This window comes from Theropithecus gelada, chromosome 11 (genome assembly GCF_003255815.1).
Source record: "Theropithecus gelada isolate Dixy chromosome 11, Tgel_1.0, whole genome shotgun sequence".
Lineage (NCBI taxonomy): Eukaryota > Metazoa > Chordata > Mammalia > Primates > Cercopithecidae > Theropithecus > Theropithecus gelada.
Window position 1 is genome coordinate 50,382,094 of NC_037679.1, and position 72,089 is coordinate 50,454,182.

Here is a 72,089-nt window from a genome sequence, read left to right on the forward strand (position 1 = left end):
GGTATCTTTTTGATATAATAATGAAGACTGGTCCTTTTAATTAACCCAGATGAAAATAAAGAAAAAAATCAAATAAATGAACAAAGACTTCTGAAAATATGAGATTAGGTGAAGCATCCACTCCTACAAGTTATAGGCATTCCTGGGGCAGAAGAAGAAAAAGTAAAAGTCTAGGAAAATGATTATGATGGAAAATTTCAGGAAAACATCCCTCATATAGCTATAGAATTAGGCATCCAGATGCAAGAAGCTCAAGAAAACACTTGGAAGATTCTCAGCAAGACAAATCTCATCAAAGTATATGGTCGTCAGACTACCCCAAGTCAATGTGAAGGAAAAAAAATAAAAGCGGTTAGAGAGAAGCATCTAATTATTTATAAAGAAAATCTCATCACACTAACAGCAAGCTTCTCAGCAGAAACCTTACAAACCAATAGAGATTGGGGGCCTATTCTTAGCTTTCATAAAGAAAAAATAATGTCAACCAAGAATTTTATATCCTGCCAAGCTGAGCTTCATAAGTGAAGAAGAATTAAAGTTTTTCCTAGGCAAGCTGCTAAGGGAATGTGTCACACCTAGACTGGTCCCAGAAGAAATGCTCAAAGAAGTTCTAAATATGGAAAGAAAGGGACAATGCTTTCCTTCATAAAAGCACATGAAAATATAGAACCTATAGATACTAAAAAGTGATTACACAATTGAGACTACAAAGCAACTAGGTAACACTAAGACAGGAGCAAAACCTTGCTGGCTTATATTCTTAATGCCTGCTCCGCACTGCCTCAAGAGAAGCTGGATCAGAGTCTGCCGCTAAATTTCAGGCCGCCCCCCAGGCTGCTTGCACCAGGCTTAGACCCCCAGGTACTTTCTCTCTAAGCTTTGAGACCAGGTCTGTGCTAGACAACAGTTGAAGTCCATTCCAGAAATCTCCTTTCCTGAGCCAGAGCTGTTTTTTATGACCCATTCATTTGGTAAGGGTATGACTCTCTGTGCATGGTTGGGGATGGAAGGCATAAATGGGAAGGAGAGGGAGTAAGGGAGTGCAGTGATAGAGGGCATGCCACAAAGAACACTGAGCCATTAAAAGAAATCTTTTTCTTCCCTAACTCTGTTAGTTCCTCAACTCTGTTTCCCCTGGGTAATGGATTAAGTCTATATCTAATCTCATAGCAGTAGTCACTTATTAATCAAATACTTCTTAAATTATTTATTCCTTGTCTCTTTCTCTTATCATAATATAACCCTATTGCACTGTTGATTGTGAAATAGCAATGAGATTATATCAGTGAATACGCTTGTAAACCAAAAGCTGCCATATAAGTGCAAAGTAACATTGCCATTGTTGTCACTATTGGTACTGAAAGAAACGCAGAGAATGCACACAAAAGTGAAATAAGTTTGCTATTTCTGAGAGTCACAAAGGACCAAGATTAAGGTGCCCTCGAAACCTATGAAAAGATTGCTTTTACATTTTATTACCTGATTTTCATTTTTTGCCAACTACGCCTAAGACATTCTTTCCGGGAAAGGAATTTAAAAGTGGATGTTAGTATCTGGGAAAAAATGTAGGCTCTGTGAATATGACAGTAATTTTTAAACCTGGACTAAATTGTACAGTCGTTCATGAGTAGTTTGAGTTTTTGCACTAACTTTCCCTTTCAAAAAACTATTAACTCTAGTACTACTAGCATTTATCTTAGGTAGATATATCTCTAGTATTCTTGTCAATAGGAGTCACTGAAGCTAGGAAGGAATGATTTTTTAAATCTATCAATCCAGATGGTGTGAAATGAAGAATCATCTTAATCAAAATAACAGCATCCAGAAACATCTGGCCCCATAAGCTTTGTTTATCATTTCCTGAACCTCAGTAAAAGCTTTGTCTGTGATTTGTAGGTGGCCTGGTATTTCTTACAATTTTCCAGATGTTTTTCCTGAAGTCAGGACAGCCACAGGAAATTTGTTTAACATTATAATTTTTAATCATGAATGAGTATGTAATACTTTTGACTTTCATTTCCTTTCAGAACCTTCTCAGATATTGTCTTTTTGTTCAGTTTTGAAGTTTATTGAAATACCTCACTTTCACATTCCAAAGTCATCTACTAGAGAGAAGAAAATATACATTTTTTGTTTCTATTTTCTCTAGACCTAGCATAGTTTCTGTCATAGTCTAAGTCCTCAATAAATATGTGAACTAGTGGAGTAAATGAATTAAAAGTTAAATTGAAATTTTATTTTCTCTCATATAAACATGTTAAGATGTTAACACACACACATACTTGGTTTTGTGGAAAGAGGAGGAAAAGTAAATTATTTCAAGACTTTTTTTATGTTGTTCACATATCATTGTCAGACCAAGTGGCAATATGGGTGCTTTACAGTCATCAATATAAACATTTACAGCAGTAGATGAAGTCATTTCATGCTGCAATTCCATGTAAAAATTGCCTTAGCTATAGAAGTTGTATGTGTTTTCATAATTTTCTAGTTAAACATGCTGGTATAATGTCTGAGGCTCACTGAGACCTCCTGCAGTTTCAGGAATATGCTTTCTTTACATTATAAGACTGTTTGTTTATAACTGTCAAACCACCAGCAAGTTATCAACTCACATTCAATACAGGCACCAAGCCACACTTTTGTTAATGTGAATTCTTGAAGAGAACAGAAACTAGACTGTTTTTATAAGTTTTAAACTCATAAGTCAAAACACAGCGATTTAAAAAAAAAAAAAAAAAAAAAAAACAATGATTTCTTTCTCAAAAGGTTTTTTTCTTTCCTGGGTGGTGTTCAAGCAAGAACTGTTTTGGAAATGCTGACAGGATCATAGCAAAGGCATCCAGAGGGAAACATATAATATGTTTATTTATCTTAGAAACCACAGAACATTGCAAAAGGCCAAATTGGCCCTGTAAAATGTGTTGCTAACATGTACAGTACGATAGCTTAGTTTGGATAAAGTCAAGTCATTTCTGTGCTGATAAAGAAGGATCATAATCTATATTCTGGCATCTCTAGAATTTATGTCTACAGCTCAACCCTTTCCCTTGAACTCCAAAATTCTAGATCTAAATCCTTCTTGACACATCCATATGGAAGTTGAATATGCATCTCAAAAAGAACAGATCCAAACCAGATATTTGATTCTCAGTTCTTCCAACTCAACCTCCCAGTCATTCCCATCTCAGTAAATGGTGACTTCATCCTTCCAGTGGCCCATGCCAAAATTCCTGAAGTCATCTCTGTCTCTTCTCTTTCTTTTTCATGCCCCATCTGATCATTCAGCCATCCCTGGCCTCTCTACCATAAAAACAAACCCATATTTTGATCCCTTCTCAACAGTTTTTCTACTATTATCCAGGTCAAATTCTTCCTCATCTCTCACCTGATTGTTGGACTAGTATCCGAAATACTCTCTCTTGGCCTATTCCTGTTACCTTACAGTCTACACACGCAAAGGGATCCTCTCAAGACAGTTGAATCAGGTCACTCCTCTGCTGAGATCCCTCTAATAGCTCCCTGTCTTACTCAGAGTAAAAACTCATCTTTACAATGGCCTAAAGAGTCCTACAGGATGCAGTTGTCATTACCTTTCTGACCTTGTATCATATATTATCTCTCCTTGTTCACTTTACTCTTCTCACATTTGTCCTCTCTGGTCTTGTTGGAAACTGTCATGTATGTTTTCCAAATTCAGGGCCCATTTTTTTTTTTGCTTGCTCCCTTCAGTTCTTCATCTCTCTACTCAAACGTTACTCCTGATAAGGTCTTTTTCTGACCATCCTATATAAAATAGCAAGTCTCACCCCCTTCACATCCCTTATTCCCCAGTTCTGCTTGACATTCCTCCACTTTAATTGTCATGTCCTGGTATGTCTCCTCCTGCTGCAATATCTGCTGCAGAGAGCAGGGCATTATGCACTGCTGTGTCTCTGCCACTAGAACAGTGTCAAGCACACAGTAGGTTATTAATAAATATTGGCTGAATAAATGAAGTAATATGTGCTAGTAGATATGTCTGATCAAGACAAAAAAGTTGGATTGTTTTGACATTTTTGAGTGTATTTTAGAATTGATTTGTGTTTTTGTGCTTGTTCCTGATAGCCTGGAAGCATTCTTTCAGCCCTCACAGACCCTACAGAATGTGTGGCCTGGGAAGAGTCTCCTGATCTCCAATGCCTAAGTGATTGATGGCGGTCATAATACTCAGGAGGCAACTCACCCAGTCCTTGTCTGGTTATCTTATACTGGGGTAGGGTGTGCATATGGCCTTCCTCTTGGTTCAAAATTGTTCAACTTCATTGAAGGTTGTTTTGCTTTCCTGAATGTTTGTGCTTGTATATGGTTTTAACAAGTTTAGTGTTCTCCCTTTCTTGATTTTACTTTGTTTTCCACTATTATATTTTGTAGTGTGAAATTGACAGTCTGTCACAGACCTGTGATTTGAAGTAATTGTGACAGATGGTGTGCTTGAATACATAAGCAGATCCACTAGAAGGAATGTTTTAGCAATAAGTGTGGGAATTTAAAATTGAGCCACAAAATCAAGAGTGAAACGACTGCAATGTCGACTCAGCAACCTCGACTGTCTGTGCTGCAGGAGAGTCTGAAGGACAATGAAGTCTTGTGAAGAGTTGTTGTGTGTGTGAAGGAGCAGTCTTGGACCAGGACTGCCTGGAACATTGGATGAATGAGAAATGACTTTATACAACATTTTTAGTTTACTTGAGGGATTAGGCATTTCTTCCTTTGTATAAAGATAAGATTATGACATCCTGCAGCTGCTTCTGCAATAAAATTGTGGAATAAAATGGTTTCTTGGAAGAGCGTTATGGAGAAGGGTAAAGGAAAATAAAAAAGATAATAGTGATGATTCAGACAAATGAATGAGCAGAAGAAGAGGAGATCCAACTTACGTCTAATTTATGTCATGAGAATTACAGTAACATTTATTGCCAGATCAAAGTCTTTGATGAGAAATGCTTTAAAAGAACATGAATACTGTGTTCTGGAAAATCTGTGTCACTTGATAAACTAAGATGGCTGTCCTGAAGACAGAAAGTGGTATGGCCTAGGCTAGCATAAATGTACAACAGAGGCTTTTCCAACCAGGGGGGGTCAGAGACAAATTAATAAGTTTTCAACCTTTTATGTGAACCACACATAATCGAATAACAGTTTTATTAAAACAAAAAGATAATTAAACATTTAAGAAGGAAAAAAGAAAGTGGATATGAATGATTCAGTTGAACAAATATTCCTCCCAGAAGATATGTTCAAGATTGAACCCCCCAATACCTGTGAGTCTGACTTCATTTGGAAATAGAGTCTTTGCAGATATAATCAAGTTAAGATGTGTTCATACTAAATCAGGGTGAGCCTTAATCCAATATAACTCATGTTCATAGAAGAAGAAGAGAAAAGACACAAACACTTGAGCGAGAAGGCCATGTGAGGATGAAGATGGAGGCAGAAATTAGAGTCATGCTGCCATAAGGCAAAGAACAACTCGATCTAACCAGAAGCCTAGGAGGAGCAAGGAAAGGTCCTCTTCTAAAGGCTTTGGAAGGAACCTGACCCTGCTGACACCTTGATTTTGAATTTTTAGCCTCCAGAATTGTGAGAGAATAAGTTTCTGTTGTTTTAAGCCACCCAGTTTTTGGTACTTTATTATAGCAGCTGTGAGTTCCTCAAAGAGGCCACAAAGCAGGAGACAAAAGACAGACATGGTACAATAGGAAATGAGAGAACTCTCGGCTGACTTATTTCTCCAAGTGTGGACCAAGAAGCAGCAGCATTGCTGGAAGTTTGTTTGAAATGCAGAATCTCAGACCTCAATCCAGACCTGACACATAAGAATTTCCCTTGAGATTATTATAGCTCCAACTGTGTGCCTGTAATAACAATGGCAGTAGCAACAACCATAGTTGAGCCCTTTCCATTTACTCTACTTTTATCTAAAAGTTATACTCTACACTAGCTAACTGAATTTACATACCAATCCATAAGACATGTATAATTAATATTCCCATTTTATGGACAAGGAAATGAGTCACAGAAAGGTTAACTAACTTCCCTTAGTCATGCAAATAGTAAGTGTAGAAGTCAAAGAAATGAGCTATATTTATCTTTATTTCAAAGGAAATAAAGATACATATATATGTGTATATACAAAAAGATATATAAAGAGATATATATATGTGTGTATATATATAAAAATATATATATATGGGGGGAAGTTGTGTTGACACTTAAGAGTACTGGAGATTCAGGACTGTCTCTCATTTTGATATTGAACCAAATTAAAAATAGCTTGACTACTGGAAAAGTGTGCTGAATCTGCCTTACAGATAAGTGTCCAAAATGGTCTTCCCGTCTTTAGATTTCTACTTATTTATCACCACAGTTGTCAATTAAGCAGCAAGATAACTGCAGGCTTTTCCCCATAAGAGAAAGGCTGCAACATAAAGGGTGTACTGTTCAAGGCTATAACATGGAGTATGCATCATTGAAGGCTACAACATGAAGGGTGCATCACTCAAGGCTACACCATAATGGGTTAATCAGTCAAGGTTACAATAAGAATGGTGAATCGTTAAGGGCTATAACATGAAGGGTGCATTATTCACGGTTACAACAGAGAGAAGGATGCATCATTCAAGGTCCAGCTCTGAACAACAAAATGTCCACTGACGGACATGCACCTTGAATTCCTGAACGTGTTCCAGTAGAAACCACCTCTTCAACTGTAGTCATGACAGGAGGATTTCTTGGGAGATGAAAAAGAGAAGAAAAAGAGAGGTTTCCCCCCTCTTATTAAACATACTGGAAAATTCCAATTTTATGGTCCTGCAAGAATGTGGAAAGATGGAAAAGAGTAACTTTCCCTAATGTTAATATTAGCTCGAGATATATCAAATGTAAATGAAAATTATTGCTTCTGTTTCAGAAGAAGAAAAAGAGTTTGATTAAGCTTCCTTTATGCCAACCTGTCAGAGATGTATCCAGGCATAGCTCTTGGATTTGGAACTTAGTCCCTGTCTTGAATAGTGCCTCCCCATCCAATCTTGCTCTTGGACTATTATGCATCTACGGAAACCCACCTCAACTGTTACCTCCTCAAGCTGTTCGTGTTCCACTGCACTAATTCTGCTATTAGCGGAATTGATTACCCCTCATGTGAACCTCTACTGTAACTTGCATATATTTCTGTGATAAAATTTATTCCACCATATATCAATTATTTGCTGCATTTAATACATTATTTAAATTTATCCTGTAGTACTTCAATTATTTTTCCCATATGAAACTATGATTTATAGGGCCTTTAACCATCAAATATCCAACTTCATAGAAGACAAAAACTATTTCCACATATTTGCTTATTAATTGTTGATAGCACAAATGTACAATTTGATAAATGTCTACTCGAAGTAAATCATCCCTAGGCTTATTAAATTGTCTACATTGGTAGCTGTTTCTAAATTCTACAGAAAACATTTCTAACATTGGTGGTTTAACTAAAGAAAATACTTATGTCTAATACATCTAGTAATTGTAGAAATGTTCAGTCTGATTACATGAAGTCACATCATAGTTTTAATATCTATTTAGCAGAGGAGTAAATTGAAACATCAGTTCTCTAGACCAATCAGGAAATGTATGCTTTGTGCTTTATAAGCTTACATTGAACATAGATGACGTAAGTGACCATACTCAAATGTAAGACAGAGAGAGGTAGAAAAAATAGCTGAGAACTTGAAAAGATATACTGTTATTGTCAACAAAGCAATGTCTTCTCTCTTCATAAAATTGTGTTTAGGGAATATTAACAATTAAGCTTGTATACAATAGTAATTTTGAATGTATTTTTAAATTTATTTTTTCAAAATAATGACATTACCAAAAATTTTACATAGCCTGTATTGAATTCACACATTCAAATGAGGCTTACCAGTAATAATGGGGATTAATACAGAGCTAGTGTTTGGCATTTGACTTTATCTCAAAGGAGCTAACTGCTCAATGAATTACAGAAGACTCATACTCTTTTTATTTTTTTCTGGAAATTCAAAAAGAAAAGCTTTACTAAATATTGACATATATATTTACTCCAAATTTTACATTTAGTGAAATAAGAATATCTCTAATAGCTCAGTTAACATCAACAGAAAGCTTCAAAAGATGATCTGAAAATGGCAGGCAAAATTTCTTTTTATTGTAGGCAATTACTTAAACTGGAAATTTGGCTTTATGCATAATAAGTCATGTGGGTAAAACATCCACATTGCAGTTAGGTTTCCAGTATCTAGCTTTTATTTATTTTTTAGCAATGACATTAACAAGATTTTGCCAGGTTATAAAAATGAGGGCTTTCTTGAGAATTACTTATAGTTTCCGAGTTGAATGGCAGAGCGCACGTAGACACATCTGAAGGTGGATGGCTGTATCTCCCAGTACTGGACCGGGTTGCTGAAAAGACTCACACCCGAATAAGAAGCCTTTTTGGTATTGTGTCCAGGTGGGCAGAAGTCACTTGATCCAACTACAGAGATATTGTTGTTATGAAGGTAGACAACCTACAACATGAAACGACAGAAGATAATTATCATTCTCTAAATATGTTGAGGCCCTTCAGGTAAATATTTTATTCTTTTTATTATTTTTTAATCCTTCACTTTTTTTTGAGATGGAGTCTTGCTTTGTCACCCAGGCTGGAGTGTAGTGGCGTGACCTCAGTGCCTTGCAGCCTCTGCCTCCCAGGTTGAAGCTATTCTCCTGCCTCAGTCTCCTGAGTGGCTGGGACTACAGGCACACACCACCATGACTGGCTAATTTTTGTTTTTAGTAGAGATGGGTTTTTACCATGTTGGCCAGGCTGGTCTCGAACTTCTGACTTCAAGTGATCCAGTCACCTCAGCCTCCCAAAGTGCTTGGATTACAGGCGTGAGCCACTGCAACTGGCCCCACTTTGAATAACTGACTACTTCTCAGATTAAACTTTTGATTTCTCCCTTCCTTTTGAAAATGTGTTTTTCCCTTCTTTGGTCTTGTCTTCCTCATCTTAGTAAATTGCATGCCAATCATTTCAGATGCTCAGGCTGTATACACTGTCATTATCCTTGAGCTCCAGTTCCCTTATGCTCTCTACATAATCAACAACAAATCTTGCTAGCTCAGCCTTCAAAATGTACACTTAATCTAGTTCTTCTCTCCATGTCTACTCCTACAGCCTTGTCCAAGTCACCATTGTTTCTTTCCAAATGATTGAAGTTGCCCTGATTATTCTTCCTGCTTCCCCTTTTGCCTTCCGAAATTTTATCCTTTTTTTTTAAGCTCTAAGAGCAATTGCTTTAAAAAGTAAACCAAATTATGTGTTCTTTGCCTCAGAACTCCAGTGGTTTCCCATCTCATGCAGAATAATAAAATCTAAAGTTCTCAAAGGGGTCTACAAATCCTACATGGTCTGACATCCTTCTACTCTGACCTCCTCTTCTCTTACTGTACAAGTCAATCTAATGCACAAAGTATGATCTCTTCTTAAGTTGTCAACACCATTAACTCAACCTGGCATAATTTCTAAGGTGTCTGCAAGGCTTCCTGCCTCATGTAATTCACTTTTTCTTACCAGACAGACCTTTCCTGACCACCCCATTCTGTCATTCTCTGCGGCAGAATTACATTTCTGCATTTTTCTTCATAGCATTATCAATATATAGCACATTATGCTGATTTGCTATTGTTTGTTTCTCTCCTCTAGAGTAAAAGCTCCATGAGACAGGAATGGTTCTGCTCATTTATGGCTGTATCTCCAGTACTAGAACAGAGCAGGTGTTCAATAAATACGTGTTGAAGGAATAAATGTTATTTCATATATCAGGTCTACATGACTATATTGGGTCTACATGAAATACTATGTTTTCAGGGCAAAAAAATATATAAACCTTTTAACAAAATTATATAGAACAAGAAAGTGCTGTGTAGTGAAAAAGAAAAAGAGAGCGTAAAGTACAGGAATTGAAATAAAGAATCAGGAATTCCAAGAAATTCTGAAATATTTAAATATCACAGCATTTAGAATAAATAGACCTAGGAAGTTTTAACAAACATGTATTCTACATAATACATTTTACTTGATGAATACAGTGCAATAAAATCAATCAGAGATTTTTTTCTGAATTATGTTTTACAATCATGTTTAAGATAATGGTAATTTGTCCATAGATTTTCTTAGGGTCACTAAATACCAGACATATACAAAGAATGTTAGAAATGAGTTTACACTTCACTTTGTGGATATAAGTTCTGTAGGTCAAGAAGCAACTTCTCTGAAATCATACAAGCGAGGTTAAAATATAACACTAAGACAACAAGGTCTTAATTGAGCTATGAAACCTATGAAGTACTCCCTTAAAAAAATGACTTGAAAGTCTAGGCGTGGTGGCTTATGTCTGTAATCTCAGCACTTTGGGAGGTTGAGGCGGGTGGATCACAAGGTCAGGAGTTCAAGACCAGCCTGACCAACATGGTGAAACCCCGTTTCTACTAAAAATACAAAAATTAGCCGGGCATGGCGGCGCATGCCTATAATCTCAGCTACTCGGGAGGCTGATGCAGGAGAATTGCTTGAACCTGAGAGGCGGAGGTTGCAGTGAGCTGAGATCGTGCCATTGCATGCAGTCCAGCCTAGGTGACAGAGCGAGACTCTGTCTCAAAAAAAAAAAAAAAAAAAATCTGAAATATTTGCTCTACCCACTAGGACATTCACATTCATGTACTGGTGAAAATGGCTTTGTTTCTGTAAGGGCTTAAAAGTAGATGTCATATAAAAACAGGAAAACAAGGAATATTAAAGTGAAAGCAACACTTATATGCATGGTTTGTGATTCTCATCTTTTGGAAGTTTCTTGTTGTCATTTACCATCCTCTATATTCCAGTAGTGATTAACAACTAAAGGAAGGGGTGTTTGGTGAGCATTTATGGTTAATCTTGAAAGTGAGAGAAGAAAATATCAAGACATAAGTATTAGTCTGTGTAGCGCAAAATAGAAGTAGATTCCAAACTCATTCTATGGGGTCAATATTTTCTAAGACCAAAGCCACACAAAATTCATCATAAGAAAAAAAATGTAATCAAATCTCTCATGAATATGGACAAAAAATCTCTAACAAAATGTTAGGAAGCTACATTTCACAACATATAAAATGATTTTATACTATGCGACCAAAAATGATTTATCTCAGGGTTGTAAAATTGGTTTAACATATGAAAATCAAAGTAATATCAATGTAATACACTATATCAAAAATATAAAGGCCAAAACTCGCATGATTATCTCAATAGACGCAGGAAAAACATGTAAGAAAAAAAAAAAAAATTCATAATAAATGTTTTCAGTAAACTAGAAATAGAAGGGAACTTCCTCAACTTGATAAAGAGCATCTACAGAAGACCTGTGGCTAACATCGTAACTAATAGTAAAACGAATGCCCCCTCCTCCTAAACTAACAAATAGGGCAAAGATGTTTAATTTCATCACCTTTATGCAACATTGCGCTGGAGATTCCAGCCAATGCAATGGGTGGGTTGTAGGGGAGGGGGGACCTAAAAGAATCCAAATAAAATAACTAAAGCTGTGTATTTGCAAATAATATATCCTAAATATAGAATATCCAAAGGAACTCACAAAAATTACTGCAACTAAAAACAAATTTGGGATAGTACCAGGATAGCTCAATATATAAACATCAATTGTATTTTTATACATTAGCAGCAAACAAATAAAAAAGATTAACAATGCAAAACAGGCTGGGCGTGGTGGCTTATGCCTGTAATCCCAGCACTTTGGGAGGCCGAGACGGGCAGATCACGAGGTCAGGAAATCAAGACCATCCTGGCTAACACGGTGAAACCCCATTTCTACTAAAATACAAAAAAAAAATTAGCCGGGTGTGTTGGCAGGCGCCTGTAGTCCCAGCTACTCGGGAGGCTGAGGCAGGAGAATGGCGTGAACCCGGGAGGCGAAGCTTGCAGTGAGCGGAGATCGCGCCACTGCACTCCAGCCTGGGCGACAGAGCGAGACTCCATCTCAAAACAAAAAACAAACAAACAAACAAAAAGCAATTCAAAACAGCATCAAAAAGAATGAAAAAAATGAATGTAGTAAAAGAATTGCAAGACATGTATGCTAAAGATGACAAAAATTGTTGAGAAAAAGAAAAGAAGATGTAAACAACCCTTGTTTGTGACTTGGAAGACTCAATTATTAATAAGATAGTAATTCTTTCCAATGATCTGTAGATTCAAAACAATACCTTTCAAAGCTTTACAAGAATATTTTTCCAGAAATGAAAAAGTTGATCATAAAATTGATACGGAATGCGAAGGAACCAAAATAGCCAAAATAACTGAAAAAAAAGAAAAAAGTTGGAGAACCTACATTTTCTAATTTCAAAACTTAATCAAAAGCTACAGTAATTGAAAGGTATAATACTGTCATGTGACTAGACATATAGATAAATGTAATAGAACTGAAAGTCCAGAAATAAACCCTTACATTTATGATCAAGTGATTTTCAACAGATAAGACAATTCACTGGAGAAAGAATATTATTTCCAGCAAATGACATTGGGACAATTGCTATCCACATACAGAAAATGAATTAGACTCATATCATATACTAGGATTACCTCAAAATTAGATTATAAAACCAAAGTTTTATAAAATTATAAAATTTATAGATGTTAAAGAATTCTCAGAATCTACACAAAACTGTGGTCTATGAAACAAACAAAAATGATAAAATAGATTAATGATTCCCTGTGGCTGGAGATGACATATTATCTCACACTAGTCAGTATGGTGATTATTAAAAAGGAAACAGTAGATGCTGATGAGGCTGTGGAGAAATAGGAATGCTTTTACATTGTTAGTGAGAGTGTAAATTAGTTCAACCATTGTGAAAGACAGTGTAGCAATACCTCAAGGATCTAGAACAAGAAATACCATTTGACCCAGCAATCCCGTTACTGGGTATATACCCAAAGGAATATAAATCATTCTACTATAAAGACACATGCACACATATATTTATTGCAGCACTATTTACAATAGCAAAAACATGGAACCAATGCAAATGTCCATCAATGATAGACTGGATAAAGAAAATGTGGTACATATACACCATGGAATACTATGCAGTCATAAAAAGGAATGAGATCATGTCCTTTGCAGGGACATGAATGAAACTAAAAGCCATTATCCTCAGCAAACTAACACAGGAACAGAAAACTAAATATTGCATGTTCTCACTCATCAGTGGAAGTTGAACATTGAGAACACACGGACACAGAGGGTAACAAAACACACAATAGGGTGTAGGGGGTGATGGGGGGAACTTAGAGGACAGGTCAATAAGGGCAGCAAACCACCATGGCACATATATACCTGTATAACAAACTTGCACATTCTGTAAATGTATCTCTTTTTTTTAGAGGAAATAAAGAAAAATGATGAGGCCAAGCCAAAAAGAGGCAGGAACTAGACCATAGAAGCTCTTCTCAGTCAATTCTTGAATAATTTGAAAACTAAAATTAATAATGATGGTGAAAAAAAAAAATTTTGATTTTACTTGTGGCTTCAAACTCCCCCTACTCACTATGGCACCACCACCACCACCACCCCTACTGAAAAAAATCAGCATTACAAAAGACTCTAAGTTTCATGTCCATATTTTTAAATCAAAAACTTTATTGAAATCTAGCTAATGTAAGTTGTGCTTCTTGATTTAATTTTTTTATGGTATTTTGTCATAGAAATTCTAACTAAGACACTCTGAAAAAGAAATTCTAAGAAGAGCTTCCTGCCTCCTATCATCCTATAAGTGGGGTAGGAGTCTTGCTCTCTGGATATTCCTCACATAAGCAGTGGCTTTGCATTACCTGGATGTACTTATGCTCTGCCAGCCCACCAGGTACTCTGGTAAGCTTGTTGTTGTCCAAGTGAAGCTCCCTCAGATGAGGCGTGTTGGCCAGAGAGCCATTGTCGACAACAGAGATGCTGTTGAAACTCAATCCCAACCTGCAACAGAAAGCAGAAATGAAAGCAAACACCACACATGGATGCCTTTCTTACATGCATTGTGTAATTAATCAAGTCTATAGGAAAGGACATTTTTTGTTTCTGTACTTAACTGTTCCCAGTTCTTGGAGTGCTTTCTCCAACCTCTCTGAGCCTGGACAAAGCCCATGTATTGTTAAAGTCTCGGCTCGAAGTCACTCTCTTTGAGATTCATCTGACAGAACGTGATTGGACATAGTCTCCTATTCCTTACAATATCCTAAGTTATTAATATTATTAGAACATAATATTCCTAATAATTTATTTTTAAAAACCGTTCACTTATTCAAATATTTATTTGTAAATATTTAATAAACAAATGTTCTTGAAAACTTATTATGTGCATGATATTATGTTAGGCACTGTGAGGGACAGAGGTCTCATGGACCAAAAACCACTTTTCCCATCGAAGAATATTTTACCTAGTAAAGGAGTTGATTATACACACACACACATGCATATATATAAATATATATATTCAAAGATATATTTTATATTTATTTATCCACCATGAAATGTATATATAAAAACAGGAGTGAGTAAATCTGGCATGATACTGTGCTTCTCTGTAGGGACAGTCAGCAATATATACACATAAAAAATAACATAGTGTTCCTTGAAGACAAATGAAAACGTTTGCCAGATTGAAGTTATGTTTGAAACCAGGACAAGTACTAGTATCACTTATTTTTTTTAAAAATCATTAAGAAGGGCCAGCAAAAACAACAACAACAAAAGCTTTTCTTTTGTTGATCTACATTAAATGTCCAGAGATATTTTATTTTAAACTTTTCAGAGAAGAGAGGGTTAGAGAATCTCATAACTATTAAAATAGTAATTTGTGTGATGCTCAATATTTCTCTGTCTTGGTAGATTTCATTTTAATGTATTTTCAAATTCTGGAAACTGTGTTATAATTTACTTAACCTTCTGTTTGATGCAACTAAGTTAGAACATATTAAATGCAGCATACTGATTTAATCACACACTTTGTGTATAAAACATAACTAATCTATAAACAGTGTAGTATTAATAAAATGTGAAGCTGATTTTGGTGGTTTTAGTAAGTGTACTATTTCATGGGCTTCTTCTCAAGAAATCATTAGATATGCTGAAATTTGAGATTATTAGAAACCACAGCAGCAGCAAAAATATAGTACAGTCAAAAATCAGTCATCATGTTTGTAATTCTTATCATATAAGCACTAATATACCTAGCCATTGTTCTGATAGAATGTAATGAAAGATTATTACTTAGCCAAATTATTCAGTCCTTTCAGGCTAGCTGCATCAACTCTGCTGATTTTGTTGCCATCAAGATGTAATTCAGTAAGGGAAGGAGGAAGACCTGGAATGTGAAGTTGAAGATGTTAAATTAGCAGATAAACATTTTAAGTATGGAATATGGACAGACTTAAAGAAGACATATGGCATCAATTTTCTCAAAGATACACGGTTTCAAAGAATCAGTTTTACTTATCTTTTTTTCCATCCCTTTTATAATAATGGAAGTAGTGGAAGTAGTGGAAGCCCTTACTATTTTTCTCTTAGGTTGGCTTTAACAAAAACCTGGATTATTTTTATCATGTAGTCGATTTTTGTTCTTGGAATAGAAGAACTGAAGTCAATGCTGAGTCTCATTATTCTCTTCCACCTTTGTTAATGGGCTAAAATTGACATTGATAAAAGATAGTAATTGTAAAGTGGGAAGGTCACTATTCGAACCATAATGAAGAGATTACGTATAAACCAAACCCATATACAAACTTAATTATCTATTTCATTAATGAGCATCATTAAAAATTAACACTGATATGCTGTGCTGGTCTTAGCCTTAATTGACTTTTCCATAAAAACATCAAATACCTCTGCAAAATGGCTGTGTAGAAACAGCTAACGTTTACTCATGCCTATTAAATCCAGAATGTTTATACAGGAGGAGTGGAGAGGTCTATAATCAAGTGATCTACCATATGTGGAACACTTGGGGGAATAATTTCAGATCCAAAGTACCCACTAAACCTCTAGATAGTACTTGCATGGCTGTAATTTCCAAAGATTGAGTATTTTAAATATAAAAGTTTAAATATTTTATTTTCATTTCCTCCTAGCGTCTCAGGATATATTATATTTTATACAGCTTTTAAAATAGCATATTGTTCCACTTAATAGCAATAGATACAGAGAAAATAGCAAATTGATTACGTGTAGAAAGAGCATCTGATTGGCAGAAAGTCTTGGCTATTTGTCTATAAAGACACAGAATTGAAAAACTGTAGGTTTCATTTTCTCTAAAATTTTTATCACATCACACTGAATTCTGTTAACATTGTCCATTTAATAGAATAGTTTAGTCCATATTTGACTTGAAAATGTTTCTTAGTTTCCTATGGTAGCATATTTTGTGTGGTAGCTGCTAGGAAAAGGAACATCTATTTATTGTATGTCTGTTACTCACCGAACATTGACCTTGGCACTTTCCCTACCTCAAATCCTTTAAGCCTCTCAAAATATAAACTATTGGTCACTCATCCCCTTTCACAGATAAAGAAATAAGACTCAAAGTTACAAATTTTGTAGATTATCTTTCTATTAGGTAGGGAATGTAATATGCTTATAGATGGCAAAAAAGAAGTTAAAATAGCATGTTCTTAACTGGAGGAAATGAAATAACAAGTACATTTTTCTTATAAATAAATATTAGGAAATCACAATCACTCTGGGAATGAGGGATTTCAACCACTTGATTCTCCTGAGAATAAACAAATATGCTTTTAAATACCCCCATAGTAGAGCAAGTGTGTATATAAAAGAGCAAGTTTAATACACACCCTTTCTTCTCTATCGCCATGAAGATATGTGTATTTTTTAATGCATTGCCTCTAGGACACCAATTGCTATAACATCCATCACCCTTACTTAGTTTCAAAGTGGCTCCCTTTTTGGGATGTCAGTTTCTCAAATGTAAAGTTATAGTTAGGAAGAAGTTTGACTATGGGAGAAAACTTTGCCAAGGTTTGAGATAGACAAATTTATAAAGTGCATCATTAGCTTCTGCCACTGTGGCATTGAGTTAAAGAACCCATACTCTAGTTCTTTTATTTATTTATTCATTTATTTTAAATTTTCTTTTTTCTTTTCCTTTTTTAAGATAAAATATATTGAGGTTTATATTGGGCCAAGTACTTGCGTGTACATTACAAGCCTTACTTCTACATAGTAATCCTCACAATAATCCTAGTAGAGAGGTGTTATTAATAGCTCCATGTAACAGATAACAAACCTGAGGTTATAGAAATGCAGAAGAATTATCCTAAAGTCACAGTACAACTAAATGACTGAGTTAGGTCTCTCACCCAGGTTGGTCTAAGAGTATGATTTTTATAGTCTCTACACTACTTTCTACTGCCTTTCCATTTCCATGAGTGATGGGAGAAAATATCACCAGGAGGTTGCTGATATTCAGGCATAAGTATCCCAGCCTAAGCAAGGTGGAATCATGTATTAGATAGGCGTTAACGATGAATAGAATGGAGGACTTAATATGCCAACACAGCGAAATAGTTAAACACACGAGTTCTGACATCAGCACCACACAATTCCATCTCTGCCGCTTCCTAACTCTAAGAACTTAATTATAATTGTCTTTACCTGTTTAAGCCTCATTTTCCACTTTTATGAAACAGGAATGATAATACTACTATATAGGGATGTTGTAAGAATCATATACACGGAACTAAATACATGCTTAATAAATTGTAGTTACTTAACTTTTCTATTAAGTGGTGGTAAATAAAAGCAAGCTATAAATGATGAGGAAAGAATACCTGGGATAGATAGAAGACACAGCAAAGTAAAGGAAAAGAGATCATGAAATGATAAAAGGTATGAGTGAAGGATATTTTGGAGCATGCATTAAGAGGGACAGCAAAGTCTGAGGCTGTGCTAAATGTAAGTCATCTGGCTGCATGACATAAATTTCAGCAAGAATTTTAGCAAGATCTATCTATCTAATCTCTCTCTCTCTCTCTCTAAATCCCCAATTTATATCTATCTGAGATATAAATATTTCATTCCTGCACTGGGGATAGCAAAAGATCACTTGTTACATGCAACAAATTGGAGATTCAACATGAAAGTGCTTTATAAATTATAAATCAGTCTTTATCATCTACGTATCTACCTATCCCAGTAGTTGCTACTAAGGAAGTCAAAAGCATGCTCTGTATTCAAAAGACTAGGGATAGGGCAAGGGGTGGTAAGAAAGCATCCTATGGAATATGTACTTTCAGGAGTCAAAATTTCTATAAAAGAACAATAAAGCACAACTGATGTTTTCTGTGGCCAAATGCCTACATTTTTGTAGGCACTCAAGAACAAGGCATCTAAGTTGAGAAAGGGACAGACTGAGGGTAAAACTAGAGAATATAGAGGGCTTTTGTGAGACTGAAAAACCAAGAGTAGGGATGATGTGCAAATTAGAGGAATTTTTTTATTGGTGGTTTGATGCCTTTTCTAATTCACAAAGACTGGTTTTTGTGCCTCTCCTGGGAATCCCCTGGAACAATGAAATTACCCTTGTGGCTATGTGGTCATTGCTGTGTATTTGTCTGGCTTGGTTTTAGATAGTAAGCTCCTGAAGGCATGTAGCATATCCTATTCCCTGCCCTGTCTTAAGTGTGTGGTACATCGCCTACACATACTGATTGTTCAGAACATTTTTAATTCATAATAGAGAGTTATATTAATTCCCTACTTATCTATATCCCAAATATTTCTCTAATTATTTATTTAACTTTAAAACAACTTGATGAAGTGGACAGCAGTATTATTTCCACTTGACAGATAAAGAGATAGAGGACAAATGAATAACTTTTTCAAAGTCTTTGAACAATTTGATGATAATTTAGGCTCCAGCAAACTGACTCCAAAATCTACACTCTTCACAACACACAACTACCACTATCATTCAGATATTAATAACTGGAAAAAAATTCCCTAAGGTATTGCAGACCCAAGGTGAAAATTGGATTAATTTCAGAGGTACTCCCATATATCTTTTTTTTTTTTTTTTTACAAACACCAAGGCATGTTAATTTTTTAAATAAATATACTTTTTCTTTGTGATTTCACAATATTGTAAAATCACTGTGCATTAAGTTGTGTCTTAGAGTAGACATTAACAGGAGTCTACCCATCTCTATAGTGAGCCTGGATGGCCCAGTAGCCCCAGACTGAATCACTGGATGTAACACTAGCAGTAATAGAGAATTTGCTGGAAATGTAAACACTGGATGAAACACTAACAGTAATAGAGAATTTGTTGGAAATAAGGTTGGTCTCTTAAGTGACAATTCAAGTTTCCACAAGATTTTTTTTTTTTTTAATTAAAGTCTTTGAATTTAAATTTTTCAAAATGTTTTGGAGAATCTTCTATCACCTTGAGGAATGCTGGTGATATTGGTATCAGCAATGCGGATGTAGGAGAGCTTCTTCATTCCCTGGAAAGCCCCATTTTCAATTCCTGAGCTCTTCAGCGGATTGGTGCCCAGTTCTACAAATGCAATAAGAGGAAGGTTTTTAGAGGAAATTCTAGGATATCACTAGTCACTGTAGGTCACTGTAGTATCTGTTTCAGCAAGCAATCTATAAAGAAATAGGGATTAATATCAACTTGACTAAAAAACAAAAGTGAAGTTAAAGGGCATGCTCCTCAGGAGAATAGCAAAATGGGATAAAAATTTCCCTTATTAAACAAAAGCCAAACCAACAATGGCTTATGAAAAAGACTATCAGTGAAAGCAATAACAATAAAATTATTTAAGATGAATACACAAGTTTGCCCAGAAATCAACTAAAGCAAGTTTACAGTTCCCATCTTATGTTATTACTTTCCTAAGGTATTTTAAAATTTTGTTAAAGAATTTCAATCTAGCATTTTATAAGTCAATAATAAAATTACAATTTTTACTATATGTTTAGTGAAACATTATAACTTTTGTTTTGTTTTGTTTCGTTTTGTTTTGAGACGTAGTTTTGCTCTGTCGCCCAAGCTGGAGTACAGTGGCGCGATCTCAGCTCACTGCAAGCTCCGCCTCCCGGGTTCACGCAATTCTGCCTCTGCCTCCCTAGTAGCTGGAACTACAGGTCCCCGCAACCACTAATTTTTTGTATTTGTAGTAGAGACGGATTTTCACCGTGTTAGCCAGGATGGTCTCGATCTCCTGACCTCGTGATCCGCCTGCTCCAGCTTCCCAAAGGCGTGAGCCACCACACCCAGCCATAACATATTTTTAAAGCAAAAGATTTATGAGTGTTTAGAATACAACAGGTCCCAAAATGAAAAGGTATCTAAAAATATCTCTAGTTAAGCACCATTTAAACTCATTTTTGCATATTGTGCGTGTGGTAGGGTAATTTCAGCCCTAGAGTTTTCTCCGTATTCTCAGATACTCAAGGACAGATATAAAAGCATCACTGTAAGGTCCAGATTCAAAATCCCAATTTCTCTTGTCCCTGCTCTTAAAAATCACATAGGCTCCAGGCGTGTAGGTCATAGCTGATTTACCTTACTGCACCTAAAACCCAGTTGAAATCTCTTAAAGTAAAACGTGAGTTTTGGTCTTAAAGTTATAAAAATGTCTGTACCTATGACAATCATCTGGTTCAGTCCATTGAAAGTAGTTTTTCGCACTTTGGTGATCTCATTCTCATGGGCACGCAGCTCCTGAAGAGTTTTGGGCATTTTTTCTGGCAATTCCTTCAGCTGATTCTTGGACAGATAAAGTCGTTCCAACTTCACCAAAGGTGTAAATGCTCCAGGGCTAATTTTGCTAATTTTATTGTTGACAAGAATCAATGCCTGTAGATAGTGAAGAAAAACATCTTAGATCCAAAACCTTCCACATACATGTAAAATGAGTGCATGTTTGTTCATTCCATTCATTAGGGATAGCAGAGAAATCTAAAAAATTGCAAGAAATCGGAGAAAAAATTAAGTAAGTATTAGTTCTTTACTTAAGAAGTGTATAGGCCAGATGTGGTGGCTCATGCCTGTAATCCCAGCACTTTGGGAGGCCAAGGTGGGCGGATCACTTGAGGCCAGGAGTTCGAGACAAGCCTGGCCAGCATGGCGAAACCCCATCTGTACCAAAAATACAAAAATTAGCTGGGCGTGGTGGTGTGTGCCTGTAGTCTCAGCTACTTGGGAGGTTGAGACAGGAGGATCGCTTGAGCCCGGGAGGCAGAGGTTGCAATGAGCCAAGATCGCACCACTGCCCTCCAGCCTTGGTGACAGGGAGAGACTATCTCAAAAAAAAAAAAAAAAAGTATAATATCAGGACCTGAAAATCAGGAATGAAGAGGAGGGAAATGTAATAAGATGTATAATATGTCCGTAAACATACATGCACCCTACACACACAGACACGTACGTATGTATATGTACATGTATATATGTATGTAATTTTTAAATAATAAATACTCCTAACAATTGAAATGACCCAAGATACCTGAAAATAATCAATGCCACAGACATCCATCCCGCAGTCAGGTTTTAAATCTAAAAGTCCATCTTCATTGATTGTGATCACGGATTCCGCAACAAAAGGATGATACCAATTTATGCTATCATCAGCAATGCAAGGAACTAAACTTCTTCTGCAGCCTTGCAATATTTGATATTATCTTTCTTAAGAGTATGACCAAAATAATATCATGCTGTAGTTCATTGCTTTTCTATTTCCTTGTCATTTAAAAAGGTTAAGCTATTTTTTTTATTTTCCTACCATTTATTGTATTTTTTGGAGAGAGGAGATTGCTTGATCAGAAATACTTCTCGTTTATTAAATTTTAATATATTTTAATAATTGATTTAGAGAATAAAGATATGGTCAATATGACACAGAGAGCCTTAACATATTTTTCTCCTGATTTTTTTTTTTTTTGCCTTTTTTATGTGTAAAGATTTTATATGACAAATAAGTTAATATTTTGGGTAATTATTTATTTTTATTTCTGAGTTCTCCTTATATAAGAAATTACCTCTAATTTATTGTTACTATGCTTATAACAATTGTTAGGCCTATTTTTGGACTATTTTATTCTTTTTCAATTATCTGTATGTCTAAGAAAACCACTTATGATTCAAGCCACTTTGTTAACTAATTATGAGGAACTTAAAATAACTTATTAAGGTCGAAATTTACATTTTCAATTGTAGCATATGTTTTACATATATCAGAATGTGGAGGGGCAGAAGGGGACCTGTAACAGGAAAGCGAGTATTTTTAGTCTCAGAAATGCAAGAATGTTTTCTAAAGGTAATAGCTGATTAATTAATGTATGTATATCCTCATATAGTCCACATTACTCAATGAATTAAACATTCTTATTAAGTAATATAATCTTTTAACTAATCCTGAAAGATACACTCATTGATTGATACAAAATCCTAACACGTTGCAATTAATAACCAAAAGTTCAAAAACCTGTGGGAGTTAAGGTCATAAAACAGTTGACATTAATAAACACAAATCAGGGAAAAGCCAGTGCAAGTTGAGTAGAGTGAGGTGACATATATCATTACAAGACATTCAAAATTGTGAATGCCTAATGAAAATCGCAAAGGAGATATTCAATTCTTATCCATGGAGGAAAATTTTGAAAGTGTGATGTAATTAAATGTATTAAACATGATCTGAAAAATCTGTATTATGTTAAATGTTTTTAAAACCTGACTTTTAATATCATTTTTTTTTCTCCAAAGTCATTTATGTAGGGATTACACTGTACCAAATATTGTTCTAAGGTCTTTTTTGGTGACTGTTATATTTACAGGCGATTATTAGTGCACATACTCAAGCCAGAATTCTGAGTTTAGAATCTCAAGCTCTGAGTCTTACTTGGCCTGTGACTATGAGCAAGTAACTTAACCTTTCTGTGTCCGTTTAAAGGACATATCAAGTGTGACTACCTCATAAGAATAGTTATAAGAATTAAATAAGTTAATGTATATAAGGTACTAAGAACAGTGCCTAGTATATATAGTAACTGCTAAACAAGTGTTTGCTTTTGCTCAGTCTTTGACAATTTTAGTTGATTTTTAATTAAGAAAAGTTCCTTACTCAACTTATTAAGCTTCAATTCAAAGAAAATATAGTAAATGTTGGCGTTACCACACTTAATTTTCCATCATTTTATAGAACAATTATGTAGCTTTTCCTACTATATATAGGTATAAAATTACTCTTATGCAACATGTACCACTCATAATGAAGCACATACAGGGAACATGATTCTGTTAAATTCTTTCTGTTTTGATCCTTGCTAAATTTTCATTTCTCTCCTTCCTTAAGTGTGGCTTTGCTAGCTGAAATTATGATGTTTATTTGCAAAATAACAAGGACAGAAAGGATCATGAATGAAAGAGTAAGAGAAAAATAGCTGTTTAACATCCTCTGAATGGTTGAAGGCTCTAATGAACTCTCTTTATTCATCTGATGTATACTTTGAAGTAGAAAAAAGGAGATTGTCAAGATGTTGGCTGCTTAAAAACAGAAGGAGACTTGGGAAAAGAAAGAACACATTATTACAAATGCCAGATTTAATAAGAATGTCACGGACACTGGATGTCACTTATTTAAGGATATAAAGGGGTTTTTTAAAATATTCAGATTATACTTAAATGTACAGGAAGTTGAGATGAGAGTAAGAATGTTTCATCCTTTAAAAAAGTAGCTAAACGGCAAACTTACGCAAATAAAAGTTTTAAAAATATTTAGTAATCTAAATTTAGTAATATTCATTTTTTATGGTCTTCTTTTTAAACTTATGTCAACAGTAGCTTAAACAGTCATTGACAAACTTTGCTGGTTTCACCATCAGCTCATTCCCAGTGAAACCTTAAGGTGAAGGCAGGGAATTAGTGAGTAAGTTTCTAATCGGCGGAGAGACCCAAAGGTCGCAACCTCCAGTTTGTCCTTTTCCTCCATTGTTTCAGCTGTTTCTTTCACTTCCAGCCAACTTGTATTTTTATTTATCTGCTTATTTTCTTCTGCCTTTGCTTTCTTCTTGTACAGAAAGTCCTTTTCTCTTTGCCTTTCAAACTTCTGCTGATCATCTAACATTCCTTCCTCGCATATTCTCTCAAAACTGTGTCTGGTAATTGGATAAATAATGATGCCTAATTTTTCCTTTTACTTTATGTCTTTAACACTCACTACTTATATCATATTGTGCTTATATTGTTGGACACATCAATAAATTGATCATGGCACTGTTTTATCTATCAATTTTTTTTTTTTTTTTTTTTTTTTTCCTGAGATGAAGTCTCACTCTGTCGTCCAGGCTGGAGTGCAGTGGCGCGATCTCGACTCACTGCAACCTCCGCCTCCCGGATTCAAGTGATTCTCCTGCCTCGGACTCCCGAGTAGCTTGGAATACAAGAGCGCGCCACCATGCCCAGCTAATTTTTTATTTTTAGTGGAGATGGGGTTTCACCAAGTTGGCCAGGATGGTCTTGATCTCTTGACCTTGTGATCCGCCCACCTTGGCCTCCCAAAGTGCTGGGATTACAGGTGTGAGCCACTGTGCCCAGCCTTTCTGCATTTTTTAAATGATTCCTTGTAGAGTCTTAAAATTTTAGAAACAAAAAATTTTCTTCCTTTAAAAAAATCTGGTATATTTTTTTCTAATGGCTAAATGTTAACTGCTTTTCCCATCTTGGTTGTTGGAAAGTTTGTACTAAATGGTATCTTCATTATACTAACTGTAATAATTATGACAAGTTTATTCTATTTTATATTATGTTATTTCCCTTGTGTCTATATTTTTTATGCTTATGTATATCAGATGATTCATGTTTATACTTTACTAAGTAGTGCCTATTCTCATGATATATCCTCCTCAATTATCTTCTGTAATGACTAAAATAAATAACTAGATATGAAATTACAGTTTGGTATGTCTATGTTCCCAACATTAAGAATGTATTCCTATGACATTCATTATATGAAGCTGTGAACTCTAATCTTCACAGGCAGGTAAAAAATCATTAGGTAAGTCTCTCTATTTTCTGAAAATTCTGATTCTTTAAATTCTATTTTTAATGTTGAATAAAAATCTGCTTCTCTAAAATTTCTGCTCACTAGGACGATTCTGTCATCTTGCAGTTGAAGCAAGTAAATACAATCATTTTTGTTCAACATGGCCCTTCAAATGTGCCATTAGTGACCCTCCACACTCAGTTTAGACATCCACCTCTTCATCCACTGTGCCTGTGAGACCTAATTTCTAGATTCTTTATCTCCATGGTCATCCTTCTCTAGATGTTCTTTAATGCATTTCTTAAAATGCCAAGAACCAGACTCAGTACTTTAGAGTGGTCTACCAGAATGGAAGGAGACACGGTGAGATTTCTAGAGTATCTATTTTGGACATTGAGGTCTGGTTTAGTTATATTTCATGTGCCCTCATGTTTTGAGGGAAGACCATGTCACATTCATCCCACAGATAGAGAGCTCGGTGAGAAAATGCATTTTATAGTGATTCTGGTGTTCAATGTGAATAAACGATGCATTTACTCTTACAGAAGGTTGTCTTAGCAAGGCTTATCTCTATTTTATTGGGTTGGTCATTTCCCTTGTGTAGTATATCCTCTCCCAACTACCACTATATTCATTCTTTGCACTTTTTGGCCCTTCCTCATGTCCTGGGAAGCTGACCTCTGGGGAATGCATTAATCAAATGCCTTTGTCTTTTCGTCCGAAGTGGATTCAACCATAGGGGACACAGGCAGGAAATTAAGAAGTGAAACTATAGCTCCCCACCTCTCCCATGGCTCTGAGACCCTCAAATTCTTCTAGATCTTTGTGGGACTGGGTGTCTCACAGTGCCTTGTTGGGTTCCCACGCCCCTTTGCAAATAGAGGTTTCAATAACATCTCCTCCATGAAACCCCTTTGTGAGTGGCTTCTCTCTTCTAATGAAATCCTGACTGATAGACTGAATATTATGATAGGGTAGAGAGGTAAGAGAAAACTAAAATAAACATACAGATAAAGACACAGCATGCATAATCCTAACTATAAAGCAAGAAACATACATATGAAGACAGAATTATATTTTACTAAATAAAATATGAATAATTATCTTTTTTTCACTTGATTCCAATCTTTGAGATTTTAGAACATCATTCATACCTCTCTTAGAAAATGCATGGAAACAGACAAAAGAAACAAAGAAATAAAATAATACTAGGATCAATCCATTTTGTGTTTTGTTCCACTATTAAAATACAATTTAATTTGAAAGACAATTTTTATTCCCGAAAACGTGAGAGAAAATTAAGATCTAAAGTATTTTTATGAATAAAATACCTAAGATATATGGGGTATATGTATAAAAGGCTGGGTAAATTGTTAGTGGTTAATGAATATGATGCTTTGCTTCCCTACCACTGTTAAAAATGTGAGGTTAATAAACACTAATGTGCTTCTTTGTTGGTGCATAGTACTCTTGGCCTTATCTAGGTGGTGCTTTGAAAAATACCTTGAGTCCAATCTTATTGTGATTTAAAAATAAATAGTTCTTACGTGAAGGTTCTTCAGGTTCTTAAAGTCTCCGTCTTTGATTTCAGTTATTTTGTTGTTTTGCAGGTCTAGCAGAGTTGTGTCAGGGGGAAGATCCTTTGGCACTTTGTCCAGACCTGGCATAAGAGTAATAGGAGTGTGTGGTGAGTTGAAGGGACACACGGCTACAGAATCACACAGTATATATTTACCAAAAAATTAATGTTGTGATGATCATATTAACAACAACAATTCTTCTTCTAAGAATTGCATTTATTGTAGGGTAAAATTTTTGCTTTATCTTTTGCAACCAAGTCAAATGACTTTTTGTATTTAATAATAAACTCAACATGATATTTTCCTCATGGAATTACTCCTCTGCATTAGGGGAACATTAGTGTTTCATTAGGGTGTGGCTCAAATCTATATATTTTACCTCTTTGTTGCTGTATTGAAAAGTAGTTATTTTGATAAGTAGTCAGCATAAGTGATTTGTAAATCTATACATTTTTACATAAATAACGTGTCAATAATTACTGTAGCCAAATCATCAGTAATAAAGATCTTTTTGATAAACCTAACCCTGTCACAGATCTACAGTTAAAATTATATAAATGTATAATCAACTTGTGGCAGGATCTTGAAAATTTATCCAACATTTTGGGATAATGGTTCTTTTAGTTTTCATTAGAATGCCAAAATAATGTTAATTTCAGTTGATATTTTATGACCAATAGATATATGGCTACTTAGAATGAAATAAATTTGGTAGTATGACATATCTTAAATTAATTTTATGAAGCATTACTTTTGGACTTTAGATTTTGGTCTGACTGAATTATTATTTTTAGGTTGCAAATGTAAATTCACTGAATAATCAAATGGTCCATGGTATTAAGAAATATTTTAATAGTCATTCAGCTAGTCATATAAGGATGAACCAGAGTTATACAAAAGGCAATTATTTTGAATAAATCATTGTGAATCATAATGGAGAAAAATATTTTAAAAGGCCGTTTGCTTTTCATTTTTCCATTGTTTCATATTGAAGTAGGACATTAAGTAAAAATTTGATGTTCTATTAACTCAAATTAATGTGATCATTTCTGTATTTTAAGACTGCATGACATAAATCAGAAATATTTTTTAACCTTTGGTAGAAGCAATCTCTCCATCATATCTGAAACTGGAAGTACTGAAGGTTATTTTTTCATCAATTCAACAAGCCTTTATCGAATACCTCCTGGGCAGCCTAAATTTATTAGATCCTGGGAATATAGCAAGACCAAAGCAGATATTGCCCATGACTTCATAAAAATATAATTCAGTTTACCATTTTCAAGTAAAATAAAATTACAACAGGGTATAATAACTGCTATGTTGAAAAAATCACTTTTCAATTTTGAGTTTTATGTAAACATACTTGTAAACCACCATGGTAGCCATATTTTGACTGTCTTCATTTCTTCCATGAAAATTACAGAAAACATACCTGAAGCTACCTATTTCTGAGTCTTTTCTAAATAATTTTTTCTTTACAATATCACTACTTCATCGATAGTTGGGGTTGCGGGTGGAATCGTGTTCTTAATTCAGTGACCACCTATCTTCATAAATTTAAGTATCAAAATACAGGTAATTCTGAACTTACGTAAATATGTTACATAAATGTATAACTTTTATAGACACAGCTCCCATCAAAATAACAAGAGTTAAGTGTTTTCAGTGATGAATAGTAAAATACCAGAACAGTTACCTTGTAGGAGGTTGTTTAATGACACTGCACAGTTGTAATCACTGCCATTTTCAGAAATGTTAATTTGCTAATTTCATGCAATTAGGAATAGTAGACTTCTGCCAAATCTTTGATAATTAGTGTTCTCCAACCCAGAAAAGGCAAACTTCTTTTCATTTGGAAGGTAGTTACTACATTTTATCATTCCTTCTTGGGCACCTTCATCGAAGTCCTAATTTCCACTTAGGCTTACTTTTATTCACTAGTGAACTTAAATTCTAGTGACTCTCAACATTTTGTCAATGCGAAACTGCAGATAAAATTTCAAATGTGTAGGGAAAGAATGATGTGTCTGGTGGCTGACACTTTTGATTACATTGTCATCCTAAAATTTTGTAACAATAGGAGCTACTTAAGGTAATTTATATACATCTTATTTCTAGAGATTCAGAAAAAAGGAATACCATCCTCAGGATTCTAATTCTTGTATTTTAGTTCTTGGAGAGCCATTTCAATGATTAAAATCATAGTTCTACAACCTGCTCTGAATTAGTAAATTTATGTTTATTTGGGGGATTTCACGTATTAGTATTTTTTAATTAATAATTTAGTTTTAGAGTTTATTTTTTAAAATGAAAATATGTTATTATTTACCTTACAACAACCCAATGAGAGAGGTAAGGCAGTATGGTAATCTCATACTTTCAGACAATTCTTTTAAGAAGTTTCATAACATGAACAAATTTATCTAGTTAGGAATGACAAAATGTGGATTGGATGACAACTCTCCTGGCTTCCAGCATGACTTTTTTTTTCTGGCATACCTATCTGTATCCCCTGAAATAATTGTTCTGACATCAGACCCAGTAATATGCTATACCTGTAAGGGGTAGATAACGCATTGGAGTGTTAACTAGCTTGCTCAAAGACAAGAGGCAGAGTATAATGGAGAATTTATCCTAGTTATTATGAGTTCTCTGAATGTCATAAAGGGAAGGGCCCTTAAATATCAGCTAGTCTATGGTTCCCAAATGCTGATTAGGCAGACTCTGTGATGAAGTTTTTAGCAATCTATATCAAAATTTAAAAAAAATCAATAAGAGCAGTGTGGTTAGTTTAAATTATCTCTCACACACACAGACACTCCACACACCACACACACACACACACACACACACACACACACACACACAATTTCTGAGACCATCTGAGACCAGTTCCTGCCTTCACTTCCATTTCTACTTTTAAATACACGTTCTTTAAAAAATGATTATGATAGCAGATGGCAGGCTCTTCTTTTGTTAGGTTTGGTATTGACCTTAATGAGAAATTAGCATGTTCAACATTCAAAAAAGTTTACTTATCCCAGAAATCAGAGAATTTCAAGCCAGTCTAATCCTCTCATTTCATAGGTAAAGAAACAGAAACCCAAAGAAATTAAATAGCTTATCTAAGGTGCCTCATGGCTAAAGTAGACCAAGAACCAGGATAGTCTGAGTCCTCACTCCAGAAGTTGTGGGGTTTTTTGTTTTTTGTTTGTTTGTTTGTTTTTGTTGTTGTTATTGTTTTGAGACAGTGTCTTGCTCTGTCGCTCAGACTAGAATGCAGTGGCGTCATCTCAGCTCACTGAAACCTCCACATCCTGGATTCAAGAGATTCTCCCGAATAGCTGCGACTACAGGCGTGTGCCACCAACGCCTGGCTAATTTTTTGTATTTTTAGTAGAGATGGGGTTTCACCGTGTTAGCCAGGATAGTCTTGATCTCCTGACCTCATGATCCGACAGCCTCGGCCTCCCAAAGTGCTGGGATTACAGGTGTGAGCCTCCGTGCCTGGCCGTGGTTTGCCATTTATTCATGCAATTGATCATTGTGCATATTTTCTAATGTTGATCTACAGCTATTCCTTGAGCATATTATACTCATTCCTAGCTACTCATTTTTGTTCATACAATGCATATTTTATGTAAACTCCACTTATTCATTTATTTCTATTTCCATTCTAACAATGCCTTGAAGCACATCCGTTATCTCCTCACCTCTGTAATATTCATCCTGACTACCCCTGTATAACAGTAATCTTGCACCGCTGAACTTCTTATAGGCTATAGATTTATAAGTTTAAACTCTACTGTCCTGTATTTCAGGGTCTTTGTTTGTTTTGTTAGTGTATTTATTTATTTTTTTCCTGGTAAGGAGGACTAATTATTGTTTCACATCAGCAATTTGCTCTGTCTGCTTTGAAAACAGGAAGAGCCTTTCTGATTAATTAATTTTCAAGTCTATCTGCCTTGCTGTCCCATGATGAAAAGTTTATGAGTATGGCTTTGAGATCATTTCTGCCGTGTTCTGTTGTAACCATCTCCCTATAACCTGCTATCATAGGAATTTTTATTTTTCCTCAGAAGTATTAGGATACAACTGGTTATAATGTTTACATATTTTTTCCCGATTCTCAGTTGGCCAGGAACATTTTATAAATGAATGCTACTTACCGTCAAATATGTCATTCCCATTATCTGCACCTGAAAATTGCTCTCACTTTCTTCAGTGTTTTTGCCATATTTGTGAAGCACCTTTTGTCACATAAATATCTAAAGAAGACTGATTTTTCTGTCTTACAGGGTGACTACTCCAGCAGTAAGAGTTCCTCTACATGGCATATATTTCTCCTGGGAAAGGATCAATTAGAAGCTTCTAAATGAAGAAACAAATCCCCATTCATAGGTTTGTATTGTCAAAAACAATTAATCCCGAATCTGATTAATCCTCTAAATTCCAAAAGAAAATGAAGAAATTGTGAGTCTGTAGTTTAAAGGAGAGTTAAGAGACGTTTCAGCTGGGTGCTGTGTCTCTTGCCTCTAATTCTAGAAATTTGGGAAGCTCAGGCAAGTGGATTGCTTGAGACTCTGAGTTCAACACCAGCCTGGGCAACATGGCAAGACCCCATCTTTACAAAAAATTAGCTGGGCATGGTGGCACAAGCCTGTAGTCCCAGCTGCTCGGGAGGGAGGAGAGGTTGAGGCTACAGTGAGCTGTGATCGTACCACGCACTCCAGCCTAGGCAACAGAGTGAGATCCTGTCTCAAAAACAAAAACAAAATTTAAAAAAGCTATTTTTTTTTTTTTTTTTTTTTTTTTTGAGACGGAGTCTGGCTCTGTCGCCCAGGCTGGAGTGCTGTGGCCGGATCTCAGCTCACTGCAAGCTCCGCCTCCCGGGTTCACGCCATTCTCCTGCCTCAGCCTCCCGAGTAGCTGGGACTACAGGCGCCCGCCACCTCGCCCGGCTAGTTTTTTGTATTTTTAGTAGAGACGGGGTTTCACCGTGTTAGCCAGGATGGTCTCGATCTCCTGACCTCGTGATCCGCCCGTCTCGGCCTCCCAAAGTGCTGGGATTACAAGCTTGAGCCACCGCGCCCGGCCCAAAAAAGCTATTTTTTAAAAAGCAATGTATGTACTTCATCTGGATCCTGATTCATATAAATAAACTATAAAATATAGCTATTTTATTTGAGAGCTTTATTTTTCAGAGAAACATACTGATGTGTATTGATAGATAAAATCATATATCTGGAATTTGCTTTAAAATGATATGGAAGTGGGTGGAGAGAGAAAAATAGTGGCATTAGTTGACATTGATTGAAGCTCTGTTGTGGGTACACAATGGGGTCATTTTATTCTGTAGAATTTTCATATTTAAACATGCTCCTATAATAACAATTTTTTATAAGACTGTTATGTGAATTTCAATTCTGGTTCCTCTTCTTGATCTTTAAGATTAGAAGACATATTGAGGTCGGGCATGGTGGCTCACGCCTGTAATCCCAGCACTTTGGGAGGCTGAGACGGGCAGATTACGAGGTCAGGAGATCGAGACCATCCTGGCTAACATGGTAAAACCCTGTCTCTACTGAAAATACAACAAAATTAGCCGGGCGTGGTGGCGGGCGCCTGTAGTCCCAGCTACCGGGGAGGCTGAGGCAGGAGAATGGCGTGAACCTGGGAGGCGGAGCTTGCAGTGAGCCAAGAACGTGCCACTGCTCTCCAGCCTAGGCGACAGAGAGAGACACTGTCTCAAAAAAAAAAAAAAAAAAAGAGAGTTAGAAGACATATTCTTTAAACCCTCTGTCCTCAGTTTTCTTAAGTCTTTCACAGAATTTTTGTGAAAATTCAATAAGCTATGCTACAAAATAATCTCCTACCATAGTGCATAGCAGCGTCTCAAGTATTGCTACCTATGATTATTATAATAAGCAAAATAGAGGGTGTTGCTCTCATTATCTTTCTGAATAATCTTTCTGATTATTCATCTGTAACTCCTTTTTTTCTGTACAATCACCATGCATATCATCCTAGAGACTGAAATCTGTTTTTCAGGTATGTCAAACACGAGGTGTTCATCTAAGGATCTTGGTCCTGAAATGTTTTTTTCTTTACAGTTATTTCCTGCATTCATCATTGTTCCCATGAAGTTCAGGGCCTTTGGGGTGCTTGTCGTCCTATCTCTGCCTTTGGATAAGCCTTCAGTTTAGGAAGCACATGATCCGATCCCCACTGAATAATTAGACCCCTCAAAAACTGCTCCTTGTCAATTTAACCCTATTTTAATGGTGGCAAATGCTACACTCTTGCAAATCTATAAAATATTACTCTTTGTTTGTACATCATTAGAGTCAGAATGGCTTGGGTTAAAATCAACTCGGCTATTAAGGAGAGATGACCGGAATCTCTAAGTTAGCATTCCTCAGGTTCCATTTCCTCGTCTGAAAACACCAAGCCTGAAGTAAATTGTGGTAGAAATACACTAGGACTAAAGATTATTTTTGATGATGAAAAATGCTTATTTGAAGTAAATCTAATCTTCAAAAAATATAAAAACCGATAGTACTCTATGAAACAGTTATCCTACCTTAATTTTTTAAACTTTTAAATAAATTTAAATTCTGCCTTTAAGCATATCTGATTGTATTAATTGCATGTGATTTTTAACTAAATAATTCCTATTGATAGTGATGAATTTTATGGTTATTCAGAAAATAATATAGAAAGTAAAATGTTGGCATTTTAAATTATATGTATCATTTAGCCAGGTTCAATTTACGTCCAAAAAATGTTCCATAATGAAAACAAAGTAATCAGGATATGACTTCATACTTTTCTTACAATCTTAAGTAGAAGAATTAAGTAACTATGAAGTTAATTTATAAATTAATTTAGTTATAATTATTTAACATCTTAATGTAGTTTGTAATTATTAAATAATGACCTTCATGGGGGACATGTAATATCTGTGAGCTTTCTCTACATAATATATAACTATGCTCAAACTTCTCATTAGAAATATATATAAATCTAAGTGTATATGCAGATGATTATATTTTCCAAAGATGCCATACATTAAATTTTTTATCCTACATCCTCTTCTACAATAAGCATTTGTCCCATTACCATTAGAAGGTAGCATCTAATTCCTCTCTCTTCCCTTTGAATGTAGGATGGTCTTTTGATGCCTCTAGGAATCAATAGACTGAAACACCACGACATAACTATGCTCAAACTTCTCATTAGAAATATATATAAATCTAAGTGTATATGCAGATGATTATATTTTTCAAAGATGCCATACATTAAATTTTTTATCCTACATCCTCTTCTACAATAAGCATTTGTCCCATTACCATTAGAAGGTAGCATCTAATTCCTCTCTCTTCCCTTTGAATGTAGGATGGTCTTTTGATGCCTCTAGGAATCAATAGACTGAAACACCATGACATTTGAGACAAGGTCAGAAAAGATTGTATAGCTGCTACCCACTTCTTCTGGGATGCTTGCTCTGGGACAGCCAGGGGCCATAGAAAAAAAGAGAAGCCGCCTGAGGCAATCCAGAGGATAGAACAGTCAAGCTTATGGGCGATAGTGGCAGCAACTGTCAGTTATGACAGTGAACTGTCTCAGGTGTCCAGCCCAGGCTAGCCTTCTTATGACTATAATCTCGGATAACATTTGACTACAAGTGCAAGAGTGACCCCAAGTGAGAACAGCCCTTCAGAGCCCTTGCCAAATTTTCCATACCTCAAGTCATGAACAAATTAAATTATTTTTAAGCCACTATGTTTTGGGGTAAAATTCATTCAGCTGTAGTAACAGGAGCATAGTGGTTTCCTACATTTATTTTTCATTGAGCAGCCTTTATTTAACATAATTCTAAATTTTCCATTAAAACACCCTATTTTCAAGGTAGCCTGGATTAGATATTTGCTCTCCCAGTTTTTTATAAGGAGTTTTGTCTTCTTTAAAATCTAGTTATTTATTAAAGCAAATAAGATACTACTTAAGACATTACCAAAAAATCATTTCTGAATAAAGACTAGTAAGAAATAGACTTCTTTTTTTTTTTTTTTCTTCCCTTCTTTTGGTTGTCCCAGTGATGAATAGCATTGTTCTGTTAGCAAATGTCAGCGATCTGGTAAACATCATGTTGGACAAAGGCCAGGTCGTCTTAAAACATCATGCTTTTTTTGCCATGTGGCAGGAGTCCGAATTCTAAAATTTGTTCTTACTGACTTTCAACAATTTTTTTTATAATTCTGCATTCAACTTCATAATTGGGACATTGGTGGTGTACTTCAGTTTTTGGGCAAATGACCAAAATAATATTTAGAAGCTCCAGCCCCAGCAAAAAAACTTTTCTGCTCAAGGCAGACATGTTTCCCTCTTTCCATCTTAAAAAAGGCAATCTGACTGTATTATCAGTTAGACCAGGCTTCAGACATAAACAATTCTTCTCTTTAATTCTATTCTCTTTCTAGTCAAACTGAAGGAATTTCTAAGCTTCCTGGTTTTACAGTTATCCTTAAAGGGAAGGAGCAAGGATGCACTAAGAAATCACTTCTGTTTCTCAATCAGACATGTTCCCTTCTCTTTGCAGCTTGCTAGAGTGAGGAATATTGTAGAATATTCATCCAAGCATTAATTCAAGAACCAAGCCACGCATATGTTCGTGTATTCATTCATCAATCATTGATTGATATTTAAAGAGTCTAGAAAGTATAAGGCAATTTATTGTGTAGAGGTTGTACAAAGATAAATTATTGCAATACTTCTTTTCAAGTGAAGAAAACAATAAAATAGATATATAAAAAGATAATTAAAAGATATTGTATAATAATAGATACGTATATATAATTGATTAGTATAGAATAATCAAAGCAAATGTAGATTACAGTAAAAAGGCAGAAGTAGGCAAGCTACAAAAGTTAAAGCAGTCCACAGACTAAGAGTAACTGAGTCTTGAGTGTTACAGTATATATGCTAAAGGCTTTCTCTTTTTATTAAGACTGAATTGCAAACTCATTTTTTTTTTTATTTCTGAGGAACTATGTAATCTTTTTCCACTCTTTTGAAGGAGAAAAGTTAAGATTAGAGGTCTCATAGTTTTCCTCTTTTACCCAGAGAATTGATATTTTAGCTAACCAATTCCCACCATATCCCCTGGAGCTAGGGATGTTCTTCCAAAGGAAAATGAATCACAGCTGCAGTCTCACAAAATGCCTTGATCCCACACAGCTGTCTCTCTCTCCCTCCTGGGGACTGAGAAGGAAACCAGGGCTATGTTAGTTGTCAGTCAGGTTAAGGAGACAGACGCTTCCTTTGGCCTTCTTGACTCCCTCTCTTCCTTCTCTCCATCTTTTAACCCCTCGATTCGGGAGACTTTGGGTCACATTGAGCATTACTCTTGCTTCATCTGAAGCATACTCCACTCCTACCCAATGTCAATTTAGGCAATCCAGTGGGCATACTCTGTGCACAGCCTCCTTCCCATATCATGTTTTGGAAACACCCTTTTGGTGCATTAGAAACCCTGAATGAGGAACACCTCACACCCCTGCTGCTGCAGAGCCAGACATAAATGATAAAGGCAACTGAGCATCTAGCATTCTGTCTGCCCCTCTACAAAACTGTCCTAATTTATTTTTCTGGGTTGATTTCATGGGAGAAGTGTAATGGTTCATTTATCTCTTGTATAAGGTCTGCTTCTGGAAAACCAGTTTCCTCAGCCAAGCGAGAAGCTGTAGTACAATACGTCCCAAGTGGTAACCTCTGACAAAATTTTTCACTAGTTCAAGAAAAATGAGTATGAATAAGAAGCAACTATATAATTAAAAAAGTTGTACTTTTTCTGAGTTTTTTAAAAATTAAAACATTATTTGCATTATAACGTACATTATTAGAAACCAGTAGTTATTTGTAATGCTTCCATATGGCAAAATTAAATGTGTTTCATCTTCTGGCACCATTTCTAGAGGGCTAAGTGTGTGGGGGTGTGAATCATTTATGATTATAAAATAGTCAAATCCTTCATTGTTCTCAAATCAAACAAACTCATTTTGTTCAAAGGAATATTGGTTTGGAGAACATTGAATTGCTTAGTAAATGCACATTTTTTTTATTCTTGTCTGTTTACACTTGGAGATGATGTGGTCCTCTTTAGAGAGGTGGAGAGAGATGGTACTATTTTGTCTCTAGCTTGACAACCCATATACTTATTAGAGACTCTTAATAAGTCTCTAATAAGTGTATGCCTTATTTTCAATTAGTATAATATGATATAATTTGAATTGAGAATAATACGTATAAGTCATTGACAGTCTCTAATAAGTATATGGCCTATACCTATTATTCTCAAAGATAAATAAAAATGAAAGGAAATACCAGAAACAGCCTCATGTTCTCAGCCAACTTTGCCTGAAATGGTAAGTGAAATGTACCAGTTACTATAATAAGCATTTGTACATATATTTTTCTATTCCTACCCAGTGAAATAAGATATATTTCCATTCGTCAAATGAGGAAACAAAGTTTTGAAAGTTTCAAGGTTCCAGGTAGTAAACAGCAAAGCAGAATTTGAGATCAGAGGTGTTTAACTGTACAGCCCAAGTTCTTTCCACTACGAAATAGTTTTAAGAGACATTTCAACTCTTGAAATTTGTTTATAAGAAATATATCAAGAATTATAATTTTAATTTCAGAGACTAGTCAAAAGACAATACTTGTTCTTATTTGACTTGTCAAGACTGATTTGCATTTCAGTAATGAGGTGTTAGTCCACACCAAATTATACTACCTGATGACTCTTGATCCAAAGATGAATGGCTGAGTCAGAGTACCTAAGTAAGGGAAGCTGTCTTCCTACAGGATGCCAAACATATAAAATAGAAAATCCAATCAAAATCAGAACATTTAAAAATTTTTTGATTTTTAAAAGACTAAGTTACCTTGTGGATTTATTATTTTAAGTAACTGAAAGACTTCTGAATTTGCTTACTCTACATTTATTTATAATATTACTTTTTGAAATAAATGCTGTAATTAAGAGGGAACAGATTTATGTCTTAATAGACATAAAAGAAGACAAGATATGGGTCTCATAAAATTGTGGTTCCAATTACAAGGTAAGTTGCAACAAATTCAACGAAACAACTTGGCCAATATCTATGGGGAATTCATGTTTACTGTCTCAATCCCTTATCCTCTTAAAAAAAAAAAAAAAAGAAGAAGAAGAAGAAAGAAAAAGAAAAAAACACATTTTAATACTACTCTGATAAATTAGAATTAGGGACTAAAACAGTCCATGCATTTTCCAGAGGCCTCAAATTACCCTACAGAGTAATTACATAATTTAAATTTCACAGTTTTTGACTTCTTAGCTTTGAAAGAATTGTTTAAAATTTTGATATTTAATTTTGCCAAGAATATTTCTTAGTGGGAAAAAGTAGTCAAACATTTTAATTTAAAAAATTTATTTGTATTAAACATTATTTAGATAATAAGATGACAAAGGACTTTTGTCCTTCAACACTGTAGCTTCTCTCTGCTCATTAAATGTCTGCCGAGGATAATCCATCAAGGATAATCCTGAAGACAACATTAGTCTTTGATACAGATAAGCATTAACATTTTCACCCCCACCTGCACTGCATTTATTTTCTTTTTTATAATAATTCAACCTTCATGCTTAGATCACTAGAGGACATAAAATAAATAAAAAATCAACTATATTGCATTTACGGTGAATTAGGTGGTCCATTTCTCCCTGCTTGCTTTCTTTTTTCTTAATCTGTTACTGCATGTAATCATATTATTTTAAAACTGCTTGAAGCTGCTACTATGACATAGGTACCTCATACAATCAATAGGATTTCTAAGACTGTGATTTTTCTACCAATGAAGATGTCAAGGCTCTCAACAGCTTGCCAGCATCATAAAGTAAGAAAGAGTTAGATAATAGTTAAAAATATGAAATGAGTTCATTTGGTTTTATTTAAAGTCAAGCGAATTTCATTTCCCTTTAAGAAATGTATTTTCTTAGAGATATCTGATTTTAAAATTTATAATATATTTAAATATTCACCTTTAAATTTTAAGATATTGAAAATACATCGCATGAGACCACTGCTCATTGGAACTTAGTTCTCTTAGTTAAATATGGTTTTAAAGACAAATTATTTTTATAATTGTAGCTACTGCCTTAGTATATGAGTCAGTAAACCTAGCCATAATAAAGGGATGATGTACACTTTGAGCTCCTAGAAAAGAGATAACATGTAGAAAACTTTCTCATCTAAAAACAAAACAAAATAAACAAAACAAATATCAACAGCAACAACAAAATGATCACAAAGGTCCCAAGTCAGTGAATTTGCTGCTTCCTAAGACTACATTTTGTTGTTGTTGTTTCGCTTTGAACAATAGACTTATGCCCAGTGCTTTCATCAGGGTCAAGCTTTATGAACTATTTTTCATGGAAGCAAAGGCAAACTATATTTATGAAAAAATAAAACTTCACTAAAGTGACTGGCCAACTCTGCTTTCCTTAAAAACATCAACCCTTCATTTTTGATAATATATGTAGTGAAAGTAATAGTACACTCTTTTAACTTGTTCTCAGAGGCAAAGTGAAATTTAACTCGCATCACATTTTTGGGGAACTTCGCCATTTTAGTAACTTCAGAAAAGATTATCCTGTGTATATCCATCAACTGGTGATTTCTTTGTCCAGATTTTTTTCAACCCTGTTATTTTCCTGCCCAAGACAATAATGCAGGTCATCTCTAGATACTTATAAAGTTTCTGAAGAGTAATCCAATCTCCCCTGTGGTGAATACACAATTCAAAAAGTAATAGTCACCACCACTAGAATATAAGATCCACAGGAACTAGGGCCATATTTGTCTTCCTCATCCTTTCCTCCCCATGCCTAGAGCAGAGTTCATCCATGATGGGTTCCCAGTATAGCTTCTGAATGAGTGAACCAATCAATCCACTGGAATTATTCTGTGGTCTTTTGAAAGCCTTTACATAACATTTGTATTTGGGTTGTAAATGGCTATACAATATATGTGTTGAAGAAGCTATTTCGAGTGTTTTTCAGTTGTTACTGCTGAATATACTTTATGTTTTTCCAGGTTCCTAGAGGTAGTTTATTCCAATTGTAGAAGCTAGTGACACTTTTCTTCTGCAGACTGCTGCTAGAAAGCGTGTTCTGAGTAAATATAGGACTTCTGAAAGAAGTGCCTGATCATAATATGGGATTTCCTCTAGAAGGAAGTACACATGGCAGAATCATGATATAAAGATTTTTTTTTTCTTTTCATCTCCAATAAGAAAATACACCCCTTCCAAATGAGGAATGTGAATCAGCTGCCATGTAAACTGAGTTCATTCCCCTTTGGCCCATCCACTGAGCTTCAATCTTTCTGGAGATTTATCTTCTAAGTGTAATGCTCTTGGAATTTCCAGACCAAATTTTTCTGAAAAGATGATAAATCAAACTGTCTTTAGGGTGTTAGGCTAAAGATATATGTAACATGATTATATTGAATATTTACACCATACCTTAGTGATAAATATTTCCTTTGAAACTTTCTAAAGAATATAAGCAGCTGGATTACAAAATGTCAAAAGTAAAGAGAAAACTAAGGCTCAGAGATGAAGGGAGTATTTTGATAATTGAAAGATAAGATTTTGTCATAAAATTTGACAAGTTTTGCTTTTGATAACTGCATATTTTACAATTTAGTAATGTTGAAACTCTGTTGTCTGGGCTAAGTGAAGAGTAGAGAGACTGACCTGATTTTCTTAATATCTAATACTTTATAAAACCACGTTATAGAATTAAGATTAAACCATCACTCTGAAATTTTAGAACATAAGACACTGTTTTCTTCAAAATTTTATTTTGTAGAAGAAGGGATATGAAGCTCAGAAATATTTTTTAAAGTGATTTTCCCAAGATTGCAAAGTAATGGAGGACAAAAGGAAGAGGGACGGGTGGGGGCGGGGGGAGAGAGAGAGAGAGAGAACCACAACGCCACTTTTCTTTCTATCCTGTTCTGCTTCCTTTATTCCTCATTAGGTGGCACTGTGTCTCACATTTGGAGAGATTAAAACTGAAAATGCTAAACTCTCAGAGTTGCCATTCCCAAGAACAAAACAAATAAGGTAGGTAAAGAGAAACTGCATCCCACTCACCCAAGTCAGAACACTGGACCACTCGAAGATGGCATTGACAGCGGAAGGGGCACACTGGGCCTAGAGGGGGCTCATAGTCGCGGTCATCAGGAAGTTCTGGGCCTATCCCAGAAGCCTCATCTTCTAGCATAAAGTCAAATAAGCCTCTCTGTTGAAACGGTCCGGCCCAGGAAACTTGTGCAAGCAGGAGGAGGATGATAGTGACCTTCATGACTTATCTCATGTATTTTCACAACCAGGGAACCTAGGAAACAAATGAGAGTTTGAAGAAGAGTAGCACTGCCTAATCTGTGTGTTGTTTCTTATATAGTATGCCACAATAGAGTGAGCACAGAGAAAAGGTGCAATATAATATTTCATTTATTATCAGGAAGCAGTGCATTAAGAATGTATTGAAAGATGATCGGGTACATTATAGTATCATTTGCACAGCTATTTACTTAGGATGAGAAATCCAAATATTATTTAAATCTGCTTGTTTTGAATTTTCCGTACAAATTAAGATGTATACTATATATTCAAATTGTTGGCAAAATTGTCACGATAATAAATCATGTTGGACTTTTCAATGCTCACTTAACACAAGCCTTGCCATGGTCAAATAAAATTCTCTCTATACATATAGGAGATCTCCAATTTCTGCTCCAGAAATATCTCTGGAAGCCAGTCACATCTCTCCATCCTATCACATTTATTTTGGTCCAGGCCTTTCTCATCTCTCCCTAAACTACTACAAGAGCTTCCAATTCATCTCTGCCTTGCATATTTCCTCTATTTCAGTCCATCTCCCACTTTGCTGCCCGAATCATCCTCTAAAAATTCAATTTCATCTTATTAATTTCTACTACAAACCATTTATTAACTTCCTTTGACCTATCAATACTGCCCACAGTCCCTGTGCTATATGTCAGACCACTCACAAATTCGTATGAATTAATAGCTCTAGCCACATTCCTTTCATTGTCACACCATTCCCAGTCCTCACCTGAACCCTGACAATCAAAACTACTTGCCATGTAGAATACCGACCTTGCAAGAGTGTTGTAAAGATTAAATGAGATAGTGGGCTTGTCTTCTGTGTCCCCTGGCTCATGCAGGCAGGATACTGCTTTCTCCCTCTTCTCTGCTCTCAAAGCACGTTGCTCTTACCTCTTTTAAAGAACTTATCACATTATATTGCAATTTGTTTTGCGTGCTTGGTCTGTCCCTCCACTAGACGATGTACTCCTTCAGGGCGTGTCTTATTATTCCTTGTTCTGTACCCGGGCCTTGCACAATATTTTGCACACAAATGACTCAATTGACCATCACTTTATTGACAAGACGATTTACTCCATTTGTTCCAAGCAATCAGTCTGATTTTTTAAAACACAAAATTAGCTTTTTTTCAATACCGAATTTCTGATATAAAAAAGTTAGCAGATTGAAAACCTCAACTTGGTATAAGCAAGATCGGCTTTAAAAAAATAAATCAATTTCCTAGTTTCTCAAACATTATTTTTAATAAGCTAATAAACACATATGGAAAATTCTAACTGATTTTTATATGCTGTATATATGATCTCATTTTGCTAACAGGGCATTTTGTAAAAAACTAAGTATTCTTTTGATAAATGTATTCCATATTTTTCCATTCATTCCACAAGCACGAATCTATGTTGTTAAATCAACTGAAGTGCACTAAATAAATCTGAGTGACAAAATCGTAATAAATCTGAATAACAAAAGGTACTTGATTATATAGAAACAAAGTCATTTGGGAGACAAAATATTTTTTAAATCGCATTGAAACTATTCTGATATCTCCAAAACATAGCAGATATTTAGCAGATATTTAGTCCCATCATAGTAGATAATTAGTCCCATCATCTCTACCTTGAATCATACACTTAGATGAATCCATATTAAAGCTGTACGTTCGTAAGTAGAATTTTAGAACTGTTTTGAGTCATTATCCGATTGTAGCATATTTTTAAAAAAGGAAAAGAAAGAAAGAAAGAAAGAAAGAAAGAAAGAAAGAAAGAAAGAAAGAAAGAAAGAAAGAAAGAAAGAAAGAAAGAAAGAAAGAAAGAAAGAGAAGCAAAGAAAGAAAAGAAAAGAAAGAAAAGAAAGAAAGAAAGAAAGAAAAGAAGGAGAGAGAGAAAAGAAAATAAAAAAGAAAGATCTTTGTATGTTGTAACCTTAAGGTATATTCTGGAAATTTTTGCCTAGATTCTCTAGAGAAGAAACAAATGTTTTTCAGTTTCTTACATTTTTGTTCTTAGTTTATATTTACTACTGATATGTGTCTAAGGCAGCACATGTTGAATACAGGCTTGTGGCTTTTGGTTTAACAAAATATCATAAAGATTATTCTTCACACTGCCACTTTAAGTTCAACATTAAGCTTTTTCTAGGAGCCCACTCCCACTCAGTTACTGAGTTTCCCTTTAAGAGAAGACTCTTGTTTTGGCAGCTTGTTCCCTTGAATTGTATCTGAGGGAGTGGTTTTGTATCTGTTTCCCATTAAAAATGCAATGTTTATGGTTTACCACAGGCTTGCTAGCCTTGCATATTTAATGTCTTACAAGCTTAAAAGAAAAATGAAGCCAAGTAATTGCAGATTTAATAAATAGCAACGACAGTTAATGCAGATGTCGCTTTGTAATCTTTTCTCCAGAGCAGAACATGCCTGGTTTTTTCACTAACAACCCACAAAAAGAAAGTGTTGAGTATTAGCTGAGAGAAATAGTATTATAATTTATGTTTGTTTACTTCTGCTAAAATGGCACAAATTCTCCAAACAATATTCTTTTTGATTGAAGCTGAATATAGACAGGCAGCTTATAACTTCAATCACCGATTTTTATTTCACTTTCATTTGCTCATGTGTGTGTGTCTGCATGTGTGTGTGAGAGAGTGTGTGTGTGTGCATTTAACCCTGACTGTACTGTGAAAAAATAATAGCATGTCCAGAAACTTTGTGCAAAATCCTCCATAAAATCATCTGTTTTAAATTAGTGTCATGGTACTTGAAGACCCAACATCTTAAAACATTTCATGTGGGTGGTCAATACTGATAAATCCTTTAGTCATTTCCTTCTTTCCTTAATTAATCAGAAATATAAAGAGCAAAGAGCAGCTGTCCAAGTAGAAACCAAGGAGATTGTTATTGAGATGATATGCTGTTTAAATTTTATTGAAACTGTTTTAAGTAGTCTGAAAATGCATGACACTCTCCAAGATGCTAATTACTAATGTAATATCACTACTCCACTAAAGCTAGTTGCCATAGTTTACAAATGTTTTACCAAAAATAATAATTTCTGGTTCCTAAAACTACTTAAGCCCATTAAATGAACTATATCATTCAGATCAACATTTGCATTATGTCATCTATGCCTTTAGTGTCACTTTCAAAGACAAAATTTAACCCTCAAGAGGTAAGTGAAGCTGTAAATGCAAAAGCAAAATTAAAATCCTACAGCACTAGATGATTAAAAATTTCAATAATATATATATATAAAAAATTTTAAAATAAAGAATAAAAGCAACATTTATCCACAAGCAAGGGTTACTATAGGGGGCATTTGGCTCTTTTTCTGGTTAGAAACAGCAACAGGAAAAAAAAGCCACAGGTATTTACATCACTGGGAGCCCACTTAACCAGTGGTCACTGTGTTACCCTGTTTTAAAATTAGAAAATTAACCCACATCCTCATTTTATAGTGAATGTATCTTAAAATTTCACTTGCAGTGAAGATACTGATTGGGACACTTTACATTTAAGAAATTATACAGCTTCTTTAATATCTTAGGCATTTAAGAACATAAATATTTTCAATGTTTATTTTCACTTCTCTGGTGATAATTTCTATTGACTTCTGGGGTTGAAGAAATATACGTTAGGTATCTTCAGCTAATCACCAGAGTTCAGTTCTTCTGGGCTTTTGAAAGTTCTTAAAGCAGACAAAAATTCAGGAGAAAAATACATTTTTAAATATACAGCTCAATTACAAATGTGCTACTTTAGAACACTTTTCGGTTACCACCTCTTAAAGAGCTAAACATTCATTAATACAAACACAAAAACATTAATACAGAGAGTCATGGTGTTAGGTTACAGTTTTTTAAGAAGCATCTTTGCAAATACAGAAGAGAAAGAAATAAAACAATACATTCAATCATTTTATCAAATATTTAACTTCTGTTTTCAAATAATACTTGTTTAAAATGTTGCATAAAGACTACAAAAGTTTAAGTTTTTTTTTTTCTCCTTTTCTTTTTCTCACCAAACAATCCCTTCTGCTCTCAACTTGACCGAAGTTTTATTAGTCTGTAGCAGAGTTCAGGACAATTATTGAAAACCATACCTTTTAATCCGGGAATTTGCCACAGGAGCCCTCAAAGCTGAGATGTAATTACAGTAAATATTCAGCTCAAGTAAAAGAGTTTGCAGGTGTGGAAAGGAGGAGGGGGTAGGTGCTGCTCTGTGACTGTCACTAGGTTGAAAACCTCCTGCTTCTACTCCATAGCACAGTTAAAAAATAAGGTTTCCCTCAATGAACACAATCCGGCTGACACCCACATTAGATCATATGGTAATGATATGTCTCTTGTATTGTAGCCAGAAACTTTATCGGCCTTTTTTTCCCCTCCTATTTGCTTTATTCTTTTTGCATCTGCTTAAAATTCTAAACTGCTTATGTAGTATAGTGGAACAACTTGATTTGAAATTTATCTTATTGTAGATTCATTTCCCTAAGATATTGTAACTAAAGGGTTTGCTTCCCCACCCCCATCCCATTTCACTCTCCACCCTTTCTAGCCTTGTTTACAAGTAGCATTTAATATACTTCCAAAATGGCATTTTTTTTCTTGCTTTCAGGATGTGTAAGTCCAGAAAAATGGAATGAAATTAATCTTGTAGTTGTTTTAAATGCGGACTGCAAAAATAAATGAGTAGCCTTATGTGAAACTACTCATTCGGATTCTTACTTGCCTTGGAGTGTTTGTGTAAATTCAAGCACTATGCTGTGGAGTTTCTCTGTGTATTTTGGACATATTTCTAAAGTGTCCTGAAAGAAAGCCATGGTTTTATACAAAAAGTATGTCATCTATCACTTTCATTAATCATAGTTTAAAATCTTTCTCATTGTCCACCAGTTTTTAAATGAAATACATAGAAAACTAGTAGTTGATCACAACATAGTTTCGTCATCTATATATGAAAAATTTGATTTTCAGAGATTATACTTTTATGAAAACTAGAACTTTGAAAGGGAAATAGAATCTATGTGTCTTTCCAAATTTCAGTAATGAAAAAAAAAAAAAAAACTGCAACTACAAGGAAAGGTATTTATTTAGCCACTGGAAATATTTTTTGAGCTTTTATAATTCCGTTGCTGGATGCTGTTAGTTGTCTCTGTGTAGATCTCTGTGTTTTGACTTGTATCATTATGCTCTGGCCCTAGGCTCTTACCAGGTGGAAACTGGAAATCAACAGCTGTGAAACACAAGAGGATCCCCCTCCCATCCTCCAGCCTTCTTCCTTCCCTCCTCCAGCCATCAAAGTATATTCTTCCACAGTAAATATTCTTTTTCCTCAATAAAATTTAGAGAAATTACATTCTTGAGTGGCTGTCTAAGGAGGGGGAGGGGTGTTACCACGTTATAGTTTGCCTTATTTCCGAAGCTTAGTCTCCCAGGTAAACAATTTACCCTACTCTCCATCTCTTTAATATTTAATAACCACATATCTAGTTATTCTGATAGTTTAGACAAAGGCAAGCACTACTGTCCCTGGACATTGGTGCGAAAGTTCATGATCCCGTTACCTGGAATTTATTAATTTCCTTTCTGAACTCTCCTTATATGGCATGTATCTCTTTTTGATGACATATAATCACTCCCGCCTCACATTGTAATTATTTATGTACATGTCTTACTCCAAGGGAGGAATGACATTGTGTTCATGTTTGTAGAATCCCTGCGCCCAGAATAACCATGGTATATACTAAGTTACCAAGACACATTTACTAAATTAGTAAAGACAATCAAATGATTGGCTATGGACCATACCCGGACTGGTGTTTTGCCCCGATCCTGGTTTACTATTTATCAAAACTTAACTAAAGTGTATATCAAAACCCTACTAAAGTGTATATGACAAATTATGGCAATCATTATTACAAGACAGAGAAAGAGAGAAAAGAAGTATTAAAGAAAAGGTAGAAGAAGAATAAGGAGGAGGAGAAAAAAAAGACATAATGCCTTTTTATGTAGATAATTTTACTTTTATAAAAGCAGAACCATTATGGTTAAGATTTAGATCTTGTTCCTTCCCGCACCATAGTAAGCTGTATGAACTCAGGCAACTTACTTAACCTCTCTGAATTTCAGTTTCCGTATCTGAAAAATGGATAGAAGTTCTTACCTAACTCATAGTGCTGGAGTAGAGGTTAAATAAGGCCATATATATAAAACACTTTACTCAGAACTTAATCCTTATAAGTGAAAATCTCCATAAATGCTAGCTTTTATTATGTTCTGATATATTTCAAAACAATCCTTTGAGTTAGAAAAGATAAGTCATATTTACTATTTCTGTTTTACAAATGAGAAAATGGAAGCCCAATGGCTTGCCCAAGTTCACAGAGCTGGCAAGAAGCAAAGCAGAAACTAGTATCCAGGTCTTCTCACATGTAATCCAGTTTTCATTACTAAACTGTAATATATCTTAAGAAAGAGCAAGCAAAGTCTTATTGTATAGAAAATTAATTATCAAAGTTTTGCGATAACATCTTTTCAGACTATTTTACAAACCATGACCAAGTTACACTGCTTTTAAAACTTTATTTAATTTGTTCAGGAACAAATAAAAATTTCCTTTTTGTTGTTGTTGTTTGGAAAGAAACTCACCTCCAAAATCTCAAGCATTTTACCAAACATCATCATATTTAAAAGCTGCATCTTTAATCACAAGTTACATCTATTGTCATACTAATTTTTCAGTAGAAGAAACTATGTCCCAACAAAGTCATATGCAGTTAAGTCACCAAGAGGTCGTGACACCATGACCAGAAACCAGGCCTCTTGCAATCCAACATGCAGTGGAACCATTTTAAGGTTAGAAACAGCACTGTGCACAGATTGCTTAAACTCATTCTGGCTTGGAATGTTTGGGATAGGATTCCCTGAATCCCTAACTGTCATGTAGATATGTGAAATATTCCAATTCAGAGCACATCCCACATCTACTGTTAGAACTACTTAAACTTTGGTTTCTACTGTCAACCCAGTAGCTAATAAGGTTAACTGTATTCTGCACATTGTCGAAGTTCATTTCAGGACCATTCTCTCTCATTGACATCACATACAAAGTATTTAATTGTACTTGATCATTAAGGATATGAAGAATGCCAGAGCTTAGAAAGGTCTCCTTCTGACACCCCTTTCCTTTCTAAGAGGTCTGGAGGCAAGTGATTATCTTCACAATCTTGATGTGACTGATTTGTCTGTGGATTGATTCTTCAAAGTCAGATCTGGGTCTGGTGTGAATTGTCTGGCTTTATAGTTGCCACTGTAGACAGAGTTCTTCCCTAGCTGAGAAAGATGGTTAGGGTGGAACTGAGGGCACTTTGAATACAGAATCGCTTTAAAGAAAATTTGGTGTAGAAAACTTTTAGCTTGGCTATCTTCCCATGCCTCTATTCCTCCATCCCTCACCATTGTGTTCTGTGTCCTGGTACCTTGTAGAAGTAACTTAACCTCTTTGTTCTCCAGGTTTTTAACCTATAAAATGTGAATAGCCACAGTGATATCTCCTTCATAGGTTTATAGTGAGGTTCAAAGAAGTTCAATACATAAAACATTTAGAACTGTGCCTGACACATCTCAAACAACACATGAGCATTTATTGTTGCTTCTGCTGCTGCTTCTCTTGTGGTTTTTGTTATTACAAACCTTACCTTGGACACTCCAGTACAATAACTAGACTGCACGTCTCTTATAGTCCAATGGGTTTTCCGCCTAACAACACAAGAAATCAGTTAAGCTATGATATAGTTTGGAGTTAGATAAGCTTTGGTTTAAGCCTTGACTTTGTATTGTTAAATAACAGCCTGGCTTTCTTTATGCATAACATTTTATTGGGCTCCAAGTCCAGCTGAAATCCATTCATGGACTTCATAAGGAAACAGACTTCAGGTTAAGAATTTCTACTCTGAACAGTAAACTAGAAATGGGAATAGAGACAGGGACAGGATAAGTAATGAATTAAAATAGATTAAAAAGTATCAAGGAGATATTCAGTTCCTTAATTTGCTGACTCTTCTTGAATGCTCTGGGGCATCTCTTTTGTCAGTTGTAATCAATTAAAAGATTAATTATTATTTCCATAATATTGATTAGTTCGTACTTGGACAGTAAATCAACATTTATTGAATATCCATTAGTCTGCACAAGGTACATACCTCTCTGTTAAATACAAGGAAATTTACAATAACTCATCAATCAATTAATCAACAAATATAGACGGAGGTACCACTGTGGGAGGAAGTGTTAATACCAGGCCCCATGGAAGATACCAAGAAATACAAAGTACGAAGTGAAGGGCATAGCCTCAAGGGAAATAGGTTGCATAAGGAGATACGGCATAAACTATAGAATTCTATAATAATATTTTAGTTTCAGCATACCAGAAAACTTATAATGTATAATTCCTGGCCAAAGTAAAGTATGATGTAATTAAAATAATTGTCTTAGAAAGTCAGAGGAGGGCTTCAGGGAGGGATCACTTTACATTTGAGTGGTTAGGTAAGTGTTTATAATGAACAAGGTACAATTTGAGCTAAATCCCGAGGGATGAAAAGAATGTACATGGAGAGAAAAGAAAGAAATGTCTTTTTATGCTGGCAAAATGGCACTAACAAACCTTGGCAATGGGAAAGCAGAGGTCAATAAATAAATCAATGTGGCTTAAGCAGATACTTTCTTTCAAAGAAGCCGTGAGCTCCTTTGTTTCTTTGAATATTCAGTAACTCTCATGGTATCTGACATGTCAAAGTCACACAATAAATGAATGTCCCATGTTTATGGAAATAACTAAAGGGAGGTAATGAAATAAATGAAGGTAAGGTCTAACTGTGGAAGGACTTGAAATTCTCCCATGGGGCACTTTTCCATTTATTCATTCATTTGTTCATCAAATATTAATTTGGTGATGAATATGTGCCAATTATTATGCTGGAATCTTAACGTTATCAAAGGTAGTTGAATGAGGTAATAACATGATCCAATTATTATTTTAGAAAATCAAATCTAGCAAGTACAGGTAGGGTGGTGAAACTAGAGTCAAGGAAACTAGTTAGAAGGTTATAGTTTTAGTTTCAGTATATTAATACCTTAGTAAGGGAAAGGAAGATAGATGAGCATGGCGAAAATAGAGCTACTTCTCAGGAAGATGACGTAATACATTAAAAAGAAAAGTCTGGAACACTCATTCTGCACCAGGCATCATGGTACATAGTCAATTTTAAAAGCACAAATAATGTGTGATGAGGCCACGCACTCTGAACACTGCCCTCTGCACCACTCTAACCAACACTTCTGCCATTGTAAGCGATAGCACGAGCAGTTGACTGCTTTGTTCGCATTTTCATCTCCAAAGAGAATATGCTTCCAATGGAGAGGAAGAACAAAAATGATTACGTTAACTAAAGTTCTTGATGTATGTGAAAATTATAAGAAATTACTCATGCTATGTGAATTCAACTTTACTTTTAGGGTACTAAAATAATGTATCATCTTGAAAGGGACTCTAGTCTGAGCAATGTTGGAGAATCACACAATCTGAATTATAGAATGACAGAAAGAAGGAAAGATTCATGTGGAATTTTCCCCTGATTGGCTGGCTTTTCACATGGGAAAGGACCTTGTGTTTATTGAAAGCTTCTTGCACTGAGTGATGGCAAAAATTTTGACATTTTATAGATTAGATGATCTTTGGAACTGTGTGTACTGGGAGTGAGGGAAAACTACAAAAGAGAATGATAAAAGCCAGACATTACCTGGAAGACTCCTTCCCGGGCCCTGCTCCTGCTTTTTTGCATATTAGTTGAATATGCTGCTGAAACCAGGCCTGCTACCATATACCTGCCAAAATAGACCCTTTAACAATGCTCTACCTCCTTTTCCAACAAAGAAAAATGACCTGTGTGAAGTCAGAAGTTGAGGCCAAGCACAAGATACGATATAATAGAATAGTGTGGAATGCCTGACATATGGAAAACAACAAAGACCCTGTATTTGTTATTTCCTTCAACAAAGATCTCTTCTCTTCACTAGTTTTTCAGGAAAGTAGCATAATGCAGCAGTTCAGTATGCAGACCTGGGGCCAGATTGCTTATGTTTGATTCTCAACTCTGCCACTGGCTATCTGTGTGACCTTAGGGAACTTCTCCATGGATAGTACCTGCTTCAGATGAGAATAAGATGAGTCAGTGTATGCAAAGGTTTAGAACAGAACTGTCATATAAGACAAACTCTGTTAAGTTAATGACACATAAAGAAAATTTCAGAATGGATTGAAGATTTTAAGAGATTGTTTTCTTTTTCTACTTGACTTTTATTCACACTCTAACCTGAAAGTTATGTCCTGTTTAGTTTGGAGCATTCAAATGCAGGTCATGTCTGTGCAGCGTGTATTTACTGTAGAGCCCCTATTTGGTGTGTAAATATTCTCCTTGCAATTTACCCAGTATCCTAGGAAAAGTAAATGCTCCACCACAGGGTACAGCCTTGCAGAATTTAAGTAGGCAAATGAATGAAAAGTTTTATTCTAATGTTGGTACTATAAAATAATGACTTAGTTTAGCAACTTTTTCTGAGATAGTTTCAGCCCCTTGAGAACTATTTGATTTGATTCAAGTTGCTCCTTCAAAGGCAATAATTCATCCCTTGCAATTTGCCTTTTTGAGATTATTTCTTTAATAATTCATGACATGATTTTTGATGCAGATATATATTAACATGACAACAAAGTAAAACATGCTGTTTGAATCATGAGTGTTTTTATGTTTCGAAACAATCCTGTATCTTGTATAAATCCATTTCCACTACCTGCGAAAATAGACTGCTTGAAAATAATTTATGTGCCCATTCTTTATAGAATAATGTCTGAGCTTATCATTTATAAAAGCAGTAAATCACCAATATGCAAGCTTACTTTATAATTATGAGCCTGTGGGGGCAACAAGAGAAAACTGGGGCATGATCACATTTGGTGTTTCAGGTTTAAATCTCTTTGGAGCTTTCTTCATCAAAAGATTGGCTTCTTATGAAACATCTTCATTCCTGGAGGCCAGTTTCAATAACTTTTCTAGCATTACTCATCGTCCATGACAATTCAAATCCAACTAGAAACAGAGTATTTAATTCTTTCCATGGGCCAAGAACCATAGAAGTCTGTGCTATCAAAACACTCTCCAAATAGGTGATTTGTTAACCCTATGAATGATAAGAACATTATGTGCCTGTCACTGGAAAGTAAAACCACATAGGGAAAGCTGCTGAGAGATTACAGGAAATACTGTGAAGGTTTTTTGTTTTTATTCCATGTAGTTGCAAATCTTGACTGCTGCTAGCTGACAATTAAAACGTGGTAGTACCAATGTTACATTAACTCGTGTTTAATGATGCCATTGCAGATGCGGTGGTTTAAATGACTCCTTTGTGTATGTACGCTTTTCACTGTGGTAAAAATATACATAACATGAACTTTACCATTTTATATTTAAGTGTTCATGTTAGTGGAATTAAGTATATTTACAACATCATGCAACCATCATCACTATATATTTCCAAAAGCTTCACTACGTCCCAAAGACTCTGCATCAATGAAACAATAACCTCAGATTTCCTTTGTCTCCACCTCCAACCACTTATACCCTCTATTCTACTTTCTGTCTTCATAAATTTGCCCATTTCAGGTACCCTATATGAGTAAAATCATACAAGTTTTCAATTTAGAAAAAAAAAATAAGCCTTCTATATTTGTTTCTTTGTTTTGTGCTAGATTTTTTTTTTTTTTTTTTTTTTTTAATTTAAGTGGGAGGAGAGTGAAATGGGAAGAAACTATCAGAGGCAAAGGAGGAGACAGCACTATGAGGCTTCAAGGGAAAGATTTCTAGGAAGACAGGCATGGCTTTAGTCAATAAGCACTGGGAATTTGCTGTGATTCTTCAAAGGTGCAATTTGGAGAGGCTTAACATTTTTTTTTTTTAATTAAAATCAGTACCAAACAGAAACACAGCAATTAAAATGTACAACTTTTCTGTAAAAATAATTCATCAAAGAAGCTTTAATGTTACCAAATGTTTATTTACAAAATATCCACTGTGGACATAATTTGGAGAACAGCTAAGGTATTTGGAGGGATGATACTGACTCCCTATTAACAGGCCCTATTTTAAGTTCTCTAATCAGTATTGACAATAGGGCTTCAGTAACATACCTGTCTTGTCACAGTAGTTTTATGAAAAAAAGGAGATGATATATCTTGTGACTATAAAATACAGTTTAACTAACTTGTCATAATCAAATAAAAGCTTTAATCTTGGTCTTATGAGAAATATTTTCCGAAAAAAACAACTATTTTTATGGAACAACTTAATATCTTCCTAAAATAATAATATCTATTACTGTACAGTGTTGTTTTTATTTTTAAAATACTGAGTACTTTGAAATTAAAAACAAATGACTTAAATGTCTAAATTTAAGTAACAGAAATAATTTAAATATTATGTAAAGAGTTTTAGAAAAAAAAATCAGTACAAGACAAAAGTTGCCTAAGGTTACTTTCATTTGCAGTTTTAAAACCGTAATTTAGGCCGGGCGCGGTGGCTCAAGCCTGTAATCCCAGCACTTTGGGAGGCCGAGACGGGCGGATCACGAGGTCAGGAGATCGAGACCATCCTGGCTAATACGGTGAAACCCCGTCTCTACTAAAAATACAAAAAACTAGCCGGGCGAGGTGGCGGGCGCCTGTAGTCCCAGCTACTCGGGAGGCTGAGGCAGGAGAATGGCGTAAACCCGGGAGGCGGAGCTTGCAGTGAGCTGAGATCCGGCCACTGCACTCTAGCCTGGGCTACAGAGCCAGACTCCGTCTCAAGAAAATGTGCCATGCCTGTTTTAGGCACCCCGTAATTTAGCTCACCCCACAGTTAAATCATGCTAAGGCATCCTAGATATGACTCCCAGAATGCAAACTCCATAAAAGCAAGGATATTGTCACTTTGGTTCACTTTTGTATTTTGCATGCCTAAAACAGGCATGGCACATTGTAAACCTAAATAAATAGCTGTTGATTATTAGCCCTGTAGGGGTCAAGATTCTTCAAACCCCAAGGCATATACATTCCATGTTTCCATGTTACATCCCATTAAGCAGCTAGAAGAATCTGCCTTTGCTGGCAAAAGCCTGTTGGCTTGGCATTGGTTCAAGTCCAAGCTCTACTCAAGCTGAATATCCCTTCAGAATGGTAATTTTTGACATCTCAGTCCATCCAGTGCCCTGCCAGGTTCCAGAGTTGAGATTTCACCATCTCAACTGGCTCTGCTCAAAGTTTCACAAATGATCCCCCAGGCACCCACAAATTAAACTGCAAAACCCTACTTGTCTGTACTTCCTGTTGCCTCTCTACTTTTATTTCCGTATCTCAAGGCTTTTGCCAGAGGCAGGATTTCCCCATAACTGGGTAATCCTCAAAATGCAGTCAGTTGATTAACAACTTCGTAACCTTTTTCAAGTATTCTAAATGATGATAAAATCTGCAAAATCATATCATTATAAAGTAGTTATACTTTATGTGATATGTTAAAATACATGTGTAATTATTATGAAACTATTTATCCATGTATCATCTAAATTCATGTTGCCTACTACCAATTGTATAGATTTTACTTTTTTTGAAAAATATTTAACATCCTTTAACCTGATGCTTTTAAAACCAAATTCCAAGACATTGTATTTAACTTAACATTTGTAACAATTAATTCCTAAAAGACATCAGGCATATAGATATTTGGAAGATTTCTAACTGAAGACCCCTTTAGTTTGTTGGGATCATATCAGACACATATTCTTAGTTTGCCAACCTTGTGAGGTCGTTTAAACTTCTGTCTTTAATGTCACAAAACATTCCTAATAACAGTGATATAGTTTGGATATTTGTTCCCACCCAAATTTCATGTTAAAATGTAATCTCCGATCCTGGAGGTGGGGCTTGGTAGGAGCTGTTCGGATCACAGAAGTGAATCCCTCATGGCTTGGTTCTGTCTTTGCCATAGTGAATGAGTTCTCTTGAGATCTGCTCATTTATAAGCATGTGACATCTAGCCCGCCACCCGCATCTCTCACTCTTGCTCCTATTCCAGCCCTGCAAAGTGCTTGCTACCTCTTCACCTCCTACAGTGATTGTATGATTGTAAGCTTCCTGAGGCCTCCCCATGAGCCAAGAAGACTCCAGCATCATGCTTTGTGGAAAGCCTGCAGAACTGTAAGCCAATTAAACCTCTTTTCTTTATAAATTACCCAGTCTCAGGTATTTCTTTGAAGCAATGCAAGAATAGCCTAATACAAACAGTCATCTAAAGGTTTTACTAACCTTATGTCTTATGTGTTACTTCTACTACATATGGACCCCGAACATTCAAACTTCTCAAAATCGTATGGAGGTTTATCAAAAAACTAAAAATAGAACTACCATACAATCCAGCACTCCCACTTATGGGTATATATCCAAAGGAATTGAAATCAGTGTGTCAAAAAAAATGTCTGTATTCTCGTGTTCATTACAACACTATAAGTATGGAAGATACAGAATCAATGTAATTTTTCATCAACAGATAAATAAATAAAATGGTATATATACACAAAGGAGTAATATTGAGCCTTAAAAAAGAAGAAAATCTTGTCATTCGTGACAACATGCATGAACATGGAAGACATTATGGTAAGTGAAATGCTCCAGAAACAGAAAGACAAATACTGCATAGTCTCATTTGTATGTGGAATAAAAAATGTTAAATTCGTAGAAGTAGAAAGTACAACTGTGGTCATCAGAGGCTGGGGGTGCAAGTTGTGGGGAGGAAGACAGGCATGGCTTTAGTCAATAAGCACTGGGAATTTGCTGTGATTCCCAGGAGGCATCACACGGAGGCAATGGAGGGATGTTGGTCAAATGGCACCAAATTTCAATTGAGGACTACGCTTTTGAGCTATATTGCACAGCAGTGTGACTATAGTCAATAATGTATTATATTTTTCAAAAATAGCTAAGAGAGTAAATTTCAGGTGTCTCCCCACAAAAGTGAGGTAATAGATATGTTAATTCACTTAATTCAATCATTCACATTTTATTCATAGTGAAAACATCACATCACACCACAAAATGTATGGAATTATAATCTATAAATTAAAATAATATAAATTAAAATAAAACAAAACGTCTAGCGCCCTCCCACCATCCCACTTCCCTCTGCATAACCTGGTGCATCCAGGTTGCAAAATGACAAATCTTCTGTACAAAGAGGAGCATCCCTTAGAGGAGCACTGCTCTGAGGGTGAGAAGATCCAAAGGAAATATTCAGAACTAGCAGGAGAAAAGCCTCCCAAAGCTCAGATGGGAAATCTGGACAAAAAGAAATACATGATGCTTTCTCATCTCACAGTTGGTCAGTTCTACCTTTTGATCTGGAAGTGAACTCATCTCAAATTGGAACTCATCTTATATTCAATATACTATCAAATTACATTGTATTGATAGTATATCAAAATAATAGACTTGGCTAACAGATTTATACATGAATGTTTATATATTTTTCATAGGATATAAATGCCAAATGGACTATATTATAGCATTTTGTTATAAAGTATAATGAAGTGTGATATATTGTAGGGGTTTTTAAACATGCTACCCTTTGAGGGTTGAGTGAAAATGTAGCTGATACTTACCCAAACCTCCTACCACTAAGAAAGGTCTATAAAAATATAATAGTTCTCAACAGTCATTTTATAATATGCATATGAAGAAAGCATATATGAATTTCTCACATTTATAAACATCTCTAAAGGAAGGGATGCAATATAAAATATAATATATAAACAAAAATGTATAAAATTACATTTATCATGTCAATTTATTTTTATTTGACTCTTAGTTAAAGAAGCAATTTTTCTAGTTTCCTCAAGCAAAATTAAGGCTATTAAATTTAGATATTTCTTATTTTCTCATTAAGCATTTCATACTACAAATGTCCTTCTTAGCACCACTTTCACTGCATCCCACAGATTTTTATATGTTGTATTTTCATTCAGATTTCAATACTTCCAATATTTATTAAATTTTCTCTTTAGATATCTCCTCTGACCCAAGTGTTACTCAGAGTGTGTTGTCTAATTCCAAATATTTGGAAATTTGACAACTATGTTTCTGTTTCAGCTCCATTTTAATCCCATTGGGTCTGAGAAAATACTTTGCATGTCATCTAATCTTTTAAACATGTTAAAGCATATTTTATGTTCCAGAATGTGGTCAATCTTGATTAATGTTCCATGTGAGCTTGAGAAGAATGTATACTCTGCTATTGGTGATTGGAGTATTCTATGAATGTCAATTAGCCCAAGTTGATTGACAGTGATGTTCACCTTAAATATATTCTGATTTTCTGCTTGATGATCTATCAGTTATTAAGAGAGAGGTGTTGAAAGTTTCTGCTATAATAGTAGATTTGTCTATTTCTCCTTTCAGTTTTGTCAGCTTTTGCCTCATGTTTTTTGACACATATACACATTTAGAAAAAATTAGAATGGACTCTATCATTATATAATGCCCTCATTTATCCATGATAATTTTCCTTGTTCTGAAGTATACTTTGTTAGAAATTAAATCAGCTACCTTAACTTTCCTTTGATTATTGTTAGCATTGATGTATCTTCAACCTTGCCTACACTTTGAACCGATCTATTTATTTTTAAAGTTGGTTTATATTACACAACCAAAAGTTAGCTCTTGCTTTTTTATCCACTCTGACAATCTGTATTTTACGTGGTGTTTTGACCATTCATATTGAGAATTATTATTAATATAGTTGGGTTAAGATCTAATATGTTTGTAACTTTGTCCTTTTTGTTGCATTTTTTTTTCCTTTCCCACTTTCTCTGGTTTTAAGTGAGCATCTGATGTAATTCCACTTAATCTCCTGTCTTAGAATATATATGTATATATATTTGATGATTACCTTAGAGATTCCAACATACTTTTTAACTAATCAAATTTTCATTCAATAACACTATGACACTTCACTTGCAGTACAGGTTCCTTAAAACAGATTACTCCCAACTCCTTCTTCCTCTCCCTATGATATTCATTCATTGCACTTTCCCATATGTTATAATCACACAATAACTTGTGCCTATTATTATTTTTAAGGAATGGTTAATTTTAGATCAAATGAAAATAAGAAAAATAAAATATTTTTATCTTTTTTATCTCTGAGGCTCTTCTTTTGTGTATGTAATCAAAGTTTGTGACTCATATAATTTTATTTCTGCCTAAAGAAAAATTTTAACATTTTTTGCATGCAGGTGTGTTGACCATGGGTTCTTTAAATCTTTCTTTGTCTGAGAAAGTCTTTCTCTCTCATTCACTTTGAAGAATAATTATGCTGGATATAGAATTTTTGTCTGAGCTTTTTTTTTTCTTTCAATGCTTTAAATATTTATCCCACTACATTCTTCCTTGCCTGCTGAATTAGTCCATCCTCGTGCTGCTAATACATACCTGAGACTGGGTAATTTATAAAGGAAAGCGGTTTAGTGGACTCACAGTTCTACATGGCTGGGGAAGCCTCAAAATCATGGTGGAAGACAAAGGAAAAGCAAAGGAACATCCTGCATGGCAGACAAAAGAGTTTGTGCAGGGGAACTCCCATTTATTAAAACATCAGATCTCATGAGGCTTATTTACTAACATGAGAACATTACAGGGGAAACTGCCCCCATGATTCAACTGTCTCCACCAGGCCCTGACACGTGGGGATTACTACAGTTCAAGGTGAGATTTGGGTGGGGACAGAGTCAAACCATATCACCTGCTTTGGGACAAGAATTCCACTGTACTCTTGTTCCTCTGTAGGTAGGATGCAGCATGTTCCTCTCAATTGTTTTAAGATATATTTTCTTCTCTGTCTTGTATAGGGGGAAGTAGGGGTTCAAAGTTGAATATGATTTGCCTAGATTTGTTTTTGGTTTTGTTTTGGTATCTAGCCTGTCTAGTATTCTCTGAGTTTCCTGAATTTATGATTTGGTGTCTGTCATTAATTTTAGAAGGTTCTCAGGTATTATCACTTCAAATATTTATTTTTTCTTCTGGTACTCCAATTATGTGTATGTTACACCTTTAAAAATTGTCCACATTTTGAAACTCACTTATTGTTTTTTCTCCTCAATTCTTTTTTCTCATTGAATTGCAGGTTAGGAATTTTCTGTAGACCCATTTTCAAGCTCACTGATTCTTTCCCCAGATGTATCTAGTCTACTGATGAACCTGTCACAGACATTCATTTCCATTACAGTGTTTGCAATTTCTAACATTTCTTTTGGATTCTTTCTCAAGGTTTCCATCTCTTTGCTTACATTACCTAACTGTTCTTGCATATTGTCTATGTTTTCCAGTAGAGCTTGTAACATTATCATAGCTTTTTAAAAATTCCCTGTCTGAAAATTCCAACATATGTGTCATGTCTGTGTTTGGTTCTGATGCTTACTTGCCTCTTTAGGCATTTTGTTTTTTGCTTCTGCCTTGTCATTTTTTATTAAAAACTAAGCATTTTTTATTGATTGATAGGAATGAAGGTAAATAGGTTTTTAGTGTGAGGATATATGTAAATTTTCTTAGGTATTGAACTGTATCAATATTTGATTTGACTGTAAGTGACAAAGTCTTAAATTCCCCTACTCTCCTTGTTTTGTCTCCCTGCTTGGCCTTGACTTTCCTTAAATACTCCTCCTCAGAGAGGGTATGTGCTTCACAGAGCTTACAGCTGTAATCCACTTTTGAGCCTAATAAGAAATAGGGGAGAAAAGTCATTCTCTTCTCCTACCATTAATTTTTAGTTTTACTGGTCTTTTCAAGTATGTTTCTCCTGGTATAGCTTCCTACCTCCTTGATGAAACAGTAAGGCTAAAGGAGCTCGAGTGGCAGAATCAAGCCTACCCTCAGCTAAGATACAACCCTGGTAACGACTTCTCCACTGGATAGTAGTTCTTTGTTACAGAGAACACTCCAGACTTATTATACAATGACCTCTGCCCATTCCAGAGCCATGTGGGACACTTACTTGCATCTTCAACTTGAGAACTTGGTAAAGTTTCTAAAGTAAAAAGTCATGAAAGTGTAGTCTCCCCCCTAAGACTACAGAACCCAGGAGTTTCTCATTTTCATGTTAGTCCATATTCAACTTCCAGCAACCAATCAAAATTACCATTGAAGTGTTTATACCCAGGTAGGACTCCGGTGACTTTTGCTCCAGTTAAGCAGATCTCAGCGTGACTCTTCAAATTCACTTATCTATCTATATTTTATGTGGCATTTTGCCCTGAAACCTAAGTTTTCTACTGGAGTCAAGAAAGATTATTGGTATTTCAGTTTGTTTAGATTTTTAAAATGATAAGGATGGAAATGACTTCCAAGTTCTTTACATGCTGTTGCTGAAACCATAAATGCCATTTATTTTAAATTGGTGAACTTTTCCTTTTTAGATTCCAAAATTCTATTGCTATAGTCTCCTTTTCTCTTTTCATTATTCTTAGATCAACAGATAGATGATACAGATATAAATACAGATTACATAGATATAGTGGTAAGAACATGTAATATGAGATCTACTCTCAACAGATTTTTATGTGTACAGTACAGAATTACTAACTATAGGCACATTGTAAGCAGATCTCTAGGAATTAATCACCTAGCATAACTGAAACTTATATCTCTTGTATAGCAACTCGCCATTTCTGCCTCCAACTGTCTCCAGAAAACCACAATTCTACTTTCTGTTTCACAGAATTTGATTACTTTAGGCACCTCATATATATGGAATCAAGCAGTATTTATCTCCTATGTCTGAACTGTTTCACATACCATAATATTCTCAAGGTTCGTCTATGTTGTTGGATATGGCAAGATTCCCTTCATTTTTAAAGTTGAATAGTATTTCATTGCATATGTATACCACATCTTCTTTACCCACTCATCTGTCAATGAGCATTTAGGTTATTTTCACATTCCATTATTTTAAATAATACTGCAATGAACATAGGAAGGCAAATACAGTACACAAAGCTTCACATGCTTGCCAAAATTTGTTATGTTTTTTTTTTTTTTTTTGCAACAACCACCCTAACAAGTGTGAAGTATTAGGTTGATGCAAAAGTTATTGCGGTTTTGCCATTAAAAGTAATAATATAACCACAATTTCTTTTGCATGAACCTAATAATATTGTGATATTGATATAGATTTTCTTGATGATTAATGATGTTGAGCATCTTTTCATGTATCCATTGGACATCTGTATATTTTCTTTGGGAAATGGCTATTCAAGTCCTTTGCTCATTTTTAAATCGGTTATTTGTTTTCTTACTATTGAGTTGGAAGAGTTCCTTATATATTTTTAATAGTAACATGTTATCAGATATGTAGTTTGCAAATATTTTTTTCTGACTTCATAGGTTGTCCTTTCACTCCATTAATTATCTCCTTTGCTGTGCAGAAGATTTTTAGTTTTATGCTATACCACTTGTACATATTTGCTTTTGTTGCCTGTGCTTTTTTGTCATATCCCAGAATCATTGTTAAGACCAATGTCATGAAGCTTTTCCCCGTGTTTTCTTCAAGACAAGAGTTTCAGGTCTTATATTTAAGTCTTTAAACAATTTGGAGTTGATTTTTGTATACTGTATAAGATAATGGGTCTTATTTCATCCTTTTGAATGTGGGTACATAGTTTTTCCAAGGCCAGCTTTTTTCCCCATTCTGCATTCTTGGCACCTTTATCAAAGATCAATTTAACTTATTTATATGGATTTATTTTTGTACTCTCTATTACGTTTCATTGGTTTATATGTCTGTTTTTATGCCAATATCATACTGTTTTAATTACTGTAACTTTGTAATGTATTTTGAAATCAGGAAGTGTGATGCCTTCAACCTTGTTCTTTCTCAGTGGCCTGAGGATTCTTCATGTGGTATTTGTCTATTATCTCTTCTTTATTCCCATTGGCACTCCCTTGACTGAAGTTCTCTGTCACTATGTCTCGAATAAACTATTGTTATAATATGCCTCCAATGTTATCTTCCCCTACTCCATCATCCATAAAGCTACCAGAGTGAAATGTGTGACTTATTAATGTCTTCATAGACCGAGCATGGTGCCTCATGCCTGTAATCCCAACACTTTGGGTGTCCGAGGCGGGTGGATCATTTCAGGTCAGAAGTTTGAGACCAGTCTGACCAACATGGTGAAATCCTGTCTCTACTAAAAATACAAAAATTAGCCAGATGTGGTGTGGTGGCACACACCTGTAATCTCAGCTACTCAGGAGGCTAAGGCAGGAGAATCACTTGAACCTGGGAGGTGGAGGTTGCAGTGAGCCATGATTGTGCCACTGCACTGCAGCCTGCCTGGGTGACAGAGCAAGACTCTGTCAAAAGAAAAAAAAAAAAAAAAAAGACTGTTCTTATGATATTTATTGCTTAAAATTCTTGAAATGCTGTACAAAGATCATAAATGGAGGCTAAACTTTGGATATAACCTTTGGCTCAATGATTTTAATTTATCTAATTTCTTGAGCAATTGGAAGATCTCACAATGACCCAATAGTTATATATTTATTTGCCTAAAAATGTTCCTACTCTCAAAATTTAAGTCTTAATTCAGATTTACTCATTTTTTATTACTCATCTGATCTCTTTAAGCATTAAAATTTGGGATTCCCATTCTATGTGATTCAGTGCTATTAAATAGAACTTTCTCCAATAATGGAAGTGATTGACATTTTACTGCCCCAAATGTGATCACTTGCCACTTAATCACCTAAACTGTGATTAAAGTGATTGCAAAATTTAGTGTTTTATTATATTTAACTTTAATTAATTAACGTTTAAATTTGAGTGGATACATGTGGCTAGTGGTTTTCTTATTGGACAATACTGAAACAAACCACACTACTTGGAATATGAGATTAATGTTAGAGTTTGCTTAGGTTTTTTGTCTTATTTCTTACTATGTTCTTCCATGTCCTACATAACTCACTGGTCATAGTGAACCACCTGGAATGTCCCAAACGCATCACAGTTTCGTACTTCCTCCTAGCTTATGTTTTTCTCTTCCATCAATTAATGAAATTCACTTGGTTTTTAATACTCATTTAAAAATAACTTCTCTATAAAGACTAATTTGATGTTCATCATTATCTTGATCTTTACAAGTAGCTGTTACTCCTTTTTGTCATTTACACCATCAGGTTCTTAACACAGAATTGTCTCAAATCAACTATGACATTCCATTGTGTTTGTTTATTCATATGTCTCTCTCTTATTAAAAGAGAGTGCACTTAATACACTTCTCAAGAATAACGATAGTGCACTATTACCTTTATTACCTAGCACAGTGGGTACTCTATAAGTACTAAACAAGCATATGTGGAATAAACCAACACATAGACAGTTAGGACTCTGATGCTAATCAATTTGAAAACTGGTTACATGATCTTACCAATATCTATTCTAAAACTAAAATAAAGTAAAATAAACTCCATTAAATAAAAGCCATATTATCAGAGTTTCTAAACGTTTGATAGATAACAGTATCCCTTTCATTTTATAGGATATATAAAAATAAAATTTGAAATTAGTTGTGTTGATGCAGAGGTGTGATCTAGTTTCCTTTGAATTCCACTAGTGTATCTCTGTGACTATATATATGAGAGATTATTTGGAGATCATGGTAAGAGTTGAGATTTGGGAAACTGTGAATCTCAAATTCAGTGTTAAATGTTCCTACTACACCTGGCCTCCGTGGTAGACCTTGATTATCATACATGGAAACATAGAGGAAAAGGAATATATTCATCTTTGCACATGTACAATTTATATTTTTTGAAACTTTTATAGGTTTTAGTGAGAGAATGTAAGAATAGATGGGTTCAGGTGTTTCATAGTACTGTTTTGAACAGTTGTCATTGTAATCTAAGATCTCCAAAATAGATTATCATTTGATCGCTTTTCTACCCCTCATTGTTTTTTGCATGTAATTATTGATAAAACCTGGTTGTTCTCTAAAAGAAATTCATTTTCTTACAATGTTGCATGGAATATAGAGCTATGAATCATAAAGACACATAATTTATGTATTTGGAGGAATGCATTACTGCATGTTTTCACTTGTATTAAATTATACCCCGAAGATAACTGTAAATATTCTTCAAGCTGCTTTTTTCTGGTTGACATGAAAACACAAAATCCCTTGATTTATAGTGTGGATGAAGATTAGCATTCAGAAGTAATTTTTATTCTTAAGAAAAAAATAGCTTGCAGAAAGTAATTCATTTGTTTTAAGAGAATTTCCATCTATGAACATAAGAAATTGCAACAGCCATAAAACAGCTCTGCCAGACACTTAATTAAGTTTACTGTTTTGGAAATTAATTTCTTTAGAGTCTAATTATTCTCGCATTCATTCATTTAAAGCAAAATCTGTTGACAGCTACATATTCTACATGGCATGGTTAACATTATCAATGAAGGTAATATTCATTAATCACTCAAGGTTATTAAATCTGATTTTGTATCTGTTTCCTTACTCTCTTTTGACCACTGCAAGTATGTGTATATTGGTTTTACATGGCTAATGAGGGACAGTTTCTGTGATAAAGCAGAAATTTTCTAGGTAAATTCTTTATTGGAGGCGGCAGGACTTGGGCAAATGTTATTGTTATAACAAATGGCTAAAATATTGGATATTGAATTCAGGACTAAATAGTGGTAGCCAAAAAAACAGATTTTAAAAGGCTCAAAAATGGAACGGATAATAATACAGGAAGCTAGAAAAATGGCAAACTGTGTTACCCACTTCTAATCAAAATTTACTGCTATAAATTGGAAGATGGTAAACGGACCCAATGAACTTACAGATTTGGGAAGTTGACTTCCGGGCAAAATGCTGAAGTAAGAGCTAATGGCTTTATGCAGCTTATGATTAGTTACTACAAGAAAGATGGTATTTTGTGTTTATCAGACCTGAATATGAATCATAGTTTCACTGCTTCACAGCTGAGACGCTATGAGCAAGTTTTCCTCTCTGAGATTTGGTTTGTAAAATTATGCTTAAAATAAAGAAACTAATACCCCATCCCAGAGAATTATTGTTGGGCTTTGACATTTAGATAGATGTGCCTAGCACCTGAAATATCATAATTCATTAATAGTCCCAAACGCCACGGTGTATTAAATGAATGAATATATTTCAGTATGATTGCATGTGGCTGTTGGAACCTAAGTTGAAGTTCCACTTTGGGCAGGGGTCGCCGCGAGAGACCACTCAACTCCGAGATCACAGCGGAGAGACGCTTTTATTTCTAGCGCGCTAGGGTCCCCCGTGCATCAAGATGGCCAAGGGACCCCGAGTGCTGGTTACAGGCCGCTTATAAAGGCAACTCCTGAGGCGCGAAACCCAGACAAAGCTTTAGGCGCGAAATTCAAACAAAGCTTGAGGCGCGAGATGATTGGGGCTAGTCATGGCCTGAGCAAGGTGTCTCACTCTGATTGGTCGGGGTTTGTATGCGCGTGGGTTTTTTTTTTTTTTTTTTTTTTTTTTTTTTTCCTGGAATTGTTTTTCTGTTTGAATTCGAATTCCAGAAACATTGGGTGTTTTTCTTAGTCACTCATGGCCTATTTTCATGGCCTTTACAGTGAAATAGAATAGAAGAATCTATTAAGCCCCACGAAAACCTCCACAAACTACAATGTACCTCTACATGAGGGCAGAAACATGTTCTGCCTTGATTATTGCTCTATCCCAGGCTCAAAATGATGTACGTAATAGGCACTCAATACACATATATACATTGGGTAAGTGAATCAGAGAAAATTTTAATTTCCAGAATTAGAGAAAAGGGGACTGGTGGGACCATCTTTTTGCTTGAAGATGGCTGATGGAGATGCATTTGCCTCCGTTGAGTTAATTGCAGAGACTGTGGCCACCTGAAAGAGACACACGTTTTCTAAAAGAGTCGCTACCACTCACCTCCAACACTCTGGCACTTTTTAAAAATAACAAACATAAAAATCTGAATTTTTATATACAATTTGCCAACTTCACATTTTTGCTTAAAATTCTTGGGGTACACTTGAAAGTCTAAACAAAACATAACACTGGGAACATATGCCACATAGTCCATTAGTTTGCAATGTCTGAACTTTGCCTTTGTATATACTATTACCAGCGTGCGTATTTTGTGTCTTAGAGTCTGCACTTGAAAAATGAGAAAGGAACAACTCCTTCCTACAACTGTTAGGAAGATCTAGTGATACAGTGACCTCAGAGGGAAAGGTTTTTATAAATAAAGTGCTCCACAGGAGTCATTGATTACTGCTGTTCTTCATAGCACTTTTAGTAGGCCCCTATGGTTCACCAAGGCTACCAACACTTATCTCTAAGTAATTACTGAGGTGTTTTTGTATTTTCTTATTTACATAATACTTTACATTTATTGCCTTTCCTTGAGCCAGAGGCTTACCAGCATATAACAACTTCTGTTTACATGACAAAAGAACAAAGCAAGTACTTCTCAAAAGTCCTTTTAAGAAACGAAAGCAAATAAAGTACTTCCTGAGGGTTTACTTAGCAAAGCTTCTGGTTGCATTTGGACAGTTTTAGGTGCTGGCTCAGGGTGTCTATACATGGGTGAGAGAATCTGCCTTTATCAGCCCAAACGGTATTTTTTTTTCGCCTCTAATTCACCTACCTAAAATGAACTCCTTTTGATTTCCCACCACAGCTCCCTTCACAAAGCCTTGTGCCAGTACTGAACATGATACTACTACTGCTCTTAAAGCAACTTATGGCTCTATTAAAAAGAAAAAAAGGTGAATATTTTAGGTAAGTCTAGACAAAATTAGGGTATTACGCTATTATTAAAATAAAATAAAATTTAATTCTGAGACAACTGGCTCTCAGCATTCTTCATTTACTTGAATTAGAAAAAAAAATCTGTAAAAGCTTGCAAAATAATCTGAAAAGCTATGTTCTCTGAAACTGGGCAATACAAGAACAGAGGGTTTGTTGCCAGTAGAGTTAGTGATTACTGTCAGCGAAAAGGCCCTTTGCCTGTATGTAAAGAGATTTCATTTACATAGAAGGAAATCTGCAACTTAAAGATTTTAAAATACAAAGCCCATGTTTAAAAAAAACCTTGAAATACCCAATGTGCCTGGTCTGAGTAAGGCTTTCCTGGAGCCAGGAGACCATATTTAAATTTCAGTTCTTCAGAAATAGCTGTAATTTTGTGAAAACAACCTCTTCTGTTTATTAATACCACCTTTATTTATGCTGCATGTGTTTTTCCTGGATGATTGCTCCAATTTTTTGAAGCGACTCAGTGAATGAATGCATAAGAAAATATTTATTGCTGATCACATGCACTCACTTCAGGGAATGTGCATTTCATAGAAGAGTGTGTTCCAGATGTGTTTTATAAATTGCTTCTCTTAGAAACACTGGTAGGGAAACAAATCTCAGACTCTTAAGTTGCCACCTCAGGACTCCACGTCCTGACTGAAGGTGATGGTAGTGGTCTTAGGGGACAGAAGCTCTTTTGAATTCTGCGTAAGTTCTAACCTCAGACACAAAGGAGAGACAAAGGTGGTCAGATGAGAGTAAGTGAGCAGACAAGATGTGTTCTGAGCATCCAGAATTCTGGGTCAAAGCATAGTATGCCATCTTCCATAAACTGGCTCTTAAAAAGTAATGAAAAAAAAAAAAAGTGTCATGGACAAACATAGAATACATTACTATATATTACCATGAATAAAACAAAGGCTGACCAAAATTATTTACAATTTCCTAATGCCCCCCCTACTTGAAATCCATGGCACTTCACATCCTCTGGTTGGCACTGGTTCCCTTGCCAGGTAGACCCCAAATAAAAGGCCCAATTTACATGAAAAGTAATAGCAAAAATCACAATTACTTTTGCACTAACCTAATCTAATACAAAGTGAAATAGGTGTGCATAAGGCCTCCAATTCAGAAGGACTGCTTCTGTCCCAAAGGCCATAATTAACCTAAACTGCTAATAGCCGTTTTTACTAGTTTCTAAAATAGAACAAGTTAGTCTTAATTTTGGATTTTTTTTTTTTTTCCAAAAAATGGTTTGGTTTAGTGTTAGATTGAAAAGTAGAGTTAAATGGACATGATACATTGTTTTGGAGTAATCTTTATTTTTGTAACCAGTTTTTACTGAGGGAGCCACAGAATGACTGTGTGGTTTAAGATTGTCTGTGAAGCACAATGTGTTCATGAAAAAATGTTATAGAAATGTTCTTTCTTTGCCATTTTATTCAATTTCTCCAAAAGCAGGCATTTCACTGACGTAAGAGGGTTCACTTATTCATACTTCTGTCTTCAAAGTCTCCTGTGTTATATTTTTCAAAGTGTATCTGTAGCAAATTACCTTCCATTCCTGCACAACATAGAGGATTTCTGCCACTTCCTCACTTTCTAATCCAGTCCTTAGATCTGAGCCTTTGATTCAATCCTTGTCCATTTGGATACAGGGAGACAGTGCAGTGTTGGGGAAGAAGTGTTTGTCTTTGCAGTCTTTATTAGTTTTCTATTCCCCCATAAACTTAGTACCTTGAAACAACACAAATTTATTATCTTACAGTCCTAGAGGTCAGAAATCTGTCACTGGTCTAAAATGAAGGTGTGGGCAGGACTGCATTCCTTTCTGGAAACTAAAGTAGAATCGCTCTTCTTGCCTTTTCCAGCTTCTATAGGCTACCTACATTTTGTGGCTCATAGCTCTCATCCTTCTTCAAAGTCAGTGACAGTTGATGTCGTCTTTCTCACTGAACATTGCTGTGACACTGATTCATGTGCCCCTTTCTTCTACACTAAAGAATCCTTGTGATTACATTGAGTCTAACTAGATATGCTTCCTGTTTTGAGGTCAGCTAGTTAGCAATCTTAATTTCATCTGCTACCTTATTTCCCCTTTGCTATGTAATGTAATATATTCAGTTTCTAGGGATTAGAGCATAGGTATCTTTAGGGAGACCATTTGTGTGCCTACCAGAGTCTGATCCAGATTTGAATCCTTATTTATCTGATACTTGGACAAATCACATTATCTATTGAAGACATAGTTTTCTGAATAGAAAAATTAGAACATTTGTGCCTTCTAGTAATAGCAACTACCACATATTAAATGTATTCCTGGCATTGTGCACAGTTAGGAGGAATTCAAGTATTTTGAGTGTATATGCACTGAGAGTGCTTCTCTATTTATTTCATCATATTTCCTTCCCTCTTTACGTCAGAGCTGGAGGAGGCAGTGATCATTGGTAAATGTGTTAGTCCTCTACAGATTTCAAACTTTTTCTTGAGTGGGCTTTTCTAACACCTAAAGTGGGAATAGGAATGGATATAACAAACAGAGAGTATTCTCAAACCTAACTGGTCATTCACTTAAGCCACATCTTCCAATCTAAGTTTTATTGACAATAAATCTGACATGTATGTTCCATCACTTTCTTTTATTTATTATGATTATTATACTTTAAGTTCTGGGTACACGTTCAGAATGTGCAGGTTTGTTACATAGGTATACATGTGCCATGGTGGTTTGCTGCACCTACCAACCTGTCATCTACATTAGGTATTTCTCCTAATGCTACCTCTCCGCCTAGATCCCCACCCTCCAGCAGGCCCTGGTGTGTGATGTTTCCCTCCCTGCGTCCAAGTGTTCTTATTGTTCAACTCCCATTTATGAGTAGCAACATGCAGTGTTTGGTTTTCTGTTCATGTGTTAGTTTGCTAGGAATGATGGTTTCCAGCATCATCCATGTCCCTGCAAAGGACATGAACTCATCCTTTTTATGGCTGCATAGTATTCCATGGTGTATATGTGCCACATTTTCTTTATCCAGTCTATTATTGATGGGCATTTGGGTTGGTTCCAAGTCTTTGCTATTGGGAATAGTACTGCAATAAACATATGTGCGCATGGGTATGTATAGTAGAATGATTTATAATCCTTTGGGTATATACACAGTAATGGGATTGCTGGCTCAAATGGTATTTCTGGTTCTAGATTCTTGAGGAATTGCCACACTATTTTCCACAATGGTTGAACTAATTTACACTCCCACCAACAGTGTAAAAGCGTTCCTATTTCTCCACATCCTCTGCAGCATCTGTTGTTTCCTGACGTTTTAATGATCACCTTTCTAACAGTCGTGAGATGGTATCTCATTGTGGTTTTGATTTGCATTTCTCTAATGATGAGTGATGATGAGCTTTTTTTCATATGTTCATTGGCTACATACATGTCTTCTTTTGAGAAATGTCTGTTCACATCCTTTGCCCACTTTTTGATGGGCCTTTTGGTTTTTTTCTTGTAAATTTGTTTAAGTTCTTTGTAGATTCTGGATATTAGCCCTTTTTCAGATGGATAGATTGCAAAAATTTTCTCCCATTCTGTAGGTTGCCTGTTTGCTCTGCTGATAGTTTCTTTTGCTGTGCAGAAGCTCTTTAGTTTAATTAGATCCCACCTGTCTATTTTGGCTTTTGTTGCCATTGCTTTTGGTGTTTAGACATGAAGTATTTGCCCATGCCTATGTCCTGAATGGTATTTCCTAGATTTTCTTCTAGGATTTTTATGGTTTTAGGTCTTACATTTAAATCTGTAATCGATCTTCAGTTAATTTTTGTATAAGGTGTAAGGAAGAGGTCCAGTTTCAGTTTTCTGCATATGGCTAGCCAGTTTTCTCAACATTATTTATTAAATAGGGAATCCTTTCCCTATTGCTTATTTTTGTCAGGCTTGTCAAAGATCAGATGGTTGTAGACATGCGTTGTTATTTTGGAGACCCCTGTTCTGTTCCGTTGGTCTATTTATCTGTTTTGGTACCAGTACCATGCTGTTTTGATTACTGTAGCCTTGTAGTATAGTTGGAAGTCAGATAGTGTGATGCCTTCAGCTTTGTTCTTTTTGCTTATAATTATCTTGGCTATGTTGGCTCTTTTTAAAGAGTTTGAAGTAGTTATTTTCAATTCTGTGAAGAAAGTCAATGGTAGCTTGATGGGAGATAGCATTTAATCTATAAATTACTTTGGGCAGTATGGCCATTTTCATGATATTGATTCTTCCTATCCATGAGCATGGAATGTTTTCCCATTTATTTATGTCCTCTCTTATTTCCTTGAGCAGTGGTCTATATTCAAGATGAGTTGAATTTGTGATCTCCTAAAACTTTAACACTCCTTCTATACAGAAATGCTGGATTCACTCTCTAGTCTCCAGCTGGGACTCAAACACAAGCCTGACACCAAAGACCTTATTCTTAACTGTTAATAATCTTCACCTTCATGTTACAATTATCTTAAGGTGTAAATCATTTTATGAGCCAGTGTCTCACAAATAATAAATGTTCAGTAACTGTGAATTCCTTCACACTGCCCTATGAATGAGGGGAAAACCAAATAAACTAGAGTTTTTAACCAATTATATAAGATAATTGTTAAATTAATTAGCTCTCAATGTGTAGGGAAAAAATGTTTAGTTTAATAGGTGATTTGTTTGTTCATTTCATCATTGGTCCTTCATTCATATGTATAGTAATTTTTATTTTGGAGAGAATACAAGATAAAATGGGTAAAACTGAATTTGATTTTGAGCATGGTGTTCATGTTTTAAAATGAACAACATAGGAGAATGTAATTCAATGTGCCCTGTATCTCTCAAAACTCATGTTTCCTTCTTTTCTCCCCTGATACAGAATAACATAATCAAAGGAGATGAAACTGCCTGAAAT

The 72,089-nt window shown here is 35.2% G+C and overlaps 1 protein-coding gene across 6 annotated transcripts; it reads right to left on the reverse strand.

The window, feature by feature from the left end:
* Positions 1-7,374: 7,374 nt before the first annotated feature.
* DCN (decorin) lies at positions 7,375-45,784 on the reverse strand. 6 transcript variants are annotated; one of them, XM_025402007.1, is made up of 10 exons: positions 45,309-45,716; positions 41,986-42,311; positions 40,957-41,200; positions 26,716-26,828; positions 20,772-20,985; positions 19,564-19,677; positions 15,378-15,471; positions 13,946-14,084; positions 8,392-8,582; positions 7,375-8,065 (listed from the first exon to the last, which is right to left on the reverse strand). In XM_025402007.1, exons 3-10 carry the CDS (start codon positions 41,165-41,167, stop codon positions 8,056-8,058), a joined length of 1,086 nt encoding a protein of 361 aa, XP_025257792.1. In that variant the 5' UTR covers positions 41,168-41,200; positions 41,986-42,311; positions 45,309-45,716; the 3' UTR covers positions 7,375-8,055. The 6 variants fall into 6 exon arrangements, with proteins under 6 accessions (XP_025257792.1, XP_025257796.1, XP_025257797.1 ...); XM_025402009.1 differs by lacking the exons at positions 19,564-19,677; positions 20,772-20,985; positions 26,716-26,828; positions 41,986-42,311 and having other exon boundaries at positions 7,857-8,582; positions 45,309-45,784; XM_025402008.1 differs by lacking the exons at positions 20,772-20,985; positions 26,716-26,828; positions 41,986-42,311; positions 45,309-45,716 and having other exon boundaries at positions 7,858-8,582; positions 40,957-41,256.
* Between the last annotated feature and the right edge of the window lie 26,305 nt (positions 45,785-72,089).

What these genes read in the sequence shown, in the direction of transcription:
- DCN (XM_025402007.1), bottom strand. Translation starts at nt 41,167, where the DNA reads ATGAAGGTCACTATCATCCTCCTCCTGCTTGCACAAGTTTCCTGGGCC. An exon ending in GGTCCAGTGTTCTGACTTGG is followed by an intron (nt 26,829 to 40,956) that starts GTGAGTGGGATG and finishes CTCTTATGCCAG; the next exon opens with GTCTGGACAAAGTGCCAAAG. An exon ending in CAGAGCATAAGTACATCCAG is followed by an intron (nt 8,583 to 13,945) that starts GTAATGCAAAGC and finishes TTCATGTTGTAG; the next exon opens with GTTGTCTACCTTCATAACAA.